Here is a 72,089-nt window from a genome sequence, read left to right as displayed (position 1 = left end):
AATTCTTGCTGCACAAACTGGTCCTCAGATCAGCAGCATGGGCATTACCTGGGAGCTTGTTAGAAATGCAGATTCCCAGGCCACACCCCACATACACTGAATCAGAATCTCCATTTTTAGAAGATCTCCAGCTGGTTTGTATGCACAAGTCTGAGAAGCGACTGGGCTAGATCAAGCTTGTGAATGTTGCTCACCCAGTGGTGCTTTGTTTCAAAGGTGAGAGGGACAGGAGGAAGCCCAAAGCTCCAGTGAATTTCCCTTGACCATCTGCAGGTCTCACTAGTGTGAATCCTTTCTTGTTTGAGCTATGAAATTAAGCAGAATTGAGCCAGTTTCATACCCAAGACAGACTTGCCGGAAATAACAAGTGAGGATGGCCGTTAGTTCTTAAAACACACCAGCCTTTCTATTGCCACAGGGTCTTTATTCTCACTTTCCCCTACCTAGTACACTTTCTGTCTTTCACTCCCTTATTCTCTTGGGTAATTCATATTCTTTCTTCCAGTCTCAGCTTAGATATCATTTCTTTTTTCTAACTGCTCCCTTGTTCCTGCATGATTATCTGGATAAGGTTTTTCTTCCATATGTTCCAAGGTATATCAGTGTAAAAAGGGCCTCATTATTATATTGAGAAAGTTTTCATTGATAGATAAATTGTGGATCACACATTTGCATGTGTCTGTAACACACGCAAAATCTATTTCCTAATGATGCTGTCAACCTACATGTCTCATACAGACATGTTCTCATTCTTTTTAGGGGTCCTTCCATATTGAAAGCATGAACAAGAAAGAGACTCCCCCACCCCCACACGTGGGGTTAGGGCATACCTACTGTGCTGGAGCCAACAGGGTTCTGGGAAAAGGGAAACCTGCACAAAGTCTTATGTACCAGAGTTTGTAACACTCTTTTTTTTGTCCTTTTTGAGACTGGCCGCACCACGCTCAGCCAGTGAGCGCTGTGAGTGAACTGGTCATCCCTATATAGGATCCGAACCCGCGGCGGGAGCGCTGCTGCGCTCCCAGCGTGGCACTCTCCTGAGTGCACCACAGGCTCGGCCCAGAGTTTGTAACACTCTTAACAGGCAAGGACACACATTTTTAAAAGTGCTCCCCAGATATTAGAGCCCCTTCTCCTTGCCTTGGCATGGGGTGATTGCCCCTGGGAAAACAATATCTGACCAACAACCTGTTGTGGCCATATGATACTTGCTGTTAGGTGAACCTATCTCAAGCATCCGTCTACTTTGGCATTCTGATAGAGATGAACAGAAGTATTCTAAAATTATTTTGTTCTTTGAAAATTTATAATGCATTTTGTTTTTTTTGGATGCTTTTGACACCAAATCTTAACACAAAATATTATAGGATTAAAACACACTTTACGGAAACATACTTTATTTATTTATCTACTGGCAGTGGTGGAATTATAATTTTTACTTTAGTTCATCTGAACTTATAAATTGATGTTTTGCTGAGAGGAATATACAAGCGAAAGGTTGAGGACGGATGGAGAGGGGTTATAGCTGGGAGGCTGAGGATTAAGAAATAATGGATGGGATAATAGTCATACAAAGAGAAATTCTGGGAACAAAGAACACATGTTTAAAAGGGGTTTTTCGGGCGGGCTCCATGGCGCACTCGGGGGAGTGTGGCGCTGGGAGCGCAGCGACGCTCCCGCCGTGGGTTCGGATCCTAAGCGCCACAGGTTCGGATCCTATATGGGACTGGCCGGTGCGCTCACTGGCTGAGCGCAGTGCGGGCGACACTAAGCCAAGGGTTGCGATCCCCTTACCGGTCACGGAAAAGACAAAAATAAAAAATAATAATAATAATAATAATAATAATAAAAGGGGTTTTTCAAGGATGTTTTTCTGTGCAGAGTGCAATGTAATGTCTCCTTTACATGTACATAGAACCATAGTTTTAGCTAAATACTTGGCAATGCTTTTGGAGACCAAAAGCTTTTGTTTGCGGTGGGGGGAGGGGAATGAGCTGGAAATGTGATCATTTCCTACGACTGTTCTCAGTGGTACAAGGTAGGGGTATCCCAAGCTGGCCAGTTATGTATTTTTACAATAATGGCATTTTCTCATTTAATTCTCATAACAACTTTATGAGGTGCATGCTATTTTCAAGGAGTTTTCAGCATTTTGCAAATAAACTGAGGCTAGGCAGTCAATAACTTAACCAAAACCACAGAGCCAAAGAGTGCCAGGGGAGCAGGAATTCTTATCCACACGGCATCCTGCCTCTCGGTGACAGTGCATGAGAACCCCATCCAGCAACGCAACTTGAGTCCATTCCTTGAGCCAGTTGTGATTCTATCTGATTTTACTGTTATCTCATGTACATTTAAAAAATCTTTTCTACAGCAGTATCAAGTAAGAATTAATCTCTTGACAGGAGTTAGACTCCAACAGAGGCATGCCTCTGCTAATCCTACTTTGCACATGGAGTTTGGAATTAGCCAAGGAACGTGAAAGATGAACAGTGAGAAGCACACTGTCATACTATATATGCTCATGTTCAGTCTGCCCAGCCACAAATTTTCTATCTAAAACAAACAAACAAACAAACAAAACCCAGAGACTTCCAGGTACTTTTATTTTCGATCTTTTTGGGGAACTGTGATGGTGTCTAATAGACTAGAGAGGCTCCTTAGTATTACTAAAATAATTTTGCTGCTAGAAAGATGTGAACCTTGATTGTTGAAGAATCTGTTTAATGGGCAAAATCAAATCACCTGGTTGAACCACGGCTACCTATCTCCATTTCAGGGAAGGGATATCAGCTACTTCTGGGATATTGCAAATGCAAAAATATTTAGTCCTTTGGATAGCAAGTTCTCTGTCTAATCCCATTTGCAGATATCTTTAGTACATTTTTTCAGTATCTTACTGAAATCTAGATATGCTATACCTATCTCATGTCTTTGACAGTGTCAGAGAATGAAACAAAGAGTTTTAAAGAGTTTTATTATTATTATTATTATTATTATTATTGTAAGGCTGAATTTATGTATTTGGAAGCAAGGGAACTCATATCTTTAAAACAAAATTCACTGAGTAGTTCACTGAGGGAAAAATGATTGAGTTTTCATGTGTTAGAAATGAATTTCTTGGTTTTGCTCTTTAAGTATTGGAAATGCACCCTCTGGGTAAGACAAGATTAGTCCAGAGTTCAGTGTCGGCTGGATGTTTAATGTGGCCCATTATCATTGGTCAAGAAAGATGCTATAGTTATGGACAGTAAGGATCTGGTATGTCAAGGCTCCCCAAATTTCATGTTCTTCAACAGTTTTAGCTGGTTAGATAAAAGCAGTTCTGGTAAAACATAGCATTTGGCTTTGGTATCTCCTAAGTGCTGCCATAAGTAAAATTTTTTCCAATTGCAATTCTATATGAAAAAGGAGATTGAGTTTAATTTGGCATCTTTTTTTTTCTTTTTCAGCCCATGTTGGCTTCTAATAATCACTACTTTCCCTAGAATTCCAAGTTTCACTCAGATACATCTGGTCTGCTTTGTCCAGTCTGAGAATTATATTCTGGCTAAGAAAACTGGGATAAATTTAGAATTAAGTTGTTACCATCTGCTTCAAATGCTAAGGCTATCTTTTCATCGTTGTTATGATCATCAGCATCATTTTCCTCTGCATATAACTTAAGCTATCCATAGTATACATCCTATCCTTTAGCTCATTCTAACAGATTCTTGACATTTCCCCTAGTATCAAGCTAGTGTCTGGTCCCACAAGAGATGACTAAATCAGGCTGTATTATGGCCAAAGGAAGTATCTGAGTTGCATCTAGAAGAGAAATAAAAGATTGAGCTGTTGAATGATGCTAAGACTCAAGTCTAGGAGGTAAGATAAGATTGTTTGGAGCCAGCTTATTTAATGGCATGAGGCAAGACAACTGACGGCTGAAAAAGTTTGCATTAAATTTAAGAATGATGTAAATCTAGCCATCAACCTCTCAGCAGCAATAGCCAGACATCATCAATCAGCCTTTGTTATAAAATAATCTTCATAAAGGAATATTCTATTTTGTTCTATTGGAGCACAAAAAACTGCTATTACAGTTAGCACAAGTGGCCTCCAATTCCCTTCTAGTAATAGGAATTTTCCATCAAAATAGCAGTATCTTTGTACCTACTGCATTTGTATTTATATTTTATCAATAAAAATATGTTTTTTAGTCTCTTAACTGTTTACATAATAGTTATTCATTAACTGTGGTTACTAGAGGTGGGAAAGGAGTAGCAGCAAGAAAACTGGTTAACAAACACAAAATAGTAAAAATAAGTTCTATTGACTTACTTACAGTCAAGCTAGGCAGCTATAATTAACATTAACTTACTGCATATTATCAAATGGCTGGAAGAGAAGAGATTGAATGTTCTCCACACAATGAAATGATTATGTTTTGTAGTGATGAATATGCTAGTTATCTTGACTTGATCATCACACATTGTACACAGGTACTGATATTCAACTCTGTACCCTACATATATGTATAATCAATTATGTCTCAATAAAAAAATTACCAATTATCTGTTGTAGGCTAAGCTCTAGGGACGTAGCAGTGAAGAGGGTGGATGAGGCCCCTGCCTCACTGGAAACATTTCCTAGTAGGGATGACTATACTAAACAGACAAAGAAATGGACAACATAAATACAGACAATGTAAATTCAGATGATTGCTTTAAAAAACATAAATATTGTGACATGCTATATTAGTTCTCTAGGGCTGCTGTAGCAAAGTGCTAACCCCAGGTGGCCTAACACAACAGAAATTTATTGTGTCACAGTTCTGGAGGCTGGCAGTCTGATATCAAGGTGTCAGCAGCACTGTACCCTCTAGCTAGCCTCTTCTAGTTTCTGGTGTTTGCTGAAAATCCTTGGCTTGAAGATGCATCACTCCAGTCACATGACCATCTGCTCCCTATGTGTCTTGCACGTGGTGTTGTTTCTGTGCATGTCTGCGTCCAAATGTATAAATTTTATAAGGACATCTGTCATATTGGATTAGTGCTCACCCTAATGACCTCATTTTAACTTCATGCTGTAGACTGAATGCCTCCCCCACAAATTTATTGAAGTTTAATCTCCACTGTAACTGTTGAAGGTGGGAGATACTATTATGGTAATTGAAAAGTGGGGCCTTGAAGAGGTGATTAGATTCTAGGACCATGCCCGTAGTGAATGGATTAATAATGGTGGTCATGGGTGTGGTTCTGAGGGCTTCAATAGGAGAGCACGTGAGAGTTTTTCTCTCTCTGCTCCACCATTCTGCCATATGAGATCACTGCATCACTGTCACCACCAACAAGTCCTTCAGCAGATGTGTTCCCTGGACTTTGGACTTCCCAGCCTCTGAAACTGTAAGCAATAAATTTCATTTTCTTACAAATTACCAAGTTCCAGGTATTTTGTTATAAGCAACAGAAACGGACTAATACACTTGATAACATCTGTAAAGACCCCATTTCCAAATAAGGTCACATTCTGAAGTTCTGTGGGTTAGGACTTCAACACATCTCTTTGGGGGGACACTATTCAACCCATAAGACATGCTAACACATGCTAGCTTAATTTAGACAGAGTGATTAGATATTACCTCTTTAATGATATTTAGGCTGAGAACAGAAGGATCTACCCACACGAAGGATCTGAAAAGAATGTTGACTGGAAGAATAGTAAATAAAAATCCCTGGTCAGAAAAAAGCCATGGTTGTTGCCACTTCGGTGAACAGAAAGGTGGCCACTGTATCTGGACTATGGAGAGCCAAAGAAGTGGTGTCAGATGGAGGGAAAAGGGCATGCTGGAGACAGCCTGAGCAGGGCCATGTTCCCAAAGATAAGGAATTTGAAATTTAATAAGTGCAATGGGAAGCTATTGAAAAACACAGATCTGATTGATATTTAACAGAAATTATTTTCTGCCACTTGGAGAACAGATTGTGATGGATCAAGAGTGAAAGCAGGGGGACCTCCTATGCATAGGAGAATATTCTAGATTTTCCTTGGGAGACAAAGAAATACAAGACATAGACTTATCTTCAAGGACAGAGCAATATGCTTGGGAAAAACAACACAATCACACATAAACAGATATTAAACTATATAAGATATATTACAAGATATGTTCTAGATGAATAATATTCATTAGTTTTACTCAATATGTATTTGTTGAATACCCATTAAGTGTTATGCATGTATCCATATTGGAAAAAAAAAAAGCTATAATAAATGCATAAAATGGTTAGAATCAATTGAGTGAGACAGACATGAGATAAATGATAGAAATGGGTCTAGGGTATGCTGGGGGCAGGCACAAGTGAGGGAATATGAATTCCATTTAATGAAGTGATCAGAAAAGAATTAATAAAGACAGATATCTTTTCTGACTCTTAAAAGATAACCAAGTACCCATATTTATCTGGCAAGTAGGTTGGAGGACAGTACGAGCTGGAAAAGAGAGGAGTTGGGGAAACTATACCAGGCAAAAGAGGAGGCTTGAGCAAAGGCCCACAGGTGTGAAGAAGAACAGCACTTTGAGACTTTTGTGGGTCCAGAGCAAGAGTTTGGAAGAAGACTAGATGTGGTGGATATTCTTATTTTCATTTTTTACGGCTGCCTAGGACCCAAACATCTATTCTATGTGTGGGGAACCTGCCAATGTGTGAGTTGCGGAGGCAGAGTCCCATTTTCTACATGAAAGCTCTCTCTAAACCCTGGTGCTAGAGTCTAGGTGCAATCCTCTGGAGGAGACAATGCCATCTGCTATCCAGTGGTGGTGAAGCCAGTGGTGAAGCCACTGGCCCTTGATGGTGGTAGTTCTTCACTAATTTGTAGCACAATTTTGAGCGTGGTCTGGACATCCAGCTTCTCTTTATTTCTGCTGGCTTTTCAAGCTTTGTCTTTTAGCTTTCCCATTGATTCTAAGAACCACTTGAATTGTTTCAGTATATTCTTTTTCAACATAAGTAGCAAGAGCTGGTTTCTTAGTTTGCCCAAGGACTCTGACGGATGTACGAATGAAAGACGCTGGAGTTAGGCAGGAGTGAGATGATGGAGGATATGTATCTCATCTTAAATATGGCCTTTGTCCTCAAGACAATGACAGCCATTAAAGAGATTTTTGTTTTTTGTTTTTTTAGTTAACCTTTTGATTTTGAGATAATTGTAGGTTTGCATGTAGTTGATAGAAATAATCCAGAGAGATCCCATGTACCCTATACCCAGCTTCCATCTTGTGAAACTATAGTACTTTATCACAACCCAGATATTGACATAGATACAGCTAAGATACAGAACTTTTCTGTCATGACAAGAATCCCTCATGTTGTCCTTTTATAGTCACATCTACTACCATCACACCTTCACCCCCTCCTAAACGTCTGACAACCACTAATGGATTGTCCATATCTATCATTTTGTTATTCCAAGATTATTATATAAATGGAATCATATGATATGTAAACTTTTGGGATCAGCTTTTTTCATTCAACATAATTTCCCTGAGATTTATCCAGGTTATTGTATGCACCAATCATCCATTTTATTGCTGAACAGTATTGCATGGTATGTATATACCACAGTTTGTTTAACCATCACAGTTGAAGGATGTCTGAGTTGTTTCTAGTTTAGAGCTATCATTAATAAAGCTGCCATAAGCATTTGTGAACATGTTTCTCAGGAATAAATGCCCAATGGAACAATTGCTGGTATGTATAGTAGTCACAGGTTTTGTTTATAAAAAACTGCAAAACTGTTCTCTAGAGTTCTGTACCATTTTGCATTTCCACTGGCAATGTATGATTGTGCATACTGTTCATACTGTAGCTATGTAGTATGAGAGGATCCAGTTTCTCCACATTGTTACCATTCTCATTTGGTGGTGGCATTAATTTTTATTTTAGCCCTTCTGATAGGTGTGTAATGAAATCTCATTATGGCTTTGATTTGCCCTTCTAGGTGGCTAATGATGTTGAACATCACTTCGTGTGCTTATTTTCCATCTATGTGTCTTCTTTAGCAAAATGCCTGTTCATGTCTTTTGCTCATTTTCAAATAGGATTGTTTATCTTTTACTATTGGGTTTTGAGTTCTTTGCATATTTCAGATATTAGTCCTTTGTGAGATATGTGTTTTGAACATACCTTATATATTTTCTTCCATTGCCTTTTTATCCTCTTAGCAGAGTCTTTCTCAGAGCAAATTTTAATTTCTAATGAAGTCAATTTGTCAATTTTCCTTTTATGCGTAGTATTTTATATGTTGTGTCTAAGAACTCTTTGTCTAGTCATAGATCCTGAAGATTTTCTATGTTTTTTTCTTAAAGTTGTATAGTTGTACATCTTACATTCAAGTCCATGATTTATTTTGAGTTTAATATTGTGTAAGGTGCGAGACAGGTTGGGATTCATTTTTTTGCTCTATGGAGGTTCATTTTTTATTTGTGGAAGTCCAATTGTTCAGCACTATTTGTTGAAAAGGCAATCATTCCTCAGTCGAATTGCTTTACCACCTTTGCCGGGAATCAGTTCCTCATATTTGTGTGAGTCTATTTCTGGGTTCCATGGGAAATGTAGACTTTCGCTTTTTGCCTCTATCAAAGTAAGGATCTGTACCAAGGAAGTAGAAGTTTTTGTCCAAGGAGGAAAGAAAGTGCAAGTATTTGCAGATATAGATACATTTTTTGATGCAAGAAAGGGAAATTGAATTAGTTAATGTCAAACAGATTTGGAATTTCTGTGACAAGGTCATTAGAGAAAGGGGGTATCCACAGAGACCCTGAGAAGAATGGTGGGTGATCTGGAATAGTATTTGGGGATATTCAAGAGAACTGTGGCTGACCAGATTGACACATAGAAGAATATTGAGTGGTGCTGAGGGTCTAGCAGGAATTGGAGATCATTAATTTGTCCTGGAATAAAACTGAATATCTGTTGGATTTTCAGTAGTAGCATTCAGTAAACCACATATTGGAGCGTGGTTAAATTCATTTAATGTCTGTATTGGGTGGCAGTGGGGATTGCAGGAGCTAGAAAATTCAAGGGAGAGAGAAATTAATTTTGGCAGGAATAGTCAAGGAAGGCCTAAAGGAGGTGTGGGATTTTTATTCCAACCTTGAAATGCAGGCAGGAGTCTGCAAGGAGGGGAAGGAATATTAAGCAAAAGAATCGCAAAGAGACAGGATCAGATGTGGGAATGAATAAGGCATATTCGGAGACCCAATAAACCAATATGGCTGAATGGGAGGGAGGGATAATGTGAGGCTGTAATGGAGAGGGATGTTGAAAGAGTACGTCTGATAAAGACTGGATAAAGCATAAATTCCTTAGCCTTGAATTTCAAGCCGTATCTTCCAGGCAATGAGGATGTGTTGAAGATTATTGTTCAGGAGAGTGATTTAAGAGGATTGATGTGGTGGCAGTTTGCTCTAATGATGAGAGGAACAGTGACTAGAGGCAGAAAAACTGGTTTAGGAGGCTGGCAAAGGAAGCCAATACTCAGGGAACAAAGAGAAAGGAAAGGACAGGATTGGGAGACGGTAGACAGGAAGTCACTCTCCTGTGTGCTCCTGGCACCTTCCACACTTAGACCTTTCTCTCTCTACTGTGAGTATTAGCATAAGTGTTTTATCTCACTGCAACGGTCTTTCTCTCTCTCTGTCTTTCCTTCCTTGCCTTTCTCTGTGTTTTTCTGTCTCTCTTTCTCCCATCTTCCTTCCTTCTTCCTTACTTCCTCTCTCCCCTGCTTCTTTCTGTCTTAATTAATTCAACAAATACTTCTTGAGCATCCACTATTTACATACTAGACATTGTACAAAGCACTGAAGATTCAGAGAAGAATATTCTTTTCTCTTGGGAAAAAAACAAGTAAGGAATCCAAGAGGGGCTCAACAAATAACAAGTACAAGGTGTGCCAGGTTTTAGAGTTGCAGAGTAGGGGCCTCTAATCTATTACGGCAGAGAAGGTAATGCTTGAACCCAACCTAGAAAAATGACAAGGAAGTCATCAGGGGAGCAGGTAGAGGAGGATACAAAGGTGCAGCAGGGAAGAGGGCCTTGGCTCAGGAGCTGCTCATTGTTTGGTGAACTATATCATAGGGCATGTGTGCAGGAGTGAGGGAACACGAAGTTGGAGAAGTTAGCAGGGTTTTGTGTGTCATGCTTAAGAGTTTAGGTTTATTCCGAATGTGTTGAGGTTATATAAGGATTTCACACGGAAGAATAATATTAGATTTTTTTTTAGAGTTAGCAAAATTGGAGATTAACAATCTATGGCTCTGGAGTCAGATTGATACCAGGGTGTTACTCAAGGTTCAGCTATTTGGTGGCTTTGTGACCGTGGGCAAGTTACCTAACCTCTCTAAGCCTCAGTTTCCTCTCTAAAATAATAACAATAAAAAATACTACCTTCTTCATAGGTATTGTTTTTTATTTTCTGGGAATTAAATGATTTATCATTTGTGGCATTCTTTTATTTATTTTTATTTTTATTGGATATTGATCAGTTATATTTGGGTATATTTATGGGGTACAAAGTAATGCTATGATGTATGTATATAATATGAAATGATTAAATCAAGCTAATTAACATGTCCCTGACTTCACATATCATGTGTTCCTCCTGTATAATCGAAACATTGTACTTTTTGACAAACATCCCTCCATTTCTCACTTTCCCCAGCCTCTGCTAACCACCATTCTGCTCTCTGCTTCTATGTTTTTGATTTATTTTTTTAGCTTCCACTTATAAGGGAGAACATGTGGTATTTGTCTCTGTGCATGGTTTATTTCACTTAGCAAACTGTCCTCCGTGGTCATCCATGTTGTTGCAAATAACAGGATTTCTTTCTTTTTTTTGAAGCTAAATAGCATTCCATTGTGTATATATACCACATTTTCTTTATCCATTCATCCATTGATGGATAATTTGGCTGATTTCATATCTTGGTCATTGTGAATAATGCTGCAATGAATATGGGAATGGACTTGGACATACTGGTTTCATATCCATCAGATATATACCCTAAAGTGGATTGCTGGATCTCATTTGTCTTATCACAGTGTGTGGCACACAGAAAGCCTTCCAAAATATATAGCTACTCTTACTAGTATTCATATCAGCTTAGTCATTGCTGCTATTATAAAAACTGTTCTATAAACTACTATAAACACTACTATACTTGGTGTGAAAGATGAGCCAGAGATGGGAACAAGCTGGAGAAAGGGAGACCAGTTAGGAGGCTTCTGGAATAATCTAAGGAAGAATATTCTGTTCTCTGACTAGTGCCCTGCTGTCATCCGAAGGAGTTTTTAAAAAAAGTTTGTGGAATAAATGAAGAGGAAGACTGAACAGAATTTAGTGATTGATTAGCTCAAAGAAACCAGGAAGGAGCGAGTAAAAGATGACTGTGAGGCTTCATGCTCGGGTGACTGGAGAATTCTTGTACTATCGATACAGGAAACCCTTTCTGATCCCAGCCCTTGGCTCTGCTTTGTCACACCATTGCTCGCCTGACAGTTTTCAATGGTTGGTCGCTTTTTGAATTTCGTTTTCTTGCTCAGTGACTGTGCTATGCAGGTCTGCTGCTTTGTCTTTTCCCAGAAGGCCTTGTCATAACCATAGTGAAGTCTTATTTGAATTTAGAAACTTCAAATTTTTAAAGTTTCAAACCCCACTTACAAATTGGGTTTGAATACGTCTCTCTGCTCCAAATCTTTCATTTCTAGATCATGCAGAGGTCTCAGGAAAGACTTTAGAATCTGTGTCTCTGTTTAGGGGCATTCATAGAATCCTACACTTTTATAATTAATGTTGTGTTTGGAACAAAATATTCTTTATCGTTTCTCAATATTACATAATTATTATTTTCTCTTCTTTCTACTTTAGGTCCCATATCATTAAAAAACAAAACAAAACAAAACCTAGCTTAGCTTTCGGTTTTTCTATTCCTGTGAGTTATTACTTTTACTCTGACTCCAAAGACAATTGGAGAAAACTGGCAGCATGACACAAGATCTTGTTCTAACCAAATGATCCGTGCATTGCTAGTCCCTGACTTTAGTACTGGGTTATAGCAGGTGAGATTGAGGCTGTGCTTCTCTGGTTTCCTTCCTTCCTTCTTTCCTTCCTTCCTTCCTTCCTTCCTCCCTCCCTCCCTCCCTCCCTCCCTCCCTCCCTCCCTCTTTCTTTCCTTCTTTTTTGTTTCTTGAGTTTGATTATTCTGATTACTAAAATGCCTTGCAATTTGACAATGAACAGGAGTTTTGAGATTGTGTTAGGGCTTCGTTAGACTGCTTCAAAGCTCTGACAGCAATTGAAAAGGTTGTTTTTAAGAGAGAAACTTTGAAAACAAATGTCATATATAAAAACATCATAAATCTCTTTGCATTCTACTAGCATGAATGACAGTGTGTTGATCTGCCCAAACTTGTTGCCCTGTCCCTCTTGTGATATAGGACCCACATTTGTGAGAAAACTGCTCTGAACTAAGGGAAGTAGAGCAAAACCCACTGCCCGCCTCAGGACGGGTGTCCTGATCTCAGCCTCATTAGTTTCTGAGTCCCTGCCAACAAAGTTAGTAAGAGCTAGTGTAGACCTTGAGGTCAAAGTTTAACAGAAAGAGACTTTACAGCAGCACACAGAAAGCCCTCTACTACAGTTTCTGTCCCTTGGTCACTTTGTGTGTGTGTGTGTGTGTGTTTCAGAAATAGTACTTGATGGATGGGAAATCAAATGTCTCTGTGGGAAAAAGCAGTGTTGTGAGTTCTCAGTGTTTTAGTAAGTTCTTTTACTTTTCCAGATTGTGATTATACTTTGAGATCATTAAAATCTATTCCTGGCAATGAAAAAAGGGAGGGACTCAATGGTTCTTTTCCAGTTGCACTGCATCTGTCAACAAATACCTGAACACTTTAAATTTGCCTTTTTTATTTCCCCTAGTGGTGGCAAAACAATCCTACTCATACATGTGAAGAAAAAAAAATCTCTGCTCTCAATTTCTGTGCTGGGAACTTAGCAAGACAAAAAGCTATCTGGGCTAGCCTGTTTCTCCAGAGTAAAATGAAAGGACTGTGGATTTTGGCAGCTGCTTTAACTGGCTCTCGGGTAAGGAGCTGGTCTATCTTGGGTGTAGGGGAAGGGAGGGGTAAAGAGGACGGGAATCCCATTTAGATCACGGACAGAAAGAAACCAGGAAGTAAGGAGAAATTATTACAGTCTGTACATAGCTCAGGATGTTAAAGGCAATAGGCTCCGCTGGTTGGTTATTCATTAGCAAAAAGGAAAGAGCAGTTGGAATCAGGACTGGTCAAATGACAGGAACCAACTTGAAGCAGGGAGAGGGCTCCAGGCAAAGGCAAGGCGTGGAGACTTTACCTGGAGTTAGTATCTTTCTCTTGCTAACTTTTTCTTGGGACAAAAGGCAAGATGGCACATTTCTGTTCTCAGAAATTTGTCTAAATAAAGCCCTCTTACTTTTAGTTTATTTTTGTTGTGGGATTCTTAAGCAGACAAGAAGAAAAGGCATCTTTCCACTGAGCAGCTGCCTGGCTCCCACTCGGTTTTGCTCTGGGGCAGCAGGTATGGCCATAGAAAGCAAGCCGGTGAGTCTCTCCAGGTAGGGCTTGTTGTAACCATGTCTGCCGGACTGTTCTGAAACAGACTTTGCACACTCTCCAAGGTATGGTGAATTGGTGCTGATTTCAGAGTTGCCTGGTGGAGGAACAGAAAGTGGATCTGCAGAGACTGAGGGGAGACGGAGAAACCCCTCTCCCCTTCTCCTCATCAGGGCACCATGGGCAACGTCTGTGTGAGGCTCCGGGAGTACATGGAGCCCTGTCTTCCCGGCTTGTCCCAGGAGGCAGACAAGCCGGTGGTGATTGAGAATCCAGGGGCCCGTTCCTCCCCTGACACTCCCCGGTCACAGAGGCAGGAGCCGGAGAGAAGCCAGGGCCGCTACTTTGTGGCTCTGTTCGATTATCAGGCTCGAACCGCAGAGGACCTGAGTTTCCGTGCGGGCGACAAACTCCAAGTCCTGGACACTTCCCATGAGGGCTGGTGGTTTGCCAGACGTTTGGAGAAAAGGGGAGATGGCTCCGGGCAGCAACTGCAGGGCTATATTCCTTCTAACTATGTGGCCGAGGACAGGAGCCTACAGGCAGAGCCGTGAGTAGTACAAACCCACACTTTATTTCTCAACTCTCTGAGGGCCAGTTAATGAGTTTTCCTTCCTATGTCTCTACAACCTCCTAATTTTCAAAGAGCTACCTAGACAGTATGAGGAAGTACTGGCAAGAACCCACTAATTGAAACACACCTCCCCATGCTAGGTGAGAGTGAAACTGGCAAGTAATTGTTTTTGAAATAACTTCAATTAGAGTATGTATACCCACAGGACCCGGGTGCATTTTCAAAAACAAACAAATGGTGCAATTTATATTCTACCTTCTCTTTTGCTGTAAAATAACTCATGCCTCACTTTAACAACAGAACTGCATTTCATTTGCAGGTAAATCATAAGAACTTCCCCAAATCAGACTTTCAAATCTAAAGTTTAGCTCTTTCTCTCTCTCTCTCTCTCTAACTACTAAAGCATTCCAGGGCAATACTTCAACTCTAGCTCTAACTCTAATCCTAATCCCTTTCATACTGATAGGCACACATATGGCTAACTGACAAAGAAGATATCATTTAGAAAACATTAATTTTTTCAGTCGAATCATGACAGATATATATTTTTTTAATTCCCAGGTCTTGAGGTGTGCTACCCAAGTTATAATATCTTTTTTTAAAATTATAGTTAGAAACTGACCAGCTACAGACAGTAAGTTTTAACAAGAAAAATAATGACATTTCCCTGGAGGACAAGATAAAGATTTCATCCTGGTATTTGAATAAATCCTATGAACTATAGTGGAACAAAAGAGGAAAATTTTATGTACTTATTCGCTTCATCCGTCCATCATCCATCCATCCATCCATCCATCCATCCATCCATCCATCTATTCATTCATCCCAGTGCCATGCACAGTAGTGGGCATGGTGAGCAGGGGAGGGAAAGGTTATGCTAGTTATGGTTGAACATGAAGTGGATAAAGCACAGTGTTGATAATAAATGCTTGGGGTCTGGTGGGTGAGCAAGCAAATGGAGACCATTGTCGGCTCCAATCTTGTTGCTGCCTGGTTCCAATACTACCCAAGACTGGGCATGTATCTCAGGAAATGGACTCATTTTATAGAATGGTTCCTTAATAGAAGAACCACTGGGGATTCACTCATATTCTCATGTAAGTGCTGCTTCTTTTTATGTGAACTATAGCATCCCTTACTGGTCCAGGGAATAAAATGGTAAGGAACAGCCATGAGACATTGTTGCTGTTTTCCAAACAAATACATCCAAATATGAAGGAGAACTGGTGACCTTTGAGCTTCTTTCCAATACCAGGAGCCTATAAATGTTAAGAAGGGTCTTAATTTATGCCTAAATAGAAATAAATTAAAATTTAGACTTTTGACGAATGGAATCGATTAGTTGTCAGATGAAAAAATCACCTGTGTGAACATTTGTTTTCTGTGATAATCTACAGGAATTATCTTTTCTTATTCATTGAATGCTTACTTATGTGCATTTATGTGCATCACTACTATGTAATGTATGTCATTATGCACATTTTATATTTAGCGTAACATGTATATTATTAGAATAAGCACTACAATGTTAATATTTAGTGCCTCACATTCATAACCACCTAGTTTTAAATATTGTATATTCATTTAACTGCTAGGGCCTTTGTTTCCTTATCTGTAAGGTCTCTGGTATTGCCTAGACCTCTGGATTTCCTGATTATCTGGCAACACAAGCTCTTATGTTTCATATGTAGTAGTTCAGCTACATTCACACTTGACAGAATTATAAATGATGAAGAAAGCAGTGCACTAAAATAAGACAAGCAATCCAAACATGATCACATTTTGGGTAAAAGGCTTAAGCACAGTGTCCATACTAACTTAGATTCTCTTTGCTACAAACGCAGAATAAGGCAACTAAAGTTGTAGCTGTACTTTGATTCTCAGGGGCTGTCTGTAGCTGGAAATACTTTTTTCTCTGCACATAACTCTTGACCTTTCCTCCTGGAGTTGTTTCTCAGCAGTGTTCATACTTGTCACTACCATCGTGGATGTCTGTAGTAGTGAGCTTCCCTAGGGATCTTCACATACACTGGAAGAAAAATGTGATGCTCAGAAGATGCTGCCACACTGACTCCTGGTCAGGACAGGCTACTTGTTTCCTTTTACATGTACACCATGGACTTCACCTGTGAACCCAGGTTACTTCTAAAGGTTCTTGCCGCCATATGACTAAATTGCTTTAATACTTGTAGTGCAAATAGCTGTAGCCTCTGAAATTCCACTCCATTTCAAACAGAAGTGATTTCAACCCAACAGTCTTCTGAGTGGGGGTGTCCAAGCAGATCATACAGTGCTTTAATGAATGAATTAAATAAAACAACTTCTTTTAATATCTTTCCTTTAGTGAGTTTTTCAAACTTATACTTTATTTTTCTTTATGAATACTGTACATTTTATTTTATAGTAAGCTCAGTAAATAAAATTAAGTGAAGATTATTGTTTATATTCATGTGTGTGAGGTGAGTAGGCAGTGCAAAAACAATGAAAGTTGTCATCGAATTCCTGATTAGACTAGTTTAATGCAATGTATATTAGTATTCATCTATTTATGTTTTTATTCTTGATTTTCATTAATAGGAAAACTGTGCAGATGCTTCTGGAGTTATAAGTACCAGGGCAAGTCAGTTGAAGATTTTAGTTTTTGTTAGCATCACGCTTTCCCAAGTGAGCAAACCGGCCATCTCTATATAGGGATCTGAACCCGCGGCCATGGTGTCATCAGCACCACACTCTCCCAAGTGAGCCACGGGCTGGCCCCAAGATTTTAGTTTTTGGTTGGTTTGTTTTTTAATACTTGGAAATAGAGATGTTGAAGAAAGAACTATAATATTGTTAAAAGAAACCAATTTGCTAATGGATGATTATTCCACTTAGAAATGCTTTACCTTTTCTAAATATCTTACATTAAGTTATGTAATAATCCAATTCTTAAAGATTTATTTTGTCTCTATGAAGTATCATTATATTTATTTTATCTTTGATTTAAGTTTATTCCTAGATCTTTTTATAGATGAGTGTTTTTCTTCAACATCATCAATATGAAATCCCTCAAAAACCTCACTCTTGGGGTCTTATTACTCAGACCTTCTTTAAAATATTTTATTCACAGTGTCTTTAAAGATAAAGTTCATCCAGAAAATAATGGCATGGAAATTACATCCAAATCTTGGAGCCAAGAATAATGGATTTAAATTCCATTGCTTTTATTGTAAAAAATTCAAGCATTACAATATATTGATGAAAATCAAATTATCAGCAATAGTATAATTTACATGTAGTATCATTTATCTACAAAGAGTTTAAAAAGTTGTTTGCCTAATTGTTTAAGTGTACATTAGGTATTGTCCACGTACTTTTATGTTAAATTGAACTAGGATCAGAGATGAGGTTGGTTCAGCCTCCTGGAGAGGGGACTGGTAGGAGGAGAGTAGGGTGGCTGTAACCACACAAGCCAGCAGCTGATGATTTCTGCTTCACCAATTTGACAACACAGGCTGAGGGTAGTAGTTGGGAAAACTGATTTGTTTCCTCTTTGCATGTAGAAGGTTCATAAGTTATGGTAACAACAATGAAATACACTACTGAAATTCTGACTCCATAAGCTACTCAAAGGCATAAATTGAGGTTTCATTAAGAATAATCAGACCACTAAAATGATCTCTGAACTTTATTTTTTATTAAGCCCTGCAACTTTCTGTGTCATATTCTAGTGTATGTTCTTACTTGAGAACTGATAATTTTGTTCAGAGTCAATTCCATGAGTCTGGTATGGTGTTACGTGAATGACTCAGCGAAGTCAGAGGAATTAGTATTTGCATTGTTGCATGCATCATTTGCTCAGAAGGTGGGCGCTGTTGCTGCTGCTACCTCTCAGATGAGGAAAAACTGACTCGAAAGCCAAATAACCCCTAATGGAATTCAGATCAAAGTTTGAAGACTTCCTAGCTTTTCCTATGGACCTCAACACCAGGAAACACAAACTGCAAATTTAACAGGTCATTTTGTATCAAAAGGTCAATTATGAAGAGCCTAGAATTTTTCAATAATGCGAATATATCCTCTGGGTTGTGCTATGGCCCAGACAGTGTTAACTTTTTTTTTTCTATTGTGGGTTTGGTTTTTCCTCTCAGAAATTGGTTTTATTTGATGTATACAAGTCTTAATTTTCTAAATAAAGAGAAAAAATCTCCATAAAAAAATTATATGTATATATTATTTTAAGAAGCATCTCTACACTTATGTGTGAAACAATAAAGGCTATGAAGTTTCTCTGCCTCAGAAACTTGAGGATGGAATAGCTTTATGTACCGAGAGCTAGAGGAGCCACAGTGCTGACCTTACAATGGTGCCTTTGTATCTCTTGTTAGTGCCTTAGCAAGGGAAGAAGCAAAGTACTGTATTTTGTGGAAAGTTTTTCTTTTCCTCTTATTACCATGGAAAGGCAGATTATTTCCAATTCCTCACCTAATTCATCATTTTAGAGGCTGCTTTGAAAAATATTTGTAAATATTTGTAACTTGTAATTTTGTTGGTAGTTTATGGTAATGGGATAAAAATGTTAAAATATTATTAAGTTTGAAGGTAATGGAATTTATCTCCATCTGTTTAGGGCATATTTTCATATTCATGCTCCTTTTTAATGTGTCAGACTAAAATCTCTCAAGATTTTATCTAATTTCAGATCACTGCCATTGTCTGGCTTGAAAAAAGTAGTGTGGTGAAATAAAGTGATATGGAGAGATTCTTTCATCACCATTCTAGAACAGAGCGAAGCTTCACTATTTAGTGAAGTGACTACTGCTGAATTTAACGATTATTGAATACAAGTTGTACACAGTGTTTCTAGTCATTTTTTAATCTAGATGTCAGTAAATTTCTTTCTCAGCTGGGATGTGAAGCCAGCTTTTAAATCTTAATTTAATTAAAGGTAGAGAAACAATGTGGTTTAAAAATTAAAATTACTATTAATAAATAAATAAAAGTCATCAAACTATTCATAAACTAATCTGATGTAATAGATGTTATCTACTTTGAGAAGTTTAAATCACCAGGGAATCACCTATGGGCTATCAATCCCACAGTTGTTCTTTTTCCAGATCATTTATTTTTTTAGGGGCCGGCCTGTGGCTCACTCGGTAGAGTGCGGTGCTGATAACACCAAGGCCACGGGTTCGGATCCCATATACGGATGGCCGGTTCGCTCACTGGCTGAGCGTGGTGCTGACAGATCATTTATTTTTTCTCTTTGTGCACACTAAGTTTTCTTTCTTTCTTTTTTTTTTGCGAATCAAGTTTTCGAGGAAGACTAAATTCATGTGTTGAAATGAAAATAATGTGTTTTCAGTTTTTCTCCTATAACACAAAGTATACTTAAATACTATAGTTTTAGAAACAAAGAAGTTTACATGTATAAGTAAAATACAGTGTAAGTACACATATGGTTGTCAATCAAATCAAATGTTTTGCATAAGAATATTAGGACAAATGATTCAAAGCAACCAAAACAATGTTTAGATGCCATGGGATTAGTTAGGAAAGTCTATTATTAAATGACTGCATTATCTTTAGAGCTATGATGTATTCTATTTTCCCCATTTTTTGAATTATTTGTCATTATATGTTATTTATCACGATGTAAAATAACAATATGAAAAATATGTTGTTAAAACAATTTATCGAAAACTTTCATCCCAAGTTAATATTAAATAATTTTTTCATGTTAGTATAACTGTAGTATGTTTATGCTAATATAACTGTAGTTATCTCAGTTTGTTATATAATAAATTTTTACATACATTGTCACCACTTAGAAAAAAAACTTAAAGTAAATTTTTTAAGAATAATGGCAAAGTCATAGAAGTGAAGAAAAGAGGAACCAACTGAACTACATTAAAATCACAGCCAAAGTTTAATAGCAATTAAAAGCAGTTAATTAATAGCAGTAAAACTGGATTATGTGCATCTCAAATACCTTTGAGAAACAATGTAGTGACATAGTATACTATCATTAAAATAAGTCAGCAGTCATCTTTTCTAAGAAAAGTAATAATATTGATAATAATGTGAAAGTTTTAATTGCAATGTATCATTCAGAGACACTCTCTGTTTAGTAAAAACATTATTTTTTTCTTTTGAGGTTTTCAACAAATTATTAACAATGGAAAAAATATAGGTGAGTGAAATAAGTCATAAAGTATTGAGCTTCAATCTTAAAGATTAGAATCTAAGTTCCAACTTGATTGAATTGATTCATTTTTTAAAAAAACAAGGTTCTATTGGGTTCAAATTGGTTTGTTTTTGATCAGGCAAATTCATTTAAATTCTTGGTTTGTCTCTGTAGATATATCATAGTGTTCGTTTTTTATGAATGAAAGTCAAGCATCTCACCAAACTGATGTTGCCAAAGTAGACACAAGCTTTTAAACAATAAAGTAGGACTAACTTTTGTTATTGACTACTATGTAAAAGTAGTACTACTGTGCACTTTAATTGATCTTGGGGCTTTCAAAAGGAAAAACAAATAAACGAACAATACTTTGCCTCAATTAACTCTGGTTGCCAGCTCAGAAAATTCCCTTCAGATTTCCAACTACCAATACCACAGTGAGAATCTATATAGTAAATATAAATCAGAGAAATCTTTGAGTTCTTCTTCTGGATACTTCAACTAGGTCCAAACATGCTAAACAGTGGTTTAGAGTTTTTATTGAAATATAACGCTGGTCACCCTTTTTGATCTAGCCTGTGGTATACATAAGGACACAGGGTATGGGCTCAGATGATCTGGTTTTAATTTGGCTGTAGCATTACTTAGCTGTGTAACTTTAAGTAAACTACTTCACCCCTCTGCCTCAGTTTCTCATCTATAAAATAGGAATAATAGGGCCGGCCTGGTGGCGCACTGGATAAGTGCGCCGCTTGGGAAGCGCGGCGGCGCTCCCGCCCGAGGGTTCGGATCCCACATGCAGACCGCTTCCCGCTCACTGGCTGAGTGAGGCGTGGGAGCAACGCCGAGGGTTGCAATCCCGTTGCCGGTCCCCGGTCCGGTACGGGGGCAACACTGAGGGTTGCGATCCGTTGCCGGACACGGAAAAAGACAAAAAAAAATAATAATAATAAAATAAAATAGGAATAATAATGGCACCTATCTCATAGGATTGTTACATGACATAAATGAGACCTTTTATGTGGAAAGGGTGCACTGTAGAGAACCTGACGTGTAGCAAGGGTTTAATAAATATTATGTATTATTTAGTTGGCAGCTTCTCCTTAACTTGTGTGTAAATGGGTCATACTTTGTCACAGCCCCACTCTCGTTTGAGCTTACAATATTCTTTCCCTATAACAGGACCCCTGCATGCTGAGCATCTTTCAGTCTTTGACAGTTCTGTACTGTTGCTCACCTGCAGACTTGGTCTTCAGATTGGCAGTTCTCTCTGCCTGCAACCTTCTCTTTCCTCTTTTTTTCCTGACCAGCTCTAACTTATCCTCAAGTCTCACCTTGTTTGTTCCTCCCTCCCAAAGCCTTTCTGGACATTTTGGAATACCCTGGGTGTTCCTGCTTAGAGCATTTAGCACTCCGTCATTATTGCTAATTTATTTTCTGCAAGACTATAAGCTCTGAATGTGGGTGGTGGAAAGTGGAGTTTAGTGTGACGCCTATGTGTAATAACTGGTTGGGTAAATGAATTATCAAATGAAAAATCGCTCATGTACAAATCTTAGGTCTTTTAAAGAGCAACTGACAGAGCCCCCTCTTTTCTTCAACTGTTCCTCTCTGAGTTGCCTTTTTACCTACCAGGAAAGTCTTCATTAAAGGTATAAGTTATTTTGCATTCTTTTCTCAGTGACTTGTTCATGCCTTAATTTTTGGTTAGACTCATAGTCATAAAAGCGTAATTTCCAGGCTTCCAGAAATAAGTTGCTCTAATCCATCCCGGGAGAGAAATTCTTAGGAAGTAACAGACTGATTTGAATTATTTTTTGTAATGTGGAGTAAATATCAAGCCAGGAACAGATTGTAAATCTCATTGAGATGGCATCTAAAAATCAAATATACACATATTAAACTGTACTATGGTTATACATAAAGTAGAGGAATTACTGGCCAGAGCTTTTAAATGGACAGCAAACTAAAACCCAGTGTACAAAATTAATGTTGTGGGGCTAGACTTGTAATTTCAGTTTTTATGCTCAACATACATAATTTCTAATTATTATGTATATGAAGTGTTTTCAGCTTACTATGCTAAAAGTTTGATTCTTTACTGAATATTAATAGATTTTCACTGTTACATTTAAAAAATTACCAAACAAAATAATTATGTCTTTTTCCTAGTTTTCTTACTAATTAACTGCTAATTTCTCTGCAGCATTCTCTGACTCCCATTTTTAATGGGGTTCCTTGGCACTTCTTAGCACTGAAAGGATTGGAACAGTTTCTCTAGGGAGGGTAGTTATGCAGATTAATAGCAGCTTTAATGGTATTTCAGGGCTCCTTACAGCTATTTTCCTGAAGCCTGAAACTTCAGTATTAGTTTATGTGGCTGTTTCTTTGAAGATTAATGTAACAGAAAAATTTTTTATAATTCATAGATGCAAATGTAGATCACGTGATCTGTATTACTTCCCTTATTGCTTATTTGACTAAATTCAGGTACTTTAATGCACCATCCCTTGTGTAAAATCTTTTTTTGTTATGTCATCTTTTTCTATGAAGTTTTTTAGTTAGATGTTTTTCTACTTAAATATTGAGTTAATTTGCATGTCAGATTCTTTAATGTTTTCATTTATGTCTTTTTTTTTTTATTCATATGGCATACTTTAATGTGCCTTTAAGTTCAGGCTAAATTTCTTAAGAAATTTTTTTCATAATTTCTGTTCCTTTTTGAGGGAACAATTGCATAAAAATGAAATTGAAGAAATGTGATTACTAGGAACTTTTGAACTTTATACTAGGTATCTAATTTGAAAGGCATTTAGAATCTTATATCGAAACAAATTATTTACATTAACACGAATGTTGTATACCACATTAGAACATGATTTGGGTGATTCAGAAGAATCCCATGTGATTCTTCTGAAAGGTCAGAAATTAGGCCAGAAATTAGCCAGTATTCTTAATAGATTTAAAGTCACTCTAATGCTATTCTGATTTCTTATATATCTTTTTGCCATTTCTAAATATTAATCAATTATGACATACCATGATACTGTCCTGCAAGCCCCAGCATTGTGCTGCCTGCAAAGTCACTGCCTGAGAATCATTTCTCAAGGGTGTCTGTTGCACTCCTATGAAGCAGGATTCAGAACACTTTGTCCGAAGTCTTTTATATATTTCTGGTTATTGAAGAAAATAGTTTGTACAGCCTTCATGTATCTATTCAACAGATTTTTTGTGTGTGTTTAATCTATTAAAGGCACTGATTTTGTATTGTGGGAGATACAAAAATTAATGACAATGCTGCTTCTCCAGAGAATTTTAAAATCTCAGGAGGTGAGACTAATCAACCAAGAATGTTGTGTCAATGCTTTTCAGTAGGAACACATCTGTAGTGGTTTATAACACATTGTAGGGAAGGAAAATACGTACCATAGAGAAGAGTGGAATCATCTCAGTAAGTAGGTGTTAGAAAGGACTCATTAGAAGATTGGAGGGCATGATTTTTTTAATGCAATTTTTAAAAAATATTTATTGATTATACATATTCATGGGGCACAGAGCTGACCATCAACACCTGTGCCCAAAATGTGGTGATCAGATCAGTACTATCAGCATGTCCACCACCTCAAATTGCAATTATTCCCTGTGTTGGGAGGTATGATTTTGGAGAGCATTTAAGGCAGTAGGGCTGTAAGGCCCGTTTTCTTATCACTATTGTTAGGGTTAGAAAATTGAAACTGAAATAAATTCAAGACTATTCTTATCTGGCAAATAGTAGAGGCAAAACTACAAATTAGATGTAGGAGAAGAGAAAGAGACTGGAATAAATGATTTGGAACCAAGGGAAACATTAAGAGAAACATACATTTTATACAGTAATTTTCATTGGGGAGGGGGGATGGTTGAAGCAAAGAAAAAGATAATACATTCAGTTTTAGGTATGTCAATGAAAATGTCAAGGAGAAATTTAGAAACACAAAACTCAAATCAAAGATACAAGTCTTTTCTGTAAAGATGGATTTTGAAGTAATTCACCCTGAGGTGTTATAGATGTCACAGTAATATAGGAATGGTAGAGTATTGTAGATGTCACAAGGATTATAAGAACCATATGGTGAGAATCTAAGAAATAGGAGAAAGGAAGCACAGATCAAATCTTTAGAAATGCTCCTAATTTAGGTGAGTAAGTGTGGTGTGTAGATTGCAGAAATTGTCCATTTTTTTTCATGACTCCTTGCATCTGTACTCTTTGGTACTCTCCTCCCACACTGACTCTCAGCTTGGACAGGTGATTTGCTTTAACCAGTGGGACAGTAGCAAATGTGACAAAAGCAGAGACTTGAAAAGTACTTGCACTTGGGGCTTGCTTTCTCACTGCTTTTGGAGATCTGCAAGTACCATGAAAAAATCCAAGCAAACTTCCAGAAGGATGAGAGACCATGTGAAGAGAGACCCTACTAATCCCAGTGGACTCACTAGCCAACTGGAGACTGAAGGTCAGGCTCAGTGAAGTTCAGTGGAGCCCATTCTAAATTATCAACCTTTATTCCTGAGCTAAATAAATAGTTGTTATGAAGCAAAACCTCATTAATACACAGAAAGAGAAGAGCCGCTGAAAGAAACAATGAAAAAGAATTTAGGAAAGAAGAAGAAAAACAAAGAGCACCTTTTTCGAAGCAAGAAGATAGAATGTTAAGAAGAGGTGTGGGGTCAAATGCTAAAGAAAGGTCAAGGTAATAAGAAAGAGATAAAGACCATTCGGTTTGCTGGAGGATTATTGGTAACGCTAAAACACAGTTTTGTAAAGTAGTGATGGGTGATGGCATGCGGTAAAGAGGCAGAGTTATAAAGGGGAACTGCCTGTTCTGTCTGGGACTCTGCACTGGGAGGTTTAGCCATAGAAAAAGTATTGTATGGTAGGGATCCACATATCGGACTTAGGTCTATCCTGAGAATCAGAGCAGAGGGATTTAAGCAAAAGCAGAAGAGACTGTGGAACCCAGCTGCCTCTTTCTCTGAGCAGAGTCTTAAGGGTCCTAAAGCTGCTATGTCTGTCTGGTTAGGATTTACAGATTTCACCCTTTCTAGGGCAGAAAAATTGGTGGACATTCAGTATCCTCTTGTAGGTTGGATATTTGGCATTAGGAGGTTGGGGTAGAGTGAGAATGAGTTGAGGGTTCATCTTTAGCTCCATTGATTTGGTCTTCCCAAAATTGATAGAAAAATTCCCCCGATTTTTTTTTTTAACAAAAATGGTTAAAAATATTTCTCTTGTGTGCTATACTTTCAGATTTGGGAGTCATGTTGTAGGAAGAGTGAGCTCAGTCCCAGGTCCTAATGTAGAGACAGCAAATACATGTAATCTTTAAGGAAGTTTGTAAAGGAAACTTCACAGTACAGATAGAGGACAGTAGATTAAAGAGGCATCTGGGGCCGGCCCGGTGGCGCATTGCTACAGTGCGCCGCTTGGGGGCGTGGCGGCGCTCCCGCCAAGGGTTCGGATCCCACATACAGACCGATTCCCGCTCACTGGCTGAGCGAGGTGCAGACGCGACCCCGAGGGTTGCGATCCCGTTGCCGGTCCTGGTCTGGTACGGGCGCGACACTGAGGGTTGCGATCCGTTGCCGGACACAAAAAAAGACAAAAAGGAAAAAAAAAAAAAAAGAGGCATCTGGATCAGAACTTACTTGGAAATACTATGTTAGGTTAACAGCTCCTTAAAAATACTTCAATATTTAGTTATATACCTTATATCTACACTTTTAATACTTTTTTTCTATAGTATACTAGTAGCACTATTTTATGAAACAAAAAGAATGTACGAGACTCACTTATTCTAGTAACTTTTTATATACAAGAGCAATACATGGTCCTCTTTGCACTTTCCTGGAAGACAGATGGATAATGGGTTAGGTAAGCCCTGGTTTTCTTCTCTGGTATACTGTAGTTATAGAGTACTTCTCTGTTCAGTGACAGGCTGTTATAATACAGTGATGTTTCAGATAAAAACAATACAAAAGTGACTCAGTAACTTGTACCTGTGTTACACAATAGTTTATAGCAAAACAGGAAGATACTGGGTTTTTTTTTTTTTTGTCTTTTTCCGTGTCCAGCAACAGATCGCAACCCTCAGTGTCACCCCTGTACCGGACCGGGACCGGCAATGGGATCACAGCCCTCAGTGTTGCTCCCGCGCCTCGCTCAGCCAGTGAGTGGGAACCGGTCTGTATGTGGGATCCGAACCCTCGGCGGGAGCGACGCCATGCTTCTCAAGCGGCGCACTACAGCAGTGCGCCACCGGGCCGGCCCAGGAAGATACTGGTTTTGATGCTTAATCACTTTGAACTTTGTGCTGTCTTTTACCAAAATTCTAAACTAGAGAAGCAGCAGTTTAGGAAAATGGAAAGTCATGCTGTTGATTTAGTTGGTCCTCATAAAATGATAGGAAGCAAAACAGTTACATGATAATTAGTAGAGACCGAGTAACTCCAATAGATGATTTTTCACTCATGAAAATTTTGGTGCATAATCAATTTCTACTATCTTTTAAAGCATGAATATCTGCTTACATTTTTAGTATTGCATGCAAAGTATTCTAGTTTATCAATGATTTTTTAACTTTTTATCTTCTAAAAATATATTTGATAAATACAAAAGAATATGTGTGATTTTCAGGTAAGTTTTAAAGCATAATAAGCATAATAATGATTAATGAACATTCAGCTAGTCCAAGACTTATACTGTTACTAATAATGGGTCTTTGAGTTCCTTTGATCCCTTCCTCACAATAAAACATTTTTTTCCAAAAAATGTTGATAGCAATTCAATTTCTAATAGCAAAAGACTGGAATCAGGTCAAATGTCCATTAATGGCAGAGGGATGATTTATGGTTTATTTATTCAATGAAATGTTATGCAATAGTGAAAATAATGAATTGAGTGGCATGCAACAACATGGATGATATTTGGAAACATAATTTTCAGTGAAAAAAACTTTCAAGAGATTACATATAATATGATTCTATTTTTATAAAGTATAAGCATATAGGTTAGTAAGCTATAAAATAAAGCAGGGGAATGACAAGCAGATTGTTATTTGATTTACTCATCTAAGTATTGTAAATTCTTCTGCTGTAGACCATTTAAAGAAATTATTAAAAGAAGGTGTGTTCTAAAATTATTATGGGCAAAAGTTTAAGGTTTGTTTCTCTTGAAAAATTGATTTGCTTCCTTATAGCAGATAGTTAGAACTTATTACACATCACAGTGTTCTTTCTTCTTACCTACTGGGAAGTTCAGAGTCCACTTAAATGCTTATCAATAATAACTATAGTTGACCTTAAGTCTGTCTTATTTTCTTCCTTCTCTTACTCTCTTTCTTTTTTTGAATCCTTTTAAAATTCCTGTTCTGTACAACGTACATCAAGCTTTTTAGGTGTCTGTTATTGTAACCTACTTTAATACATAAATAATAATCAGTCTAATTGTAAAACGTTTCACATTTTAGAACTTTATATATAAAAAGGGTATTATATCTTAATATAAATACTAATTAAAAAATACATTTTAAAAAAATTGTCTTTCAGCCTGGCTGGTTAGCTCAGTTGGTTAGAGCACAATGTTATAACACCAAGGTCAAGGGTTTGGATTCTCGTACGAGTCATCCACCAAGGAAAAAAAAATTGTCTTTATGAGTTTGGTCGGGAGACTGATTCTAAACCAAGCATGACAGGCTGATAGAATTGCAGTTAATGACTTGGTCAAAAACCTACTCTAGACACCCCCTCACCTGGCTCCCACTTTAATTTCCTGGCTGTCATGACGGTTGGTGCTATCTTCCCTGCCTCTCAGCTTATTTCATTCCTTTCCAGTTTAAACTGGGTATATCTTTGTCTGCTGGAGAGTCTGACACAGGCTCCCTGTTCTTTCTTCTCATTTGTGTTTGTGCACATGTGTAGGACTCCATTCTGGTCATCTCTTGATCTGCAGAGCAAGGCAGGAAAGTGCCCTCTGTAGGGACTTCAACCCTGAGTGAGACTCACTTGCTTTGGAAGAGATATACAAGGTATGGAGAAGACAATAGACACAAAGGGAAGGAAGGGACACAATGATTTAAAATGTGGGTGAAGAGGCAGATGAATTTTTAATATGCATCAGAAAAGGAGATGTAAGGAATAAACAGATGACTCCATAAGCAAAAACAAAAAGATAAGCTAATGTTTAAGGAAAACAGAGTGAGAGTGTGTGAGAAACTAGAGAGAATAAGAAGGGGGACTGATGAGCAGAAATAATAGCATGCACTGGTTGAGGAAAGACTAGACAAGGATAGTGGGCTAAGTATGGAAATAGGTCAGACAGGTGTGGGTGTGCAGGAGAGTTCATGATTCTATGTCTATACTAACTGTATTTAAAACAAATTCTGGAACTTTTGCATTTGTGTTATGTAAGCATTTATATTATGAAGATTGTCACCAGATGCAATTTTTCAACTCATACTTTAATGTGGGGGTCTATTGTGAAGAAAATAAAATGTTAATCATTGTTAATGAAAGTGAATTAAGCCCATTTCTTCCCTCAATCTACCTTTTTTATCACCCAAATCATCTATTACACTTTGATATTGGTTGTCTTTCACAATGTAAAACAAAACAACATCCCACAAAAATACGGATGCCTGTAGTATAAACGGTGGAACCGAGTAAGAGACTTCAGGGACCTGTAAATGAATTGACCTCATATACCATGGGTAAATTGGGTTAAAGCAACTTAGTAGTGATATAAGAAATCTTTTACATGTGCTAATGGAAAATTGGCTATATAGGCAAGATGGTAAAACAAAAGACTTCTGTAGGGAATTAGAGTAAGTTAATAGTTTTGCTTGGCTCCAAGTGGTTCAGAAAGTCTCACAAAGAAAGCACTGATGGGTTTGGATGTGCCTGACATTCTCCATTAGAGCAAATCTGAAATATATGTTGTTTGCTGATTTAATAGTTAAAGAAATACTATGTTAATGATAATAAAAAGCAACTTGTATTCTGCTGGCATATTCACATGTAGAGTATGAAATTGCTTTTTGAGGAGTTAAAGGAATAAATAGTTGAACATGGACTGGGGAAGGTTTACTTAAGCTTCTACATAGTTCTAATGTTGACTTCTAGAACAGAGCTCACTAATTTCATTCAACCTATCTGTACATTTATATTTACAATTAAGTATACTGATATCTCACTTATTTAATACACAAAACACTTTTTTCTTTTAAAAAGGAATATTGTCAGTTTATTTGATTTTGAAAATAACTAAAGAAACTAATCTTCCTCAAATGCAAAGGAAAAACATCTCGCAGGAATCTTTGCTGAACAGTTCAAGGAAGATGAGATATTGCAAAAATCATTTTGTTTTACCATATCTTACTGCATCATTGCATACTGACAGATTGATGAGAACACTTAGTGATTTAGTTTTGTGTAGGGGGTATTATGAGAAAAATGATCCTAACTTATTTTTCAAACCTACGCTTTTAGTTACCCATTTGACATATTTTAGCAACTTTTGATTGCTATAATTTTGTGCCACAGTAGAGAAATAGGAGTATAAATAATGAATAGTTTAGTTTGATCCACCAGAAAGTCCGTATATTTATGGAGGGCAACCCAAGTAATTGGCTTACTGCATTTGGGAAGCTTACGTTACCTAATGGATCTCAGCCACTGCTGAAAGAGCTGAGAGAACTGTCCCTTGTTACTCGAGGATTTGTCATAAAAAGAGGCTTTGTCCAAGCAAAGAAGGAAACATTTTGTTTCTTCTTAAATTGCTGATCTATTTTCAAAAACAAAGTATTTGCTCAAACTTATTAAACAAGAGAGCAGACAGCTCTCCCCCTGTCCTTTCCTTTCCTGTCCAGACACTTTTCCTAGAATGGACAACTGAAATCAAATCATGTTAAATGGAACTGAGAGGTAATGGTGATTGAGAAAGAGAGCCAGATAAAAGAAAGAAAATAGAATGTCATTAACACTTTTTTTTACTTAACATGATGTAGATTAGGTTTCTTCATTTGCAACTGAAATAGCTCTAGTCAATAAAGACTTCATGTTTCTTAAAAAACATAGATGGAATGAGTGATAGAGGAGAATTAGGACATGAATAAGGGAGGGGAAGGCAATACTTAAATTTCTATTGCAAGGGCAAGCTGCAAGTGTCGAACAATCACTGTGAATGCTCTTCTCTACTGTAAATAGAAAACATAGAAACAGACATTCACCTGCTCACTATTTATTCATGCTTAGTTGTTGCAACACAAAAAACTCAGTACCTGTTAGCTTAACCACCAATATTGAAAAAAAAATCACTACAGTGAGAATTAAGGAAAACATTTAATAGTAACTCTATTAAGAGCCCAATGAGTTGCAAGTTTGACTTTAAGGAGTAGCTGCATGACTTATATGACAATTTTTCTTGTTTCTTCCTTTTTTTGATTCAAGCATTTGTTACATTTAATATAAATTTACTAGCTATCATGCACTAATACTTTGCTAGTAAATATATTAGCAGATTATAACTTTGAAACAGAATTTTCAATCAATATTAAGGGGTAGGGTTTCTGAAAGTATGTTTTTGATGGATGGCTAGGAGTGAATAATGGTTGTGGATATATTGGAAAAGAATAAAAATGTAAACAAGTTTAGAATGTGCATGATTCTTAAGCATTCTGTGGGCTCAACTGAAATTGGATATATGGGTATTGATGTCTTATAAAAATTCTTGACCTCTCTTTAGTTCACGACTGTAATTTAAATTCTGGTTAGTAAAGTATTAAATTATTTTTTAGAACCAATTTCCTCTTGGGAGGCTAACCAGCAGCAAACAAAATCAATATTCTTAATTATTAAAGACAAGTCTTGACTCCACTACCCCTCTGGCCATTGCACATGAATCTCCTCCGCTGTACAGCAAAACTCTTTGAACAAGTTGCCTATACCAAGGGACCTATTTCTTTCTTCTGTCTATCTCTTTCTCATTTTAAATATTTTTATTATGGAAATTTTCAAACATTTACAAAAGTACAGAAGACAGTACCCCCATGTACCATTACTCAACTTCAACAATTAGCAACACATGGTAATCTTATCTCATCTTTATATTTTGTCTGCCTACCTCCACCCCCATCCTACTATTGTATTATTTTGAAGCAAATCCTGGACATCATATAATTCTACTTGTAAATTTTCTTGTAGGTATCTCTAAAAGACATGAAACACCCTTAATAAACAAATAAACATACTTACAATATAATGATTACTCCTGAAAAATAAAATAACCCCAGTATCATCAAATATCCAGTCAGTGTGAAACATCTTGTTAAAAAAAAAAGTCTTATGGTTTGTTTTTTATGATTTGTTTATTTGAATCCAAATTTTTATGGATTTATTTTGTGATTTGTTTGTAAATCCAAATAATGTCCATTCATTACAATTGATTTTTCTCTTTTAATCTCTTTTAATATGGATCCTTTTTTCCTTGCAGTTTTATTTTCTTTGCCTATAGAGTTTTCCACAATCTGAATTTTGCTGATTTATTCTCTCTTGAACTTGCTGCAATTAGACTTTTACTCTTACACTACTCCGGGAAGCTGCTTGCATCAAAGGTAACTCCATTGCAAAACCTGTTGGTCAGTTATTACTCCTCATTTTAGTTATCTTATCAATATTATTCAACATACTTGATAACTCCATCATCTTTACTATACTTCCTTTAATTGATCTCCAGGACAGTCACTCACCTTGTTTCTTCCTATACCACTGGCTGAGACCTTTTTTTGCTGGTTCCTTTTTCTCTCTCTGACTGCTAAGTGTGGGAGTTTCCCAGAGCTCTAACCTTGGTCCTCTCCTCTATCTGCCCTCACTTTCTTGGTCATCTCATTTAGTTTGAGTCAAGTATACTCAGTGATCTACTTGACATTGTCATATCCAAATGGAAGTTTCCAAATTCCAGACCTTTCCAATACTTCCAAAACTGAGCTCCTCTGTTCCTCCCACAAGCCTGTCTCACAAAGTCTTCCCCAGCTCTGTCAATAGCAAGTAGCTTTCCTATTCAGGACAAATATCTTGGAATCATTCTGACTCCTGTTTTCCTTCATATTTCACTTCAGTCAATCAGCACATCGTTTTGCCTCTACTTAGTGAGAGAGTCTCTTGACTGGCTTCTCTGATTCAGTCTATGCTCAGTCCAGCAGGCAGAGTGATTGCATTAAACTGCTAAGAAATTAAAATTACTTCTCTGCTCACAGTTCTCCAGCAGCTTCCTGTCTCACTCAGAGTTAACTTCTGAGTCTCCTTGCAGTGACGTACAAGGCTCTAATGACCCCCCATTTCCACCACTGCCTCTCTGACTTCATTTCTCATTTCTCTCCCCTTGGCTTCTTCCACTTCTGCCACAGGACTTTTTTTCAGGGACAAAGTGGAGGCCTAGTTGAAAAATCATTCTGTAAAATTTTGTTTAGAGTCTAGAATTTGAATTTTATTGCATTTGTAAGAAATAGGGAGAAAAATAACTGGCTCAAATAGAATTTAAAAGCTGATGAACTTTGCAGACATCCTCATAGATGTAATACCTTGCTCTATCCTGAACTGCTGGTCTACAGAGTTAGGTGAAATTATCGCTAAATAATTTATTTTGATATTAATGGGAAAAATGTCTTTTTTGGTACATGTATATATACGTTCATCCTAAGAACATGGGAAAACATAGCCAGTTTCAAAGTCTATTGATATTGTGAGAAAGTCTATTATTCTCACTTAGACTTTTGAATTGAAATGTTGCCTTTTAATTAGCTTGTGCTGATATTTCGTCTGTATCTGGCATTTCAAACTGATTCTTATTTTTGTTGTTATTGTTGTTATAATTGGTTGTGACTTGACAATCTATTTTATAATTAAGTAAAAATATTTTACAAACATTATAAAATGATTTCTATTTACTTTATACATGTAGGAAGTGAAACTGATTCTTAGTGGGTGGCTGCCTATGTTCCATTGTGTAGTCTTGAGAACACAGTCTTTCTTAGTGAAGGATGCTGAGTGCAAGAAGGGAAAATCTGAGAGTTTAGGAAAATAGCCTGTAGTATTTCTAACAATGACAACAAAAGGCCATGTTTTTAATAAAGCGGTATCTAGATTTCATTTGCAGGCATTTCTGAATCCTTGATTGTATTTGTTTACCTCTTATTTGTATCTTTAAAGAAGAATTTTAAAAATAAATTCAGTGCAATAGATATACACCTAAGAAGAGCTCTAACATAAAAAAATGAGTCAGTTCTGTGCCACCACATAGAATTACCCTCTGTATCTCAAAGATGTTTCTCCCTCTCCCAAGGAATTAAACACAGCCAGGAAATACAAATGAATATGTGTGTGCTGTAATGCTACTCGACATTTTAGTTGTAATTAACAGGACTTCTGAAGTTAACCAACATTAATTAGCAATGCAAAGTATTTAAACATGGAGTGTAGTAACAATGCTGAGTGCATTATGCACATTCATCAGTACACCACATGCTTATTAAAGATTTCTCTTTAAATGATGTATTATTAAATAAGTTTATTAAGCCTACCAAATGAATCTTGATTTTTCTGCTATCCTCATTCCGTAGTTATTACTCCTTTCTTAGATCACTGTGGTGTTGGAGACAGGCACCACCCTCTGAGTCGCAGGGTTGAGAGAGGTGCCACTTCAGGGTGACAGGTTGATTGGAGGTGTGGTTCTGGGAGAAGCGAAGCTGCCTTCTGTTTTTGATTTTGGTTATGTTAGTATTTTATTTTTTTTCAAAGGACATACATTTTAATTTTTTGTGATTATGAAAACTAATAAATACTCATCACAGAAAGTTTCAGGTAACACTGAGAAATGTGAGGGAAAATTCCCTGTTATCTAAACAACAAAAGATAGTAATTCTACATTTTTAATGTATATCTTCTTTTAGGAATATTTCTTTTGTTGCATATCAGTCTTTTAGAAATTGTGTTTTTGTATATATGATGTAGAATTACATATATTTATGTATGAATTATATATATTGTGTGGGAATTGTGTATGTACTTGTATATATATGTATGTTTGTATAGTATTTTTTTTAAAGGAAGATGAAATCTATTACATGTACTATATGAATCTTTACCACATACTTGCATCAGAACTTAGTGTTATTTTTCTTTTCCACCTTTGCATTTCTATTAGGTGAAAAGTAGCATCATCAAATTAATTTGCATTTTTTAAAATTAGTAGAATTGGGCCGGCCCAGTGGATCCCACATACAGACCGGCCGCTCACTGGCTGAGCGAGGTGTGGGGGCAACACCGAGGGTTGCGATCCCGTTGCCGGTCCTGGTCCGGTATGGGCGCGACACTGAGGGTTGCGATCCGTTGCCGGTCACAAAAAAAAGAGACAAAAAGGAAAAAAAAAAATTAGTAGAATTGAACATATTTAGTACATTAATTGATCATTTCAAATTTTCCTTTTGTGAATTGACATTCAAATGCTCTGCCCCTTTTTCTCTTGGATGTCAATCTTTTCTTATTCATATGTAAAGAGAACATTATAAGGAAAGTAACCCTTTTCTTTTCATATATCTTGCAAATAATGTTCTTTGATTTTGGCTTGCCTTTTAAGTTTGATTATGATGTTTTTTGCTGCACAAAGTTTAAATTTTTTATATAACACAATCTGTCAGTCTTTTACTTCATGATTTTTTACCTGTGTTGATTTACTCAGAAAGGAATTCATTATTGTCTGCCATGTCCTCAACATTGTGGGTGAGTGTGAGAAGTGACACATGGTTCCTGACCCCAACACTTAGAATTCAGTGAGGGATTCTTTTTACCAGGAAGGAACCTTATTTGGGGATTTCTCTATTACTTTCTCTTGTGCATATTTTGTATATCAATTTAGTTATAATTTCAGAATTATGGTGAAGCTTTATTAGAATGGAGTAATCATGAGTGATTGTCTGTAAATCTGGAAAGAATGGAAAGATTGGTAAATTGGGGGGAGTTCATGTTACTACTTTGTTAGACTGACATCTTTTATTAGTCTGTCAGAAGCCACAGTGATCATCTTTCAGGAACTTAAAATATCTGAGAGTTAGGGACATTTTTCATGTGATGATCATGTCATTTCTTAAAATGAATTTTACTCTCAATCTGTTGTATCATATTTTGTGCATAAATTGGTTAAAGATAATCATGGTGTATTTTTATGACAGTTTCATTCTTCAAGGAACAAACTGAAAGAAACCTAAACTGAATCTACTGCTCACTGATCTTAATGTTATTTTGATGATGGAGATGGAGGGGACTTTGTGGAAGTCCATGGACCCCAATTCTGATTGGCTTGGATGTACACAGATCCATTGAGTTGATTCCTTACTTCCCCAAATTGTGGTGCTGGGAGGTTGGAACAGAATTAAAAGTATTGTTCTCAGTGTGCTTTCCTTGTTTCTCTGCCCTCCAAATTGTTAAAGTCCAGTTTAAATCCAACTTGCTACATTACATCTCCCCTCAACCACTACAGCTAGATGTGATTTTCCTCTTTGAAATTCACTTAAGTATTTTTGGCACTTAATCATATGTTTTCTTAGGATGACGTTTTTTAATATTACTGAAAACCTTTCCGTGTTTTATATATATAGCAAATTTAAAAATATCTCCTTAGTTTCCATGTGCATCTCTCCAATGTGAAACTGTACATATTCTGCTTTTCTACTTTGCATTTTAAGGTACTACCCAGATTTCATATTAATTTTTCTAATTTCTATAATACTACTGTCAGCAAATGCATCATTATTTATTTAACTTTCTCTTAATAATTAACACTTAGGCTTTCTTCCACTTTTTATTTTTCTAATGTTTTGAATAGCATAGCAGCAATATCTTCCTGCATAAAAAATTTTCCATATTTTGTATGATTTCTTTAGGATAGATTCCCAGAATATGAGTTACTGAGCCAAAGGGATGAACAGTTTCAAGACTCTAATGCTTATTGCCAAATTTCTTTTAACAGGATTCCACCAATACAATATAGAGCAGTTATATTTTCACAAAACCTTGTCACTACTCGGTATCGTTATTATTTTTTCTAATAACAGGAAATCACAATTATTTTCTTAAAAATTTTTCTATACTAACAAATTTGATTGTTCCCCATATGTTTTTTTTACTAATTGCATTTTCTCTAAATTTTCAGTCTTTTGACCATTTGAAAATTGGATATTATTTTTTTCCTCTTAATATTGTATATGGACTCTGTCAAAAGAAAACATTAATTCAGTGTATTAGTTTGCTAGGGCTACTGGGATGAAGTACTGCAAATGGGGTGACTTACCAGAAATTTGTCATCTTACAAATCTGAAGTCATGTTGGCAAATTGGTTCCTTCTGAGGTCTGTGAGGGAGAATCTGTCTCATGCCTCTCTCCTAGTTTCTGATGGTTCGTCGGTTACCTTCGGCATACCTTGGCTTGTAGATGCATCCCTCTGATCTCTGCATTTGCATGCACATGGCATTCTCCCTGTGTGCATCTCTGAGTCTCCAAATTTCTTATAAAGTGCACCAGTCACATTGGATTAGGGGCCCATCCAACTCCAGTGTGACCTCATCTTAACCAATTACATCTGCAATGATCCTGTTTCCAAATTAGGTCACAGACGGTTAGGACTTCCACATGTGAATTTTTAGGAGAATTTTGAATTTTGGATGAATTCAACTCAAACATTCAGTAATTCACTTTTCAATATATTTTGGCAGAGAACATTTATGTAGTGATTCCTACAGTTTTAAGCCTCATGCTAATCACAGGAAGTAGGAATGAAAGAGCCAGCTCCTGCCCTCTCGGAGCAGAAAGCTTAGATGTGGAACCTACACTCTCCCTTTTGCTCACTCTGCTGCAGCCATGCCAGTCTCCTCCACGTTCTTGGGGGCGGGAGGCACACTCCTTCCTCAAGAACTTTGCACTTTCTCTTCCCTCTGCCTGGAATGCTCTTCCACTAGATTCTGTGGAGCTTGTTCCCTCCAGACCTTCAGTTCTCTGCACAAATGTCACCACCTCTACGAGGCCTTCCCTGACTATCCCATGTGAAATGGTGACACCACTTATCTCACACTGCTTGTTTTTCTTTCCTGCTTTAATTTTCTCAAAATTACTTCTCACCTTCAAATATAGCTTGTAAATTACTTCTTTATTTAGCTTATTGTCTGCCTCTCCACTAGAATACAAATTACTTGAGGACTGCAATTTTTTTGTCTGTTTTGTTCAATGCTGTATCCCCAGGACCTAAAACCATGCTCAATAAATATGTAATGAATGAATATATAGAGAATTATGATGCAGTTGATTAAGTGCTGTGAAATTCTACAGTGTTAATGTTTATGTTCAATATTCCCTTATTTATTTTACAAATATTTATTGGGCACCTATTTAGGTACTGTGTATGTAATAGTGACTCATATGGAGTTCACTTTTATTTTTATATTCTCTCTTTTGCCTTAAAGAATAAAAGCCTTCTATATCATGAATTTACCTCTGAATATTGTTTTTAGGGGTCTGGAAAGGGACATAATGTTTTATCACATAAGGTAAGAGCCAAGCCCTGTGTAAGTTATTTACATTAATTATTCATCTATTCTGCAGAATGACCCTATCTTAACTCCATTTTCCAGACAAGGAAACTGAGACATTAAAAACTATTTTTGAGGTCACACAAATAGCAAGCCACAGGGCTAGAATGCAAATCCAGATGTTAGTCACCCCTCTACCTCTTCCATTTGGCATCATCTACCTAGAAATCAAAATACTCTGATATTATATTCTTAATTTCCTTTTTAACCTGATTTTTCTTAAGAACACCTTTATTTTCCAAACATCTTGTAACTCTGTTGTTTGTTTTAGTTTAACTTGATTAATTCCAGGACCTATTTTCTGACCCTCTCAAAAAGTACTGTGTAAATTCTTACTCTTTTTTTTTTTGTCTTTTTTGTGACCGGTAAGGGAATCACAACCCTTGGCTTGGTGTCGTTCACACCGCGCTCAGGCAGTGAGCGCACTGGCCATCCAGTATATAGGATCCGAGCCCGTGGCGGGAGCGCGCTGCGCACCCAAGTGCCGCACTCTCCCGAGTGCGCCACAGGGCCGGCCCTAAATTCTTACTCTTTTAAATTGATTGAGTTACTTAGTGGCCTATGATGAGCAGTTTTTATTTATGAACCACTAACCCTTCATAAGAATGTGTAATTCAGATTTGTGTGGTATAGAGTTGGCATATAGTGTTTTACTGCCCTCATAGTAGTACAGAGTGTGAAATGATAATGAACCAGCAACCCTACAGCTCAGCCCCTCTCAAAGAAATTGTCTTTGGTTTTAGGGTGGAGAAGGGGTAAGGGAGAGAGGATTGATCCTTCAGGTGTCCCACAAAATGCTATTTCTGTTGGCTTGGTATGACTTGCCACTCTATGGTGGCATCTTACTTCCAATTAATTCAAGAACTCAGCCAAAATCATTCCACAGGAGCTGCTCTTGGTGGATTCTGCTCATTCACAATATTTGTACCATTAATTTTTTTCAAGCAACTTGTGGCTAGAATGGCTTTGTGCCCTAGAAGATGATCTTCTCATATTATGTTGCATAGTCCCTATCTTGGACACCATGATATTATGATATAATAAGAAATATATATTTGGTCTCTTCCCCCAGTCCCTGGCACAAAACTCCTAAAACCCCTATAATTTCGTGAGTGATAGTGGTGCTAGGCGCATCTTTTTCTGATATGTGGTCTTTGACCCCGGTTCTTAACACAGAACTCATAATGCCTTGGAATTTCTTGGGTGATAGGGACATCTTCTGTTCCAGTGAGGTATCTTTTGGTGGGCCCCTGGATGGGGGCTGGTCACCAGAAAAACCAAGCCATGATTAGATGTTTGAGACTATCAGCCCCAAACCCCATTCTCTGGGAGGAGAGAGGAGCTGGAGACTGAGTTAATAAGGGATCGTGCCTACATGTTGAAGTCTCCATAAAAATCCCTGAATGTGTGTGAATGTGTATGGTGGGTAGTGCATTAGGAGAGGGCATGGAAGCTCTGTGTCCCTTACCCCACACTTTGCCCTATGCATCGCTCCCATCTGGCTTTTCATCTATATCCTTGTCTAATAAACTGGTAAACATAAGTGTTTCCCTGAGTGTTAACTTGTGGAGTCTTCACTAACTCAGGTTAGCGTCAGAGTTAAGTGAAATTGTAGGATACCCAGTTGATGTCCACTGGAGAATTGCTTGGTGTGTGGGAAAAAGCCCCCACACATCTGGTGTCAGAAGTGAAGTAGTGTATTGTGATGAGTGTTGACTGTTTAGTAGAGAAAACAGTCAGTTTTTACCTACTACACAGATACTTATTGTAAATATGTTCATAAATTTCAGTTTTCTGTTCCTGTACATACTGGCTGTCTTCTCCCTTGAGCCTTTACCCTGTCTGTGAACAGACCCTCACTTCCCTTTTGACCAACATCCCTACTTGTTCTGTGCTTCAGCTTTTCTAAACTCAAGGCTCCTGTTTCATTTTAAAGTTTTCTCCCAGTGTCTTTTATCTTAACCTTTTTAGTCAGATTCTTTTATTTAATTTAAGCCATTTAAAATTTTTGTTTATTGAGTCCGTTCTAAACCTTAGTACTGGGTTAAAAATCTGTCTTCCCTTTTAATTTCAAATAGTTCTTGCCTTATGTTGTTTTTAATTATCCTATTTTATATATATTAACATATTTTAATTATTAATTTTGACTGATATCAATTATGACATCTTTATTTGATTTTTTAATAAAAACTCCAAACTTCACTTTTTCTAATTTTATTTTTTTTTAGTGTTTTTTTTTTCTTTAGTTAAATTGTAAGTATTTATCTAGCATTTACTTTGATCATATCTGTATCTTTTGATCTTTGGTGCCCTGATAAGAAACATATGCTTAGAACTGACTTTTTAAAACCAATCTTAAGTTCTGTAAACTGATGGGGGAATTTAGGCCACTTATATTCATTAGTACTTGTATCAAGTACTATCATCTTTCAGCCTTTTATACACTTTAAAAAAATTATGCTCCTTGTCTCTTTTCTGTTGGGGCTCTTTATTTGGAACTGTGTTTTTGTTTTGCTCTATTAGTATGAGGAGAAGAAGTTATTTCATCTTAAAGAATAGCAGTGTTTGAGCACTGCTAGATGATTTATATATGTTCTCTCATTAGACCTTGCAATCACCATGTGAAGTAATTAATACTTATTATCTTCAACCCATCTAACAGTTTTCCAACACATGTAACACATCTTTTTTTTTTTAAGTTTATTTATATATATTTTTTATATTCTATGATGTTGTTGTGGAGCAGTTGGGGGAGAGGGGGTGAAGAGAACAGGGAAGGAAATAGGGTGAGAGAAGGAGGAAGGAGGGGGACGGGGCTGAGGCCTGTGGCATCCCCCTCATTCCTGCAGGGGAGACCAGGGGGCTTCCAGCAGTGGCTTGGTCATTGCTGGGCTGGGTGCAGATGTCAGGGGGGTGTCTGAAGCCCTTGTCCCCCATCCTTGGGACTGGTTGTGGGTGTCGGGCGGTATGGCTGAGGGCCCCAGTCCTCTCCTCTCCCTGGCTTGGTAGCTCAGAGGACTTCTAGTCCTTCTAATTTTTATAGGTGTTCTTTGGTGATGTGAGACCTTTACTAGTTAATATCAAACTTTGTCTCTGGTCTGTGGGTATTTTGATTTTTCTTTCACTTCTATGTTGGATTCTTTGCTCTTCCTACCACTTAAACTCTGCACTGGAACTAATTTGTTGTCCTTTGGTTACTTCTAAAATGGGGAACTTCCTGTATGGACCAGCACTTGAGCCCTGTGGTTGAGCTAAATTGCTGCTTTGCTGTTGATTCCCTGGAGAAGGCTTTCTGTGCAGTTCAGATTTTAATGGTTTACTTTATAGGTACTTCTGGGTCTTGTGAGATCTGGTACACCTGGGTTGTGTAGAAACTCTGGTCTGGGCCTGAATCTTTTCAGCAAACTGCACCCCCTGCAGTTCTATATTACTGATCAGTCTCCACTGAGTGGGCCTGCACTGATTGGGGGTCAGATCAGCTGTCCTTGCTGTGCCCCAGTGTTTCCCCAGTGGGCCCATCTTCCCCACTGCCCATGCTCCAAACACTTCCCATGGGATGGGCCATGCACTCGTCTCTTGGGGTGACTCGGTGGCCTCTGACCAGCTCCTTTTTTTCATTTGTTGTGGCTCCTTGCTCCTAGGTTGGTCCATGGGAACCTTGTTAGTGGTCTTGCTGGCCTGAGGGCCACCAAGGCCCTCTTCTCCCCTGCTGCCTCCAAGCAACTCCATCTGAAGGGCACAGCTGTGGCTTTTGCTGGCTTCTGCTCTGAGTGCTCAGCAGCTCCATCCTGGAAGTGGCCAGGGCCTGAAACAGTCAGAGTGGTTTTTTCTTTCTCTCATGTCAGCTTCTCCTGCCTTCATGCACTCCGTAGGTCTCTCTTCCTCTTCCCCTGAGCTCTTGCAGCCCCAGCTTGGCTGTCATTGATTTTTAATAGTTGTAAATTGGTTGAGTTGTGGGAGAGAGTGACAGTGGGGACCTTCTACTCCACCATCTTAACCACCTAACACATCATTCCCAACACATCTAACAGTTTAGGATGGTCCATAGTCAACTCTTTGTGGCCTGATCCTGTCCCTTGAGGAGCACACCAAGTTATGCATAAAGCAAATATGGTGGCCAGTATCCAATATTTTGATATCTATTATGAACTCCTCATCATCTCTTCCCTACTTTATACCCTCATTTCTTTATACCCTCATTTCTTGCCCCACTTTGGCACATCTTTCTTCACTATTCAGTCTGCCCAGTTTTGACATTCAGTTAATCATTTCTCCAGGTCCCATGACCTGGCATCATTCACTTGCATCTGCATTTCCTCCCTTCTGGTAAATAATTGGTAGGACTATGCCTCTAATAAGTCATCTTTTGGCTTTCAATATTCTTTCTTTCCTGATTGCTCTTGTGGGCAGAGCAGCCAGCTCTCTCTAAGTTGGATCCCAAAGAACTTGGCTCCTTGAAGGACATTTTATCCACATTCCTGACACTTTTTCATCTGTAAAAACAAACCTAAGAGTCTGTGTGTGTACGTATGTGTGTGTGTGTAGGAATGTGTGTGCGTATGTATGTATGTGTGTATGTATATTTCTTATATACATACATGTAGCTGATATTTGATCTACTTTGGTCCCTCTAATTGTCCCTATTATGCTCTGGTCATGGAAGTGGGGACTAAAAAAAAAAATCAGATTTCTGGACACCGTAACTCAATAATCACTCTAGGGTCATCTCTGCTTCAGTCACTTTAGAATATCCTTAGTAATCAACATGTCTTGTTCACCATCTCACTGACTCCAACATTTTACTGGAAAACTGGGGGCACAGAGATTGGTGCTCTGGGGCTTTTTCTCTGCCATCATCCTGGAGGTAAATGTTTATCTCTTCTTCATTCTTTTTTTCTTTTTTCACTTTATTAATATATGTTACTTTTGCTTGCTCGTCAGATTTTGTTCCTCAGGAGAGTAGGAACTCAGTTACAACCAATGATTTGAATACTTTTGAATACACGACATGACACAATCAACATTTTGGAATCTTACACTACAGTAATCTGTAATTACTACAACCATTAATGTCTGAAGTGTAGATAAGATAAGCAATTTCTTCTTTCTCTTTTATTTCTCAGACAGAAAAGTGCATTAAAACATAAACAAGTGGGATAACTTTGGTTCCACTCTGATTTTTAAGAGAGGGGATAATTTGTAGACATCAGTGTTCTTTTTTTTTTAAATTAAACATTTTATTTAGAGATAATTGTAGATTCACATGCGGATGATAGAAATAATACAGGGAGATATGGTGTACCCTTTATCTTGTTTTTCCTAATGGTAACATCTTTCAAAATTATACTACAATATCACAGCCAGGATTTTGATATTGATACAATCAAGATACAGACAGTTCCATCAGCACAAGGATCCTCCCTGTTGCTCATTTACAGCTAATGCTGCCCCGTTTCTGCTCCTTACCTCCACGTGCTCCCTACCTTCCTCCCCCGACACCTGCCTGCAGGCCCCAGCCCTGACCTCTGGCAATGACTAATGTTCATTTCTTTAATTTTATTTCAATAATATTAAATAAATAAAATCCTGCAATTTGTGATTGGCTTTTTTTTTTCACTCAGCATAATTTCCTGGAAATTCATCCAAGTTGCACGCACCAATAGTCTGTTTCTTTTTGCTGCTGAGTAGTATTCCATGGTATGGATGTACACAGTTCACTTAACACTGACCCATTAAAGGGCCTCTGTGTTGTTTCCAACTTTTGGCTATTATAAGTAAAAATCCTGTGAACATTCTTTTATAGGTTTTTGAATATACGTTTTTATTTCCCTGGGATGAATGCCCAAGAGTGCAGTTGCTGGGCCATATGGTAGTTGTATGTTTAGTTTTATGAAAATCTTCAGAGCGGCTGTGCCATGTTATATTCCTACCAACAATGTATATTCTTTCACATCTTCATCAGCATTTAGTATAGTCATTTAAAAAATTTTAGCCATTTTGGTAAGTGGTAATGAGGTCTTGTGATTTTAATTTGCATTTTCTTAATAGCTAATAAATAATGTCAAACATTTTTTCATGTGCTTATTTACCCTCTGTATAGCATCTTCTGTGGATATCGTCATGAAAAGAAGAAAGCATGAAAAGATAGGACCCCCCATTCTCTGTGCTTTATAGAGGTACTGGTAGATTACTAGAACGAAAGGCATCTAATACAAATGTCAAGGAGAGATGAAGGTATTGATATTTTCTCATTTAATTCTACTTTATTCTTTGCAATAAGCCTGTGAGGAATGTACTATTATTACCACTTTTTCTACAGATGAGGAAACTGAGGCCAGAGGTTATGCAATATGTGAAACATGCCCATTTACAGTGAGTAAATGGCAAATTTTGGATTTAAGCATAAACAGAGAACTGTAGCTTGTTCTTCTAATGCTATTTATTGTCCTATATTCTGAAACCAATGTAGATGACTCATATTATTAAGAGGATTATAACACACAAAGATGAGTAATAGGTCAGGACATTGTTGAGAAATAGACTATAATAAAGAAAGAGATAACCACGTATGTTGGGTGTTTGGGTCTTCTAATAAATCTAGTCTTTTAAAAGGTCAAAATTATAGGGGTGTGGCTTCAAGTTTATTATTTCTACAAAGGACTAACTTTGAAAATATGTTTATGGTCAGGCATAGGTTCATGACGACTTCACCATTAGTGGTAGGAGTTTCCTGTTAGATCTGAAAGTCAATAGAATATTTTACAGTTAAATACAAAGTAGATTCCATGTATATGTTTTAAGATAAAGTTTTAGTCATTCTCAAATAAAAGTGAAGGCAACCCATACATTTTTGTTTACTTCCCACTCCTAATATTTACTTTCTGAAACCCCCAGCTAATCAGAAATGCAACTTTTAATAACAAATATTGCAGATTAAGTGTTTACTTTCTTGACTCCAGACTTTGAGCCCAGCTGGTCCTCTGGAAATTGTGACTATATCAATACCTTTATAAACAAAGAAGCAGTGGTGATCTGTGTGGTGCCATTTAACAAATGTTCTGTCATCTCACAATTTCTAGCTTTCATGGAGCCAGAAATCCTTGCTGTGCTTTCATTTAAAGCCCTTTCTCCAGAAGTCCTTTTTAAAAAAGATAAATATCATGCCAGGAAAACAGATACTATCCTCAAGCAACTCACATTTCCATACCCACCACTAAGCTGAGAACAGGACCTTAAGGAAGCATGAGCCAGGACATGGGTTAGTATTCACAGCAAACATATGGGTCAGTCTAATGGTGGCAGGTGGGGGTGGGGGTCTCAGGAGCCCATGGCAGCAGAAACACAAACTTTATGAAAAGGAGATTTCTAAAGTCAAACTTTCCAATTGAATATTTTTGTGAAAGTCAGCCTAGCTATTTTCAAGTCTAACTAAGAAAATATTACAATAACCACATAGTATAGATTTTTAAAACTAATTTTTCTGAAGTACAGTTTACATGCAGTAAAGTGCATAGATCTTAAGCTTACTTTTCCTTGGAGTTTGATAAATGTATGCACCCATATAAACAACAGAACAATTAAGATATTGGACATATTTCATTACCTCAGAAAATTTCCCCATGTCTCTTCCCAGATATGCCTTCCTACCCCTGCCCCTGGGCAAACACTGTTATGATTTCTATCACCATAGCTTTGTTTTGCCTACTCTGATACTTCATATAAATGCAATCATATGTTTACTTTTCTGTGTCTTGCTTCTTTGGCTGAACATAATGCTTTTGAGACTCAACCATATAGTTATATTTGTCATTAGTGTGTTGATTTTTAGTGCTCAGAACTAGTTTATTGTATAATTAACTATACCACAATGTATTTTTTCGTTCTCCAGTTGATGGACATTTAGTTTGTTTCCTATTTTTTCCCATTACAAGTAAAGCTCCTATCAACATTTTTGTACAAGTATATTTGTGCAAATGTTTTCATTTTTCTTAAGTAAATACCCAAAAATGGAATTGCTGTGTCATAGGGTAAATGTTTGTTTAACTTTATAAGATATTTCCAAAGAGTTCTCCAGAGGATTTGTACTATTTTACATGTTACAACAACATACAAAAGATGCTCCACATCCTTGCCAATATTTGGTATTGTTAGTCTTATACGTTCTAGCCATTCCATTGGGTATTAAATGTTATCTCACTGTGGTTTTAATTTCCATTTTGTTAATGACTAGTGATGTCGAGCACCTTTTCCTCTGCATATTGGCCATTCTTGTTTCCTTTTGTGTGTGAAGTGTCTGCTCAAGTCTTTTGCCCATTTTAAAATTCAACATCTGGCCCTACTTGGAGTTAGTTTAGATTGACTACTTTTATCCCCCTGAGTATGGGTCACACTTTCCTGTGTCTTTAATATAGAATGCTGCTGGAACTACTCTAGGTTCTGTCACGTTCTTCTGGAAATTATTGGCTTCTTGTTTTAGTATATAGTTGAATTGCCTTGAATCAAACTGCAAACTTTGTCTCCATCAAGTTATAAAACTGCTTGTATCTCTGTTCTGTTCTTAGTTCACCACTGAGCATGATAGCTGAAAGGTTTTTATTCCTGTCCTTTTCAGACTGAGAAAGTTTTCATCTACTCCAACTTCGTTGAGTGTTTTTGTTTCTAATCATGAATAGATGTTGAATCTCTCAAAAATATTTTTCTGCATCTGTTAAGATGCTTATATAGTTTTTTTCTCTCTAGTTCATTAACATCGCTAATTGCATCGATGATTTTCAAATATAAATCAACCTCTTCCTGGCAAAGCCCCCACTTGGTTGTGATGTAATTTTTACATGTTCTTGGATTTTTTTTTTTTTTCCTTTTTGTCTTTTTTCGTGACCGGCAACGGATCGCAACCCTCAGTGTCGCACCCGCACCGGACCGGGACCGGCAACGGGACCGCAACCCTTGGTGTTGCGCCCGCACCTCGCTCAGCCAGTGAGCGGCAGTCTGCATGTGGGATCCGAACCCTCGGCGGGAGCGCCACCGCGCTTCCCAAGTGGCGCACTGTAGCAGTGCGCCACCGGGCCGGCCCTACATGTTCTTGGGTTTGAATTACTAATATATTTTAAGAATTTTTGCATCAGTGCTCATGAGAGATATTTATCTGTAGTTTTTGTTTCTTATAATGTCTTTGGTTTTGGTATCAGGGTAATTCTGGCCTTATTAAATGAATTGGAAAATATTCTTTCATTCTGTATTTTCTGAAAGAGTTTCTGTGTAAGACTAATATTATTCCTTCCTTAAATTTTGGTAGAATTTACCTGTGAAGCTCTGAGGGCATTGAGTTCTCTTTATGGGAAGATTTAAAATTAGGAATACAATTTCTTTAACAAAGGCTGGGTTGTTAAGATTTTCTATTTCTCCTTGCATTAGTTTTGGTAAAGTCTTCTCAGTTGTCAGATTTATTGGCATATAGTTGTTAACAATATTTCTTTATTTTTTTTTAATGTCTGTGAGAATATGTAATGGTTCCCTCTTTAATTGCTGATATTGATAATTTGTTTTGATCACTGTCTTGAGCAATCTTGCTGGAGGCTTATGCTTTTTATTAATCTTTCCAAAAAACCAATTTTTGTCCTTGTGCATTCTTCCTATTGCTTGTTTTTTATTTGACCATTTTCCAATGTTGTCTTTATTATTTCTTTCCTTCTATATCTCTAAGGTTTACTTTGTTCTTTTTTTCTATCCTTTTAAAGGGAATATCTGGTATGGTTTTGAGAATCCAATAGAAAGATTTGCATTAGGGAACACTTAGAAAATTTATGTTAAACTGATTTTGCAATCTTCTTAGCTTTTTTTTTTTATCACTAAATTCTTTTTTTTTAGAGTGTCATGACCATTGCTGTAAATTTAATTTTAAACAATTGTATACAATGGGCATGAAGATTGCAGACAGCATAAAAAAACCATAAAGCAGAAAATCCTTGTTCTCTACTTGTCAAACCAAACTCTTAAAAATAGCTGTGTTAGTCCGTTTTGTGTTGCTATAACAGAAATACCTGAGACTGGGTAATTTATAAAGAACAGAGGTTTATTTGGCTTACAATTCTGGGACAGTTGCATCTGGCACGGGCCTCAGGCTGCTTCTACCCATGGCAGAAAGCAGCAGGCAGCCGGCAGGTACAAGCAGATCACATGGTGAGAGAGAAGCAAGAGAGAGAAATGGAGGTGCCAGGGTCTTTTAAACAATCAGGTCTTGCAGGAACTAATAGAGCAAGAACTCACTCAATCCCTGCATCTAGGGAGAGCATTAATCCATTCATGAGAGATCTGCCCCCATGACCCAAACTGCCACACTGGGGATCAAATATCCACATGAGTTTTGATGGGGACAACACTTCCAAACTCTATCAATAGCAGTTCAATTTGAAGGTGGAAGTATAGTAATATATTTCAGGTAATTGTGCTGCATAGGTCCTTTTTGTCATAGCCTCTGCCTTATTAGCCATTACACGTAAAGTTTTGTCTGCACCATTGACATATTGATCATACATGTCAATTATAAAGCATTTTTTCATGATATATTTCTCTTAAAATATATTTTTCCATTTGACATCAAAATGATGTATTGCATGGTTAAGTAGCTTATATTTTGTGACTTTTTTCTTTTTATATTGGTCTACATGAGTTTTTTCCAGCAATTATGTATATTTATAAGTGAGCATGGTCTTGTCTGTCTTTTTTTGCATTCTTTCACCACATAGTAGTCCTCAATAAATATTTATTTATTTCAATATTTTTCTTTTACATGTTTTTCAGCATTTAAAACATTTATAGGGCTGGCCCGTGGCTCACTCAGGAGAGTGCGGTGCTGATAACACCAAGGCCATGGGTTCGGATCCCGTATAGGGATGGCCAGTTAGCTCACTGGGTGAGCACCACGGCTGACAGCACCAAGTCGACGGTTAAGATCCCCTTCCCAGTCATCTTTAAAAAAAAAAATTAAAAAATAAAACATTTATAACGCATCTTTTAGTTTCTAAAGAATACAAAGAACCTGATTTTAAAAGTAAATTGATCATTAAAATATCAAACTTAAAAACTAAACTGAAATTTTATTGGTCATTTTTTTTTTCACTCCAATTTTCCAACCAAGTTTTAGAAACTTCAGGTCAATTAAAAGTAAACCACAGAAATAAGATTAGAAAAATTATCATTGTTGAAGCTGGTGTAGAGTAAAAGTGGAAGGTATGCTATTCTGTCTGTTTTGGAATATGTTTGAAGTTTTCTCTAAAGCAAAGTTTAAAAATGTCTATTATAAGCACGTGTGTGGAAACTCATGGAGATGGAAAAATTGTCTTGTCATTAAGATTTCCTGTCTGCAAAAATATTTCTAAAATGGGCAGATCTAGTGAGCCTATAGCATTTACAATTTGTAGAGGGAGTCCTGTTTAAGAAAAAAAATACAAACTATGTGTACAAAATTTGAGAAGAGAATATTTATCTATAATAAAAGATCATCCCAAATTTTTAGAGCCTGACAAGTGACAAACATTACAGCAATAATAAAATATTAATGAACCCTCTTCTATAAATTTTTTCCTCATATTCTTTGACTTCATTCTCTTCAATTGGCTCTTTATTAGACAATGATTTTGTAGTACCATTTTCTATAGAAAGAATAAATAATCATTTGGTTTTATTTTTGAAATATTTAGTCAATTTTTTTGTTGTTGATAGTTTAGAAAAGTTTCTTTAAGCTTCATAATTCATTATGTGTAATATCACCCACAATTTTAGGATTGCTTATTTAAGTATTTATTTGAATCTCATTTTGTCTTCCATTTTCAAATTTTGATCCTTATGCAACCAAACAAACCTATAAACAACAAATAAAAGTTAAGTGTTAAAACTTCATAAAAGTGTATTCTGTTATTCTTCAGGAACATTTTTTGAACATGAAGTTTTGCTCTTAATAGGTTATTAACTAATTATTGTTTCTGACCCCTCTGTACAGTGGTATTATGATTTGAGGACATGTCCATGTTTCTCACTCTGTATTCTACACAATTTTAGGGAGGTCACATGTAACTGCTTTGCACATCTGCCAACACACTTGGCCCTGCTTATTATCTGCATGACAAATCATGCGATTTCTCTTGTCCCTAGCTCCCCTCTCTGCAAAATAAGGATATTGAAGCACCTGCTCTGGCCACCCCAAGATTTTCCATGAGAATAAGTGCTATAATGTAGGTAATGACATGGTAAATTATAAAGTGGAATCTAAATGTTATTCTTTTTGTGATTATTATTATTGTCATCTTCCTCATAGAATTGCGATGATCAGATTGGCTATGTGGTTACTCATGACTGGTAAAACCTGACTTGTGGTTTTGCTGTCTGTACTAAACCTTCAGATGGTTTTCTCTATATTCTTGTCTTATTTTTTTGAAATTATTTGGGCTGCTTTAACTTTTATTTGTAAGACTCACATTCCCAAATACTCATATGCTCATTCACTCCTGTATTTATTCTATGTTATTGAGGGTGCATTTAATACCAGGTGTTGTGTGAGGCCCTAGGAATTGCAGTGATAAGCTAAAAGATAGGATTTATGTTGTCTTGGAGCTTACGAGTATAGTGGGAAAGTAGAAATCAATCAAATAATACCAAAAACAAATTAAATCAAGGAAAGGAGTGTGAAGGAAAGGAACCCAGTGCTCAGACTTACCTGGTTTGGAGAGAAAGGATTTCCTACCACCAGCCCTTTGAGTTGAAATCCAGGCTTTTGTAACAAAATTCCCCCATGCTGTTGTATGCAAAGTAGTGAAGTTCTCCCCCAACCTTGAGGATGAGCAGGAGTTAAGTGGGAGGGTAGCTCTCTTGTGTAATGAATCTGCCATCACTCACCTTTGCAGAAATCTGCTTCACAGGCCTGCTTGGGGTCCCAGTTCTAAGGCTTTAGGGTGTTTCTGTCCTGTGCCCTCATTCCAATAGGAGGTCTTTTCAAATCTATGATTTTAAAATCTCTCCTGGGTCACAACTGGCAGGTCAGAGTTTACTATAATCTGTGTATTTCACTGAGTTTTTTTTTTTTTTTTTTTTTTCAATGAATCCCAGACAAAGGGTTTAGCATGGTATTTTAGTACCTGGAAAAGTCTTTGTATAACCAAAATTATGGAATAATTTTTTATTTAGTTACAGTTTGCTAATTAGTAAGGCAGTCATTGAGGTGAGGCATATTTCAGTTTCTTAAAACACATATTTGTATATAAATAGATAATATTCTATTTACAAATAATATTTGCATTATGTATCATTGGAGTGTATCTTCTCACGAAGACACTGAGAGAACAAACATGTTAACCTAGTTCAAGAAATGCATACTGTTAATAAACTGCATTATTTAAAACATAAATATAACTGGAAGGATCTCTTTCTTTCACCCTTATCCCAGGACATGAATTTGGTGTAGACTGTAAGAATATACATAATTCTGTTGCCATCTTCTGCTATGGACAACGGTGTGAGAGTTGCTGTACCTAAGGATTTGATGTGTTAAAGAAAATTCTATTCTCAAAGTTCTGGCTGTTTGTGCTGCTGAGAATCCAGACCTGGAATAGATGGGCCTTTATTGAGCAGAACAATTTAATGAGTGTTATACATGGAAGCAGACCCAGAATCTTGTTTGAAGGAAAGGTTGGTGGAGAACTTCACTGCTTTGCATACAAAAGCATGGGGGAATTTTGTTGTAAAAGCCTGGCAGAAAGGACGAGGAAGAAGAGAAGGGACTTAGGAACCTGGCAGGGGGCCTTGGACCTAAGGGAAAATGTTTTGGGAAATTCCCTCTTCAGGGGAAAGGACATTAAATTCCTATGAACAGAGATGTCTAGTATGTTTTTGAATTTATTTTCTAATTTGGATTGTACTTAAAGTTTTACTCTTGGCAAGCTTTGCACAACTTTTGGATTAAATTTATAATGTTTTGGATGGGTTGAAAATAAAGGAATGGGGTCCAGTGTGAGGCTTATGGGGCAAACTGGACCAGAAAGAACAAAGGTTCAGGTGGGTTATACCAGGACGACTCAGGACTCAGGAGCAGACATGAAAGAAAGTTCCTGCCTTCCAAAAACAGGGCTGTGCTTTACAAAATGGGGTTCCTGAGTTACCTGCCTCAAAATTCCCTGCTGTACTCGGGAGCCTACAGCATCCTGAGCTCTACTTCTTCTATTCTTGTAGTATTTGCCTTGCGCATGCTCCTCCTGGGACATTCTTCAGAAACTGGAGTTTGAAAACAGAGGCCCTAGAGGAAGTTAATCCTTAGGTAGTGTTGGTGTGTGTTGTGGTTGAGCCACTTCTCTCAGGTTCGAGAGGAATTAAGTTGTAATGTATTTGTGCAACAGCCTTTTCCTCTGGATTCTATATAAAAACAAGCAGGAAACTAATTTCAGATTTCAGAAAAATCAACCAGTACTGGCAGAGCCTTCCTTTTGTTTCCTGACAAATAACTTGTTGACACCAAAAACAAAAGGTGTATTTTCTGGCACAGCTTTTGGCTTTCCTTTTGTCAAGAACACGCTGCTTTGTGGACGTGTTCAACTTTTACCTTTTCAAAGTCCAATGGACAGCATTTACATGAGTTATCAACAACCATCAGTTATGAATGTTAATGTTATTATTGGTAATTATTAATGATAACAATGTTTAGTGAGTATCTGGGTGCACAGGGCCAAATTATTAAAAAGAGAAAAATAAAGAGAATGTGTGTGCTCCTTCTAACCTTTACTGGACTCTGTATCTCACACCTTGGCTGCCTGGGGACACTTGCTTCATTTTTACCTCCAAAGAGCAGTGAAGCTAGTACACACATGTACATCTGTGATGGTAGCTGCAGCCACACACATACACACACACACACCCCTACATATATGTATGTGTGTCTCTGTGCCATGTATAAATTAAGATTAGACAGTTTTGCATTGCATGTTTGCCAATTCTGAAAGACAATTTTGTTGACACATTTTTATTTCTATATGGACTTAAGAGATTTCTATGAAAAAATCTTACCTTAATTAGTTCATTATAATGGAAAATAGTATTTCTATTCTATGTAAAATTATTTTTCATAAAACATTCCTCTTCTCATTAAACAGATTCCTCCTTTTTCCTTGGCTAAAGAACCAAAGCCCCCAAGGAGATCCCTGGAAGGTACTTGTAGTGGCTGGTGTTCTCCATTTCCATACACATAAGTGATAGATGCGAGTGAAGCTGATGGGCATTGTTTATTTCTTACTTAGAAACAAATTCTAATAGATCTTGGCCAAGTTGCAGCTGATAAATCTGGGTATTGGCTTTAATTCTAGAGTGGATTATGATCCTCACTCATCTACTCCTTTCAAAGGATTTTATCCAATTTTTCTCCACAGCTCCATTTATCCTCCTGATTACCTTGACTTTAGGAACACACAAGAAAACCCTCTGGAATTTCACCACAAATGCACAAATACATTACCACAAATACATAATGCATCACCACTTAATTGCACAAATACACAATTTTTTTTGCACGAATATGTTACCACTTAATTCCTCTGGAACCTGAGAGAAGCAGCCCCAACCCCAACGCACACCAACACTACCTAAGGATTAACTTCCTCTAGGGTTCAGTTTTCAAACTCCAGTTTCTGAAGAATGTCCCAGGAGGAACATGTACAAGGCAAATACTACAATTTACTCATTTATTTTATTATCTGTCTTTCTCCATTAGTATGTGAATTAAACAAAGGCAGGAACTTTTTGTTTGTTCCATGTACTGCACTGCTTTATTTCTACTAACTAGAACTGTGCCTGGCGCATAGTATAAGTAATTGTTGAATGAAAAATAAGTGCTGGGTGAATTCTATGACGGTAAGGTTGTGGTTATGGCTTTGTCAGCAGCTCTGTGTGAATCTGTAAAAAACACTTAGCCTTATTGAAGGAGATGATTAGTTTCTTTCACAGGCATCCATGAGAATTTAATAAAGCAATGCATTCTCTTTCCAGAAAAACGCATGTGTTCATTAAAACACATTTTCCCATGGATCCTCATAAAAATTTCTAGCTCTAAAGTTCTGATCAATTCCTCTTTTTGCTCCACCCCCTGAAGAATTATTTCTTGCTTCCACCCTCCACACTTCCACCTTTTGAATTTGTTCATTAAACAATTTTAAAAGAATGTCACATTTTCCTGTCATTTTGCTGGTGAGCTCAGAAGTTAAAATTCTCTACTGTGTTAAATATTAAGCAGAAGATCTTAACAGCCTCCTAATACACTTTTCAAATATTTCTGAAGATCTACCTCTTCCATGGAGTTAGTAGTTTCCACATGGAATTGCCTGTAAACATCAAAGACCTGTATTTCTTGCTTCTTCCTGCCCACCATTGCCCCCCAAAGCAATCTGCCCACAGACACCTTGTTGGTTTCTTCACCTGTGCACATGCCCTTGTCCTTCATTTATTTGGATTTCCCATCACTTTGAAATCCTTTTCAAAGTGTATTATCTTTAAGAAGACTTCCATCCTTGGTATAGCTAATATTTAATTTCTCTGACTGCACACCCTTGACAATTAAATTCTCTTTTTGTTTTTGTTTTATCACTTTCTTTTTGATATGTTACTTATTTAAAGTTGTCTTTTATCTCCCCCTTGATACTGTAAGATTCTCAAAAGAAAAGTAATATGCCCTTCTTGTGCTTTTCTATCTTTTCTCTATATAGTTAGTATGAAATTAATGTTACTGTTGTATTTCAGCATATAAAGCACCTAAAAAACTGTATAACTATTACCCTGTAGGGTAATAAGAGGTTAAGATACCTTTAAGATGTTCACAATATTTTATTTGGAATAAAAGATTTAATGAAGCTAAGTGGTGACATAGTGCATGACTTAATGTTAGATGTTACTATTATTTTAGACAGTACTGTGACTGAAACTTTGGTATAAGCCCTTAATTTTGCTGATATCTATTCTGATGGTGGGTGCATGTGTCGTATCAGTCATAAAATACTTTGAATATCACCTTTAGTATAGGAAACAAGCAGACAGATGCCCCCCTTTTTTCTTTTTGTAAGAGAAACCTAGATCTAGGAAATGCAGAGTGGGCTGCTAAGTCCTAACAGTGACATTATTAACCCATCTCAAATGGGTACACTCAGCAATGACTAGCTGGCTAAACCCAGTATTTGGTCTTGTTTATTCCATGAAGGTAGTTCCTAAAGAACAAGTTATTTTGCACATCTTTAAAAAACACTCAGTGCCTTAAATAAGTGGGATGAGATAATATTGTTCATGAAGCTGGGAATTAAAATTAAATGAGTTATTTTATTTTCCTTCTTGGGGTGAGAAAGGAAATGGTTTGTGAGAGGAGATAACTATTTTTTTGGTTGGAGTAGGTAGAAAACTAAGTGGGGCTATCACTTCAGAAATTAGTGCTACATACAGCCATTAAAAAGTATACTACTGTCCAAAAGCTTATTCATGTAAAGGATAGGAATGAACGTTTGTGATGTTTTGTGAAATAAGGCATTTTTCCAGGCATTAGAAGATAAATTGCAGTTACCTTCTTTGGAGGTGACAAAGATAGAAACTATTTAATGATTAATGCTTTCAACTCTCACCCATATTCTTCTAGTTTCTGGGACAAACATTATCACAAATATTGTACAAAAACAAAGCAGATGGATTAGAATTTACATTTTAATATCAGGCTTAATGGTTGCGAATGTCATTATATATGTACACATTTTGTTTTTTATTTCAAAAGTGAAATCAATGTTAGCTTCTGTTTCCTTTTACACAAATAGATGATGATTGTGAAACAGAAACAGTGCCTTGAGATTGAAAACCTATCTGAACTTTGTTGTATTCTTTGTGAACTTTTTTCAAGGAATTGGAAATTTTTGATTGCTGGATTTAGGGAAGTGGGTTCAGGTTATAACCAGATTCTTTTACAAACCGGCACCTCCCCCAGTGAGGAAAATACAAATTAGTTCACCTTACTTCCTCTTTAAAGAAGTTCCTTCAAAATTCCCCTTTTATGATGATTAACAACCGCAACAAAAAAGCTTTATCAAATGATCTAAGCTGGGAGTCTCCTGGTTTCTATGTGACTGCAAGTCCTACCTCTGATACTGAATGTGACATTGTCACTTTGTCACACATGTTTTACATGTGTGCAGCCCTGATGTACTTGTATTTTGAAGGACAGAAAAGTCAGTTTTATTTTTGATCTTTACATTCATATGTAAGTGTTTTCTTTGGGAGAAGAGAGAGAAGTGAGATTGGAATCTATGGCCTAAGGCCAATTAACATTAGAAGCTGGGCTGCAACTGGCCCATAGCAGGTAAGACTTCTCTCTTTAGCACATTACACTGCAAGCTATGTGGCAAGCACAAACAAAAGATTATATGAAAACACAGGCAGTCTCTAAAGTTCAATGTTCAGTATAAACCAAAAGACTATATAAAACACCCACACTGAAGTACAATGTGTTAATTGTTTCATCAACAAGTATTTATTTGAAGCTACAAAGGGCATATGGCTGGTGCTTTGTGCCAGAAATATGTGGCGTTATCAGACTCTGTCCTTGTGCTGGGGAGTTTTGCAGCCTCAAGTGAACAAAGGAATAATCTAAAATATATAAACAAAAAGTGCAGCAGCAGCTTTTATATCTACATGCCAAACCAGAAGTGTAGGCACTGAATACTGAAGGAATTTGAGCAGACAAGTTTAAGTAATTGCCGCTACAAGTAATGGTAGGAGTGGGAGTTTGCCTGGAGTAGAGTATTGATGTAGGAAAGATAAAACTGAAGAAATGGCCAGTGTCCAGACAGTGGAGGGCCTGAAATTCCACATTATTGGGGTTTTATTCCATAAGCAAAAAACCCTGAAAAACAAAACACCCAAAACATCTTATTTATATGTATGTGTTGGTAAGATGTATTGGGTCATATTTTCAGATGACAAATGTAAGTGGTGGTGGTGTGAGCACGGGAAAGAGACTGAGATAATGTGTATAAAACTTGCAGTAACAGTGCCTGGCTCCTTGCATGTGGTTGGTAAGTATAAGCTATTAGTATTAATGAGAACAGATAGTAAAATATTGTCATAATCCAAGTGGCAATGATGAATTGGGCATGGGTTATGGTGGGGGAAATGGAAAGGAAGAAATGAATAACAAAATACATTTGAGCATCATTTTTTCCTTTGTCCTTTTCATGCCGTGTGAGAGAAAGAGTGGCAGGGCTAACTTATTGGGGATTTTGTAAAAGGAGGGTAACCTGATTGATTACATGGACAGGAAAGAACTTTACAGAGCCTTTCCTGGAAAAGTTGCTGAAACAGGTAGATGAAAGTGAGTCATATAGAACCACAATAGCTCAAGGGGACCATGAGTCCAAGCCTTTCATTTAGATCTGATAAATGATTAACTGTGATCATGAGTGTGCCCGGTAAACTGCAGGTGTTTTGAGAATGTTAGTGCCATTGATACCTCTTAGCCATATTGCTGAGACAACAGGTGGTTTTATCCATTATAACATGTGTAACTGTAATGACAACAATAAAGACAGCCATAATCCTGAGTTCACACAGGAGAGTTATGCCAGGTTGCCTTCTCCATGGGTGGTTATGTCAAGTTGATCCACCCACTTTTCTTTCTGCATTTTCTGGGAGGATACAAATTTTTTTCTGGGATTGGTTTTAGGTGCTTAGTTTTTCAGGATCTCAATACTGTAGTTGAAGGCCAGCTGCCTTGGTTTTTAGGGAGACACAAGGAAAAGAAATGATATGTTAAATTTTGTAAACCTCAGCCAGCAGTTACTGGGGAAAAAATAAAAAGGAAAGTGAGGGAGCTGGGGGGCTGTAGGCCCCTCCACCCAGAAGCAGGCAAGAGAGAATGCCCAGGGTCCTAGATAAGAAGCCAAGGGCTGCAGCCTGTTCAACCCAGAAGCAGACAAGAGAGCACAACCGTGGTCCTAGGCAAGGAACCGAGAGCCACAGCCCCTTCTGTCCAAAAGCAGGCAACACTTCCATGTGGGTGGCTCACCACAGCCATTGCCATAGCCATGGCTGCTGAAAAAGCAACTCAGTGCCATGACAGCAGTCACAACCACTGTGCAGTTGGTCCACTGGAGACTCAACTGCACTGACACAAGGGGAGTCACCAGCAGAGACTGGTAACTGGAAAAAGAAGAGGACATCTCTCTCCTCAAAGCCCACTCCAGAGTAATAGAAGAAACATCTGCTCTACCAGATGGCCAGACATCAATGTAGAGATACTAGAAATATATAAACCAAAGAAAATATGACATCATTGAAAGAATACAGTAATTCTCAAATACCAGACCATATAGAGCAGGAAACCCTTGAAATGACAGAGAAGGAATTCCAAGCAACAATCTTATAAAAACTTACTGAGATAAGAGAAGACTCAGACTACATAATGAAATGAGAAAAAAAAAATCCAGGATATGAAGGAGGAAATTTACGAAGAGATCAATGTCTTAAAAAAGAATGTGGCAGAACTCATGGAACTGAAAGATTCAGGCAATAAAATAAAAAGTACAACCAAGAGCTTAAGCAGTAAGCTAGAATAAGTAGAAGAAAGAATTTCTAATCTTGAAGATAGTCTTTTCAAAATAACCCAGGAGGAAAAAAAAAGTAAAAAATAATTTTTTTAAAATTAAGAAAGTCTAAGAGTGATTGCAGGCAAGCTTAAGCAACAAACATTTGGATCATGGGTGTTCTAAAAGGGGAGGAGAAAGGAAAAGCCATGGAAACCTATTCAATGAAATAATACCAGAAAACTACCCAGGTATTTGGAGAGACACACACCTTCAGATCTAGGAGGCTTAAAGATCCCCAAACAGATTCAACCCAATGAGATCCTTTCCAAGACACATTATAGTCAAACTGGCACAGCTCAAAGACAAAGAATCTTAAAAGAAGTAAGAGAAAAGCATCAAGTCAACTAAAAGGGAGCCCCTATCAGACTAATAGCAGACTTCTCAATAGAAACTCTACAGGCCAGAAGAAAATTGGATGATGTATTCAAAATACTAAAAGAGAAAAACTGCCAGCCAAGAATACTATACCCAGCAAGGCTATCCTTCAGAAATGAGGGGAAAATAGTATATTTTCCAGACAAAAACTGCAGGAGTTCACCACACAACCAGCCCTACAAGAAATCCTCAAGGAAGTCCTGTACCTAGAATACAAAAAGTGATAATTAACACAACGAATACACAAGAAAGAACAAAACCTACTCATAGAGCAAAAATGCAAACAAGCAAGAGAAAGAAACTAAATCTTACCACTTTAAAAAGCCATTGTGACAATGTAATAATGCCCTTTATCTCTGATTTTAGTAATCTTGGTCTTCTCTCTTTTTTCTTGGTCAGTCTAGACAAAAGTTTGTAAATTTTATTGATCCTTTTAAAGAATCAACTTTTGGTTTTGTTGATTTGTTTTTTTAATTCCTTATTTCATATATTTCTGTTGTAATCTTTGTTAGTTCCTACTTATATTTGTTTTTGGTTTAGTTTGCTCTACTTTTTCTATTGTCTTAGGGCAGAAGTTTTAATTACTGATTTGAGATTTTTCTTATTTTTAATATAGGTGTTTACAAGTATAAATTTTCCTCTAAGCACTGTTTGTGCACTGATATGTTATTCTTTGATCTTTATCTCAAAATATTCTCTAATTTCCCTGTGATTTTTCTTTTTATTCATTGTTTATTTAGGAGAGTGATGTTTAATTTCCACACATTTGTGAGTTTTCTAAATTTCCATCTGTTATATGGTCAGAGAATATATTTTCTACTGTCTTAGTCTTTTAAAAAAGAAAAGAAAAAGGAAAAATTTAAATAAACAAACAAAAAAAGTTCATGGAAAGATTTCCATTATCTTTCAGTTCTATTTTTCCATGAACTTTTTGAAGTGCCCTTGTGTTTATATTCTGTTTTATTGATTTTTTAAGTGCCATTTATGTTGCTAAACTTAGCTATTTAATTTCTGTTCTTGATTTCTTTTTATAAAGTGGACTTGATTTGCTTAGAAATTAATTTGCCTTCGAAAAGTCTATTCATCTTCCTCTGTTGAAATTAATTTGAAATTTGCATGCTTTTGGAAGTCTTTAGAGAGCTATTTCAAATAATTGTAGAGATTATAAAATGAAATATGTAAATATGAATAAATTTTACATATCCAATTTTTGTGAAAATTTGAAGCCCTACTTTCTACCGAGTATTTTGTTATTCATCTATTATTCAGTTTATGTGTTTGTTATTTGAACAAATAAATGTGCATATCCTTAAGAAATATGTTGTTAAAAACTCTAAATATTATATAAATATGGATGCTAATAAAAAGCCCATTTAAATATAAAGAAAAAAAGTGTAGGAGGAAATTACCTCCATTTGATTGCAATTATGTCCTAGGTACCTACTTTATGCCAGTCACTGAGGTAGCAGAGTGGACAGAATAAGACTCTGTGGATGAAATGACAAAACATTAATGAGGATACCACATTTATTTTTATGTTGATTTCTCCTAATTTTTATTGATATCTATGTTATTTAAATGTTGATATTCATTAACACTGTATAAATTCTCTTGCACTTTTTTAAAGTCTCACTTTGTCTTTTTGTAAAATAAGGAACTTCCAGTTTTATTCACACTACAGCTTTGGTAGTAGCTTTTTGGATTAGTAAAATGGCCTACTGCCACCTGGTGGCAGCGTGCCTAGTCAACGATGGCAGGCAGGACAGAGGAGTGCCTTGGGAGGAAACTTTTAACAAACACAGTTAGAGAAGTAGGATCAAGTTCACGTATGCACTCGTGTTCCATCATGACCTTAAATTCAACGTTTAAGACCAAATTTATTATTTCTCCCTTAAATTAGTTCTCTTAAAATAGATACTATTTATTGAGTATGAAAATGCCCAGACGTCAAGCACTTTACTTATATTATTTTTCAAAATTTCGAAACAAGGCTACTAGGTAATTATTATTATTCCCACTTAACAAAGGAAAAAAATTGAGGCATAGAGAGATTAAATAACTTTCTTCATGAGATGTTGTAGCTCTTAACCGTTATACTCTGCCTTCTAAGATGTTGCAGGGCATATTGTCCTTCAGTCATTCAGATTTGAAACCCTGGTGTCACATGGATCTTCCATCTGCATACATCACTGCTCATCCATAATCACTCGTCCCATATTCTTTTGGGATTTTTCTTGTGTCTATCAGTTCTAACTGCCCAAGTTTCTAGTCCAGACCTTTAAAACATGTAGGTTTTTGTAGCATATTCCTGATTGACTTCTTTTAATTTTTTATATTTAAATACATTCTAAATTGATCTACAACTACATCTTATTGAAAACAGCCAAATTATAGAGAAGAATGCAGAGTAAAAAGTGAAAGTTCTCTGTCATCACTTATCATCTCTAATTAATTTCCAGAGAAGAGAGCACATATTAATTTTTGGTTTGTTTGTTTTTAAAATATAAATAGATCTATAATATTCCTATTATTCTGCAATTTGCCTTTTTAAATCCAACAATGTCTTACAGATCTTTCTATGTCAGTGCTATAGAATTTACACATAGTACACATTTGATAAATGTTTGCAAAATAAATTTTAGACTTCAGTTACCTACTCCTTTCATCTAAAACAGGCATTATATTTTTTGTTCTGTTATGGGTCGCCTGTCCTTTTTGGTTATTATTAATCAAGATTTCTTCATGGCATGGTATGGTATAGCAATATAGATTATTTTCACTAAATATCAATAAAATGTGTGTGTGTTTGTGCGTTGTCATTTTACTGAATATTTTTTCACATGTAAGTGCCAAACTCTAACTTATCCTCAGCTGTCTTATGTAAATTATTTTATTTTATTTTATTTTAACATTTACTTGTACATTTTTGTGGGGTACAGTGTGTTTTTTCAAATAGATGCATACATTGCACATTGATTCACTTAGTGTAGATAGTATAGTTTTGTACCTGTTAGTCCACACACTTCTCCTCCCCCTCATTCCTCTCCTTTCTGCCTCTGAAAATCGTTATTCCACTCTCTAATTCTATGAGAACCACTTTCTTTCTTTCTTTTTTTAGATTCAATGTGTGAATAAGATCATGTGGTATTTGTCTTTTGGTGCCTGACTTGCTTTACTTAATGTGACGGTTTCCAGTTCCATCCATGTTGCTGCAAATGATAGGATATCATTTCTTTTTATAGCTGAATAGTACTCCATTGTGTATATATACTACAGGTTTTTTCAATCCATCCATTCATTAATGGGCACTTAGGTTGATTCCATACTTGGCTATTGTGAATAGCATTGTGATTAACATGGGAGTTCAGGTGTATTTTTGATATATTGATTTCCTTTCCTTTGGGTGTATACCTCGTAGTGGGATAGTTGAGTCATAAAGTAGATCTATTTTTAGTTCTCTGAGGAACCTCCATACTGTTTTCCATAATGGCTGTACCAAGTTGCATTCACGCCAATAATGTAGGAGTAGGGTTCCCTTTTCTCCACATCCTTGTCAACATTTGTTATTTTCTGTCTTTTTGATTATAGCCAGTCTGACTGGAGTGAGGTGGTATCTCAGTGTGGTTTTAATTTGCATTTCTCTGATGATTAGTGACTTTGAGCATTTTTTCATGTACCTGTTGGCCATTTGTATGTCTTCTTTGAGAAATGTCTATTCAAGTCCTTTGTCCATTTTTTAATTATGTTATTTGTTTTTTTGCTCTTGAGTTGTTTGAGTTGCTTGTATATTCTGGGATATTAGCTCCTTGTCTGATGTGTAGTTCACAAACACCTTCTCCCATTCTGTAGGTTGTCTCTTCACTTTGTTGCTAGTGTCCCTTGCTGTGCAGAAGCTTTTCAGTTTGATGTAGTCCCATTTGAGCATTTTTGCTTTAGTTGCCTGTGCCTTTGTAGTCTCCTTCAAAAAAACGCTGCCTACTCCCCTTTTGTGTACTATTTTCTGTTGTCTTCTAGTAGTTTCATAATTTCAGGTCTTAAATTTAGGTCTTTAATTGATTTTGTGATGCTTAGTATATCTTAATACCTTCTTCATGCACTGTTTACTTCACACGAGAACTGTAGCTCAGAGAGAAGGTTGCAAATGGGGCTGGCCCATGGCTCACTTGGGAGAGCGTGGTGCTGATAACACCAAGGCCATGGGTTCGGATCCCCTATATAGAGATGGCCGGTTAGCTTACTTGGGAGAGCGTAGTGCTTGCTGATAATACCAAGTCAAGGGTTAAGATCCCCCTACTGGTCATCTTTTAAAAATAAAAAAAGTAAATAAAAAAAAATAGAAAATGACTGTAGTCGACAACCGGACCTGAAGTGTGTGTGTCTTCCAGAATGGAGACAACAGGGGCTCTAAAAGGCAGAAGTGAAGACTGCAACAATCCTGTGTATGGCTCAGACCTCAAATTAAGGAAGACTTTTCACCTGTGCAAAGGGTGGACAGAGCGCTTGTTTTCCCATTACTCCGTACAGCAGCGCATGCTTTAGAGGTTGCATTCTGTAGCGGTTACCTCATCTTTGAGCATGAAGGGTGACATTATAATGCCACTTCATCCAGAAAACAATTTTGTATTTATATACTTCACTTCCTGATGGGAGTTCAGCCAAGCAAAATTTCAGGTATTAAGTGAGCTGATGCATCTAGTCAAATATTTATATCCATTTCATTGTTACTATGGATTTAATACTGTTGTGATTTGCCTTTTAAAGTGACTGTATCAATCTATTGTATAAAATCCAAAATTGTTGACACAGAAAAGGATTTTTAAAAATTTACTATAGGGTTCCTCTACTAATGTAGTAAAATTGTTTATCTTTATTTTTAATGATTTGATTTATGAAAACTGCTTGCTTCTTATCCATATATTGGGCAGAGAAAATAAATCATTTATAGACTTGATTATCCAAAATACTAATATAATGTATGCACATAAAACTTATATAATAGAGTATTTAATTTTAAGAATAATGAGATATAGAAGGTATCATAACTCTAAGAATTTAATTTCTAGATAAATTGTAATTCTTGTAAAAGTTTACATATTTATGTTTTGATCAAACATTTTAATGTTGATACATAATCAACATATGTTGAATCAGGAAAACACATTGAGTTGATCAGTATATTTGATCCATCTTGCTTCTTTGCTTGAAATCTTTGTGTGAAGAAATTTGCCACTTCTGGAAATGAGGTTAAAAGAATGCCCGAGTATTTTAACCATTAACTTTCACTAAGCATACTTGTATCTATAAAAATATGTAGTTTTCTAAAAATGTGTTTGCTCAAACTTTATCTAAATGATATTACAGTGGTATGTATCATTCCTCAACTTCCTTTTATCCTGGAACAATTAGTTTTACTTCTGTACAGTATTCCATTTTATATCCATATTGTTTATTCTCCTATGATGGACATTTAGGTTGTTTCCAATGTTTCAATGCTAGAGTTCTTCAGTGAATGTTCTTGTAGCATATCTTGAGCACATATAGCCTAGAAGTGAAATTGAGGAGTATACAAATATTTACTTTACCAGATAGTGCCAAATTGCTCTCTAAACTAGTTGTACCAAGTTACATTGCCACTAGTATTCTATAACAGTTCTTGTTTCACATTTTTCCGAGTGTCTGATAACGTGAGAGCTTTTAATTTTGACCAGCCAAAAAAGTGTGAATTGTATTCCATTGTGATTTTATATGTAATATTTCTAATATTCCTCATTATCAGCACAGATAGCTACTGTACTTCTTTTCTTATTTTTATTAATTACTTGGGTTTTTCTTTTCTGTGAGCTCCCAATTATATTCTATGCCAATTTTTCTACTGTGTTGTCTTTTTCTTATTGATTATAGGTTTCAATGTAATCTGAATACTAATTTTCTTCAGGTTTGTGGCTTGTATTTTAGTTTTATTTTATGGTAATCTTGTTAGTGCAGAAGTTTTTAATGACAATGTAGTAAATATCATCAATATTTTCCCTTAAGACTTGTATGTCTTTTTCTTTTTGGTCTTGTCTAAGAAAACTTCCCTAGTCCAATGTCCTCAGGAAGTTTTAAAGTTTGCCTTTTACATTAGGTCTTTAATCTTTGTGGAATTATCATGTATGCTATAGGTAGCATTCATTTTTTTTCCATATGGATTATTAGTGGTACCAGCATGATTTATTGAATAATCCATCCTTTCATCACTCATTCATATGTGTGGGTTTCTTTTATTACTTTTTTTTTTTTTTTTTTGGCAGCTGGCCGATACAGTGATTGGATCATGGACCTTGGTGTTATCAGCACCATGCTCTAACTAACAGCTAACTGGCCAGCGTGTTTGAGTTTTTTATTATGTTCTAATATTCTATTGACTTATTTCAGCAACAGTAGAAAACATCTATTTCTATTTTTCTATGAATTCATACATGACCACTTCAGAATGTTTTGATGTCTTCTATGGTTTCAGTTGGACAAACAATAGTTTATGGACATGAGTTTGTCCCCTGATATTGAGTCAGTGTGGTAGTCATTAGTGTAGTCTACCAAATGTTTCTGGAAAATGATGGGATTACACTTTCTGCTCTCTTTGCATTTAGGCATGACCATGTGACTTATTTGCCAATGGGTTTATTCCTGAGTAGGAGCTTTAAACAGAAGCTCAAGACACCAGCCTTGATTTGCCACATTTTCCAATCCTGGCTCAGCAATCATGGAAGCATGGAGACAGAAACTATCCAAATAAGCTAGACATAGACCAGATCTCCAGAAGACTTTTAATAGACATGCAACTGAGTGAAAAAAATAACTCTTTGTTGTCTTAAACCACTGAGATTTGTAGAGTTGTTCATTATTCTAAGATGACTTAGCATTAACTGATATAGTTAATGTGATATAATTTACAATTTGATAATTGGGAAAGTGGTAAGCAAATGCAAATATCTTGCATTTGTTAGGAGGTAATATTTATATTTTAATGTCTCTCTTTTCAATATCTTCCCCCCAACCTCCTTCCAATTGTGTCCCTCTTCGTGCACTGATATTCTGCAATACCCATGACCTGTCAATCAAGTTTGAGCTAATGTGATAGCCTTAATTTCCTCTCCCAGCCTGTCTTTCTTCCCTGAAGCCTGCATTTCCTCTCTTAGGGTGTTTAATTTTTAAAGCTGGTATCTGAAAATATCAATGTTTTACCTAAAATCTTTAATAATAATCTTTATGGCCTTACCGTGAGGAGCCATTTGTGAAAAGCAGGCATTCTCAGCTTCCTATTATTAGATCACATGGGTTCTTACTGACTTGACACACATTTTAGACTGGCTCTGATATTAAAGATCCATAATTCTTTGTTGGGGTTGATCACATGCACAAACTTTAGTGTTCAGCATCTTACTCATATTTCTGGAATGGTAAAGATAAAAGGGTAAAGACAAGAACTGGAGATGGTACTAAGATACTTCCCAGGCTGAAGTATGTTTTTCACACTATCTCTATACTGATTAAACTTTCCTTTGTATTAATAAATTCCTCCTAAACATGCAAAACTATCTCATATTATGGTGGAGTTGGATATTGATGGAGTTGGGAAAGAAAGGACTTAATAGCTGAAGAACTATATTTTTAATCATTTGCATATTAATGTGAAAAAAATGAATCCTTTGATTGGAATATTTGATTCCTAACACCTAGGTGTTAGGTGAGGCAGTGAACAGGTTGATGGTGATTATGAGTAATTTTAAAGCCTGGAATGCAGCTCATGTGGGAAGGGATGTGGTAGGGGATATCAGCCAGATTCCTGCTTTGTCTTGTTTGTGAATCCTGGTATGGGTTGCAGATATCCTGAAATATCATCTCAAGTGTCAAAAGCTACCATTTTTACCCATTAACAGTTTCACTAAAGAATATCAAATGTCTTTGATGTTAGAATACTTTTTTACCAAGCTTCTTAATCCTTAAAAAATGAGTGTTGATTGGTTAATTAAAGTTTATATATCCCTCTTTTTAGGTGGTTCTTTGGAGCAATAAAAAGAGCAGATGCAGAAAGACAGCTCCTATATTCAGAAAATCAGACGGGTGCCTTCCTAATCAGAGAAAGTGAAAGCCAGAAAGGAACTTTCTCCCTTTCAGGTATGAGCATTGTTTACTGTGATTCAAGTATGGATTTGAAAATCTGCAGTCATGAACCTGCTGTGTGAACATGGACATGTTAATTTAAAATTTGCCAGATTTCTTATCTTCACAATAGCACTAAATTAAATTTACTCACCTCCCTCAAGAGTAATATAAAAATTAGCAAAAAAATTATTATCTGTGGCTAGAAGTGTCTATAAACACTTACAAATATATGCACTCTAGATGTAAAATTTTTTTATCGGGCTACATTTTCTTACTTTTGCATTATAGGATCCTTTTAGGAAAATGATAAGCAAAAAAGTAAAAACTATACTGTTGTCAAAATTGATCTTGCCACAAAACATTTTTTTTTCTTTTGTATTTCACTTGTGTTTGGTTAATAGAAAGTGAATTGAAATGCTGAATGCAAATACATTTAATGAACTCAATGACATGTAAAATTTGGTCAAATATAGTTTTTCAGCAGAGTCAAGTGCATGTTTACACTGTTCCATGAAAAAAGAAGCACAGGGGATCTGAGAAATCTTTAGGTGTTACAGGTGCTTACATGTATGTCTTTGCTTTCAAATCTGTGTTTTTAGGTGTATGTCGCAATGCTGCAGAATGTCCTTTCTTGAAGACTCTATGCTAGTCCAGCTCTAAGTGTGAGATTCTCTCCTTGCCCTATTGTGATTTCCATACTATTGTGGCTCATCATTTGTATCATCTGCTTTAAGCATGTATTTATGATGTGCCACTGACCTTTTAAATGTTGCTTATACCCAGGGTGATAATCAAAATATTCAATGACTGATATGGGATGGTTATTAGCCACTCAGATTAGATGCCTCACCAGGCTGGAACTTCACATTAGTGCACATCTGTATATACCTAGGTGATACAGTGAATATTTTATATAAAAACATTTTTCTGGTTATGAAAGAAATATAAAAATGTTTATAGAAACAGAATAGCTTAAAGAAGAATAATCTAGAATATCACTCTCTGAAGTGATATTTTTAATATTCAAATAACTTTTCTATCAGGCTTTTTCCTATACTTGACCTATAAGTGTGTTTATTACACATACATACATGTACATTCACACTCCATGCCCATAAAAAAAATTGAGATCATCCTGTAAATAATAACATATATATATATATATATATATATTTTTGTGTGTATATATGAATGTATTCATACACATACTTGTGTGTGTATGAGTGTGTGTAATATGGATACAGGCTCCATTTTTCTGTCTTGCAGTATCCTGTGAACATTTTTCCATGTCCTTTAATATTCTTCTACACTGTTATCTTTAGAAGGCACATAAATAATGAATTCCCATACAATGGAAAGTTATTTGACCTATTTTGTATTTTGTACAATTTTATTATTTTCAGTTATTTTGCTGCTATAAAATATGATCTAGTGGACATCCTTATAGATAAACCCTTTAATATTTTAAGATTTCCATGAGAATATTATATTCAGAGGGAGAAATTGAATCTTTTTGAAATCTCTATGCTTAATAAAATGAGCTGTAAGAGAATTCTTTGTTTAAATGCATCCATACTTGTTTATTTGCCTTTGCCAGTATTTATATTTCAAATTAGGAGGTAATTATTTAGCCCAAAGCTATATTAAATGTTCTAGATTAATGTTTTGAAAATATAGAAGAGAGATGTTTCCATGAAGAAAACAAACTAAAGTAGAATTACCTGAGTCACATCCTTGAATAATGCCCAGGCTACAGTGACTGTTCAGAATACTCTCTAAGTAGAATATTATGGAACAAAACAGCTTTACAGGCTTAGAACAAAATTACAAGGATATTGGCTGTTATGTGCTGTGAATACTCTAGAGCTTGCTTATGGATTTAGGAAGCTTTGTAGGCCTTGCTTGGAGACTAGCATATCATTATAGATGCTTTTTCAATGAAGTCAAACAATTTAGAGTATTTCAAACAAATTATCTGATTGCTGTGTATTCACTGGGGGACAAAGTAAATGCATACCATTATATTCTACTGAAAGGAAAATTTTCTTATTAGTCAGAGGGAAGCCTATACAGGAGAAAAATGGAAACTTTTGGTTTTCAATATATCTACATTAAAACAAACAAACAACTCACTTGCTGACTGTTGATTATCATTAAGGCTCTTCAGACATGCCACTCATGGATGTATTTCTTGGTATAGTTGTCTTCTTAATCAGTCAGAATTGATGGGCTTCAATTTTGCTGACTGTTGTGCTGCTCAAGGAAGAGAAATAATATCCCTTTTCTATCTCTGTCTTTCCTTAGAAGTATTGTCTTTATTCCTTGGGCGGTAGTGGTTTGCAGCTGTCACAGGAGAGCTTCACGAGGAAGTATGATTTATCGATGCTGAAGCAGACTCTGAGAAGCAGCAGCCCAAGGTTGGGGTGGGTGCTAATTGGGTTGTTGTGATCCTTGCATGGCTGTTGGCTCTTGTGAGGTCTGAATAGATCAGAAAAGAGAGTTAGGGCCATGACACCTCTCATAATGGCAAGACACTAATTAGCTGTGAATTACAGCCGTGCTTTTGGATATTACATATTATATGTGGTAGCCAGAGAATCTGTCTTCATTAGATGCGTGACAAGTAGTTTTATTGGCCTTACTATTATTTGTCATTGGTAGCGAATTGTTTTTCTGATGAAAAATATAAAATTCTGACTGCATGTCAATTGGTTTGTCTGTTTCTTGGCTTCAATCTGTTACTTCGAAGGAAATTATTATTGTTCTTACCACTAATATTAGTTTGATGTTTGATGTCCTATAAGCATTTATATTATTGTTTAAAGTACACTTTAAGGAAAATGCACTTTGGGGGCTAACACTGAGCTGCAGGTGAGTTTTTCAGAAGAGACTCTTCATCACACGTTGTAATTTTACTTTAGGCGACTCTGCATATAAAAACCTACAGAGTAGTAGAGGAACTTCCAGATTCATCCTCAGTGAAACCCTTTTAAGAGCAAATAATGATAGATTAATGATAGTCGAATAATGACTACATTGAGGACATAAGGCAAAAAGTGTTATTAACAATATTCAGATTGATGCATCAAGGAGATGACATTATTTTATACATTTGTTTATTCCTTCAACAAATATAGAGTGTATACTATGTTCCAGGCCTTCAGCTAGGTGAAGAGCAACGAAGACCAGCAAGGCATGCACAGTCACAGTCCCTGAACTCAACCAAGAGGAGGATTGTAATACAATTGTCTTGCTGTGAGACAAGACTGGGCAGGGGCCATGTCTCCAAAGGGGAGTCAGGGAAGGTTTTACCGAGGAGGGAGTATTTGTATTCTGTATCAATTTGTCTTATAGGTGGAAGTGTGGCAATGAGTTTTTCTGGCAAAGACAAGTGCACAGAGTTGTGAGTATATCTGGTTTGTTGGGGAGTGGTGGGAAGGGTGGAGGATAGCGCAGGTGTGTGTGTGTGTGTATGACAGTGAGAAACGGGGGATGGAGGAGGAAAGGGATGGCAGACAATGAGTGTTCAAAGGAAAGTTGGAGCTAGACTGTTCAGGGCCTTGTATATCACGCTGAGGAATTTGGATCTTATTCTACAGAAGAAAGTTTTAGGCAGGAAATGATTGGTCTGATGTGTGTGTTACATAGTTAGCAGAGGACAAAAGAATAGACAATAGTTTGGAGCGAAGGAGAGGAGCAAACACAGTGGTGGCACTTGCTGCTGTCAGAAGTTACAGGTGCAAGAGGAGCTGAGTCTGGCAGCACTCTGCAAAGGGGTGCAATGGGACCCAAACTCAGCTGGCTGCACTGTCTCTGCTCCAGCGCAGGGCATCCCCCAAAGTGACAGGGCCCCTTTGTTGCTCTCCTTTTTTATGGGGCAAGTGTGGGAGTGGCTGTAAGAGTAGGAATAAAAAGACTGCTTTGGGGCTGGCTTGTTAGCTCAGTTGGTCAGAGCATGGTGTTATAATACTAGGGTCGAGTTTGGATCCCCATACCAACTAGCTGCCAGAAAGAAAAAAAGAAAGAAAGAAAGAAAGACTGCTTTGGTGCTAAGCAGCTTGAGTTTAGATATCAACTGTGTGCAGGGCTCTTTGGAAAGCCCAGCACCTATGGGCTTCAGGTGTCATGGGAAACTGCAGCTTCTCTAGCTCAGAAGAGGAAACCATGGGGCCTGTGGGAAGTTGAGTTCAGGTGCAGCCCTCTTGCTGGGGGTGGGGGTGGTGGTGATACAGGCCCACTGGGTCCTTTGCTGTGTAAGCCAGAAAGAGCTCCCAGGTTCTTTCCCACTCTGTCCCCTTAGTCTTCACACACATGACATCTCTGAACCAGGAAAGAATTATGGGAAATGAAGAGAAGGGAATGGAGGTGACATACTTCTACAAGATAGAACCAACAGAACTGGTGGCCAATCAGAAATGGGGTAAAATAAGGGCGACTGAAGAGTCTAGGATGGCTGTCAGATCTCTGACTTGAGTGGCTGAAAGACAGTAGTAGCTTAGCCAAATGAGGAATATAGGAAGAGGTGATTTGCAGGGAGAAAGGAGAGGAACCAAGGGAAATAATCTCAGAGATGTTTGAGGCACTTGCAGATAGATGTACAAGTAGCCATTATCTCTTTTTTTGACCTGTTTCTACTGATTTTGAGCAATGTAGTTTCTATGATAAAATTTCCTGACAGTGAACATGTTGGTCCCACTGAATATGCAGGACATTTTTGGTTTTTATTTTATTTTTTTAGTATGCAGGACTTATAATAATAGTTTGTGATTTCCGTGAAGTCCCTTTTTGAGAATGTAAAATGTGTCTTTCTAGTGACATAACTTAATTTTAAAATAAATATTCTTGAACTTTTAGAACCAGATAAATATTTTACCCTTCAAAGTA

The 72,089-nt window shown here is 36.7% G+C and overlaps 1 protein-coding gene across 1 annotated transcript; it reads left to right on the top strand.

Moving 5' to 3' along the window:
- Positions 1–13,813: 13,813 nt before the first annotated feature.
- FRK (fyn-related Src family tyrosine kinase) lies at positions 13,814–67,217 on the top strand (the record flags this gene model as incomplete). The annotated part of the gene is made up of 2 exons (XM_008575628.1): positions 13,814–14,184; positions 67,096–67,217. Coding segments are annotated over exons 1-2 (493 nt in total), but the record flags the coding sequence as incomplete, so codon positions are not given.
- Between the last annotated feature and the right edge of the window lie 4,872 nt (positions 67,218–72,089).

The sequence above is a fragment of the Galeopterus variegatus genome, unplaced genomic scaffold (assembly GCF_000696425.1).
Source record: "Galeopterus variegatus unplaced genomic scaffold, G_variegatus-3.0.2 Scaffold1220, whole genome shotgun sequence".
Lineage (NCBI taxonomy): Eukaryota > Metazoa > Chordata > Mammalia > Dermoptera > Cynocephalidae > Galeopterus > Galeopterus variegatus.
Note: the sequence above shows the minus strand (reverse complement) of the source record. Positions and strands in the feature narration are given on the sequence as shown.